This window comes from Manacus candei, unplaced genomic scaffold (assembly GCF_025592945.1).
Source record: "Manacus candei isolate 608988 ecotype Guabito, Panama unplaced genomic scaffold, ASM2559294v1 h1tg000014l, whole genome shotgun sequence".
Taxonomy (NCBI): domain Eukaryota; kingdom Metazoa; phylum Chordata; class Aves; order Passeriformes; family Pipridae; genus Manacus; species Manacus candei.
The window spans coordinates 15,573,091-15,645,179 of NW_026138062.1; positions in this window are offsets into that span (position 1 = coordinate 15,573,091).

The window sequence follows — 72,089 nt, forward strand, 5'->3', positions numbered from 1 at the left end:
GATGGTGTATAACCATATAATATACATATACAATGTATAAGCATTTTACAGCAGCAATCCATGTGATCTTGCTGCTCCATGTGAGCAGCAAGCATAAGCAAAAAACCTTAGACAAAGGGCAAGGCCAAAGGACTGAAAATAGGTAGAATACTCTGCCAAACAAGCCAAAATGAATATATGCAACAAGGGGAGCAAAGGAGACCCTCCTCTTTTGAAGGGGAGCAGGAGTAATTGAATAAAACATAGTACACTGGTGAACAAAACTGCAGAAGAATGTAAGGTAACTTCAGCTGCAACTTGCCTTAAAGAGCTTCAAGGTTGATCACCATCAGCTCAATGAAACACCAAGGATCACAGCCATCAGTGTTAAATAAATTTAAATAATATCACTGCTTTACAGGACTGTATACTGGGATCTAATTTAAGAAGTAAGACTAAAGGTTTTGGGTGACTAATGTTGATGATTAATAAGGTGCAAGAAGTTACCATTAACAAAGGTGCTATTGAAGAATTAATTTAATAAATTTCAAAGTTTCAAACTGTCCTGATTTATCAATCTTATGACATCACTATAAATTCCTAATCTCTGTATGCATATCTATAGATATACGTTTATTTAATGGCAATACTTTTCTCACAACTAACAAATTCAATGAAATTATAAAAGCTGAATATTTTTCTTTGAAAGATTGGGATTATTTACTTTGTATCCCTTTACTATTATATATACTATTTTATATATATATATATATAAAATATATATATATATACTTAAGAGAAGGTCACTCTAATTAAACCTACGTCCTGAGGACCTCGCTGCCAACGTCCAAGCTCGCTCGACCCTGGCAGATGAACTTTAGGATTAAATGGTGGGTGCTCTATGTTGATGACGCCGCCCTTGTTGCCCACACAGAAGCAGCTCTGCAGCGTTTAACATCCTGCTTTGCAGACGCTGCTGAGCTCTTTGGGCTGGAAGTCAGCTTAAAGAAGACAGAAGTTCTCTACCAACCTGTACCTCAGGAAGTCTTCCATCATCCCATATCACCATTGGTGAATCAGAGCTCAAATCAGTCCAGCAGTTTAATTACCTAGGCAACCTCAGCTCCTCGGATGGTAAGATTGACGGAGAGATAGACAACAGGTTAGCAAAGGCATATAGTACCTTCGGAAGGCTTCATAAAAGAGTTTGGCAAAATAAACACTTGAAGAAAAGTACCAAGATCAGTGTTTACAAAGCCATTGTGCTGTCTACGCTTTTATATGGGTCCGAATCATGGGTCATCTACCGCCACCACCTGCGACTCCTAGAACGCTTCCATCAATGCTGCCTTCGTACAATCCTAAACATCCACTGGTCAGATTATGTGACCAACACATCTGTTCTAGAACAAGCAGCAGTCACAAGTATTGAGGCCATGTTGCTGAGAACACAGTTGCGCTGGGCAGGGCACGTCTCCAGGATGAAGGACCACCACCTCCCTAAGATCTTGCTTTATGGTGAACTTGCCACTGGCTGCTGCATGAGAGGAGCCCCAAAGAGAAGACACAAGGACTCCCTGAAACAACATCTCAACCTTGGCCATATTGATCAACACAACTGGTCTACTCTGGCCTCCAATCGGGAGGTCTGGAGACAAACCATCTATAACGCTGCTGATGCCTTTGAGAACGCACGCAGGATCACCCTTGAGGAGAAAAGACGATGCAGAAAGAATCGTGCCTTGCAGAATTTACCACCTAAGGAGTCTTTCTGCTGTGCCTTTTGCAACTGGACATGCCTATCTCGTATTGGCCTTTTTAGCCACCAGCGCGCTTGTGTCAAACGTGGGTAGAGACCTTTCCCTAATCTTCATTCACAAAGCCCAGTCATGATGATGATGATATATATATTATAATATAGTGTTGTCTTCCCTTTACTCTCATCACATTTACCCCAAAATACATCTACCATTAAGCAATAAACTTTTGGTTAGGGTATTCTCAGTATCCCTGTGGTAAAATTTAGCCTTGGGCTTTCGATTGCCAAGCAGCATGTCCTTTCATTTTTGTGTGCATATGAAAGTTGGTTTTGAACAGAGATAAAGTCTAGAAAAAGAAAGCCAAGATAATGTTGCAGAGATATATGACTGAACTCAAATCTTTCTTTTCTAAATGATTATCGGGTTTAAAATAACTATGAGATAAGTGCTGAAAACCTAATCATTATCAGTAATTTATAATCACAATCATAGCTTCTCTATCAGTTCAGAGTGAGATGATTTAAAATTATTTTCTTTTGAGCTGTTAATGTCTCATGAGTTTTCCACAGTGTCTGATGGCAACAGTTAGCAAGAGAAATATTTTTTCTTGTAATAGACAAATAGACGATAGATTTTATCAGATGACAGCTTACACAGTGGTGAAAATAATAACAAAAAAAAGATTCTATAAATCAGATAGGTCTCAAACTTTTTTCAAGATTTTTTTTTCTTTCAGCATTATTGACTTTAGTGGAGTGATCTGTTTTTAAAGAGCTCTAAGCTTATGGATGACACAAAGTGTTCCTAACTTTTTCTTTTTTTTTTTTTTTTTGTTTTTTTTTGGTTTTTTTTGTTTTTTTTTTTTTGTTTTTTTGGTTTTTTTTTTCTGGTTTTTTTGGTTTTGGTAGGTTTTTTTCATTAGTTTGTTTTTGTTTGTTTGTTGTTTTGGTTTTTTTTGATTTTTTTTTTTTGTCTTTGGTTTCTGGTTTTGTTTTTGTTTTGGTTTTTTTTTCAATCTGTATACTTGGACCCTCTGCTGGTGACCTGAATGGAGTTATGCCCATTTACATTAACAGTGCTGACACATATTTGGCTATGAATTAAACTAATGCATTTTTCATCTCACACATCTGCCCCAGCCTGTTATCAGAGGCTGCTGTCCCTATGGCAAGGGCAGATGAACGAAAACCTAGATCTTAATCATGGCTAATGTGTTAAAGAAACTTGAATACAGCATTAGCTTACTTTAATGTGACAGGCTGTAAGTTCAAGAAAATACTGGGAAACAATTTTGCTCTTCCTGTTCCAGAGATGGCATTTTCCACAAGTAGGATAGGCAGTTAGTGGCTGGAGACAGATTCAAATGTCCAATCTCAACATGCTGTAATTTTTTCTATAGGACACGAGGTCTGATTTAGGAGAAAATCTGCTTGCAGTTGATAGGGATAGAAAGTTACTGTTCCTCACAGGTCTGCACTGTTTATACGTATAACCCTTCACTGGTTTAGAAAGCAAACTGAGAAATAAAAATAAAAAATTTTAAAAACCCCCCAAAAAATCAAAGGCCAAGTCAATAAAACGTTGAAATTAAGAAAGTATTAACATTGTTAATAGAGAAGTTGAAAACAGAAGGACGCATCCCACTACCATGACTTGAGCAATAAAAAGTTTTAGTAGTTGATGAGTGTTTAAAATGTGGTCCATTTTAAAATTGTCATCCCTATTTGATGCCAAATGTTAGATGTTCATTCTCCTATATAAACTGTACAGTGATATGCAAGCAGATAGGACATTCTTAATCACGTGAAATCATTTTTTTAATAAAAATGTGTATTTTCAAAAATAAAAGTCAGCAAATAAGTCATAGACATTTTTCTGAACCCTTGACAAACTCAATTTGAAATACTGTATGTACTTCTCTTAATATCAACTTAATTAAAAGTTGACTGGTTTAGGAGAAGTAGTCCTTACAGTATTCTGAATAAAACATATGGAACTATCTGAGAATGAGAGATGAGTCTGAATAATTCCCTAGCTATTGAAAATACATTTTCAATATTAAACTCTCAAATATAGCTCAATAGAACTTTACCACTCTTTCCAAAATACTGTGTTGAGGGGGAAGAACAAGCATGAGAAATATCCTCCTGACAGGTAGTGAAATGAAAAGCATTTGAAAAATGCTGCTTTGAATGAAAATACCATTCCAACCCTAACCATAACATCACATTACCAGCTCTATAGTCACTTGCTTCCTTGTGAATATCCCCCTGCCTTTGAACATAAGTCTTTTATTATTCATTCAGCAGCTTTCTTAGGATGTTTACTGAATAGGAGGCATAAGGATTTTAAACAATAAATAAGTCACCTCAATACCACTTGGTTGTAGATTAAGCACAGATGTCACTGAAAGTAAAAACAAGATTTGACCTTCACTATTTCAGTATACCTTGAGCAGGGCAGTGCAGAGCAATGCGAGCAGGCAGTCTGAGCAAGCATTAGGTCAACTCGCAAACAGCAGAAAAAGGTGCCTGTGCCATCCACAACTCTAGTGGAGGAGCATGTATATTTTCAAAATGAATTTTACTGTTATACTTTGTTCATTATATTGGTGTATGAGACTGTGAATTGGGATAGTTGAAGAGTGGAAGTAAAGCAGGGTTTCTTTTTTGTGGTATTTTTTGTTGTTCTTATTGTCTGGGGTAGCTGTTTAGTTGTTTGGGTTTTTTTTTTCTACCACTCTTGCTCAATACCTGCTCACAGAGAGTAAAGGACACAGATATTACAAGTAGTTTGGACAAGTTGGAAATGTTATTGTTATACCTATATAATATGAATTGTAACCACCCATATTATACTTTAAATAAATGTATACACAACATAATACTGTATCTATTGTAAGTATTTTTTTAGAATATATTCCTGGAATGCAATACAGTTTGTTGTGGGTTTTTTCCCTCTAATTTATCTTTCTGTGTTTCAGAACACACAGTAAATGCTGCTCTTGATAATTGTACCCACACCTGTAGAAAAACATTAACAACCTGTTTGGATGATTTTTCAAGACAGAGAATTTTCCTTTTGATTTGAAAGTCTGTGGTGGGTTAAATTGGCTGGCTGCCAGATTTCCCAGACTGCCAGAGTGCCCATCAAGCCACTCTATTATTCCCCCGGCTGCAGCTTCCTTCAGGGCATGTCCACCTGCTTCAGTGTAGGGTCCTCTACAGGCTGCAGTGGGGACACTTGCTTTGACATGGTCTTCCATAGGCTGCAGGGGAAACTCTGATCTAGTGCCTGGAGCACCTCCTCCCTTCCTTCTTCTCTCACCTTGGAGTCTGTAGGGCTGTTTCTCTCACATTTTCTCACTCTTCTCACTCACAGCTTCTGCATACTATTTTTTACCCTTTTATAAACGTGCTATCATAGAGGACCCAACAGCATTGCCGAGCAGGTAAGTTTTGTACAGTAGTGGGATCAATTCAGAATCAACTGAAACTGGCTCTGAGGTGGGGACAGCTTCTGATCTCACAGAAGACATCCCTGTAGTCCTCCTGCTACCAAAACTTGGTATGGTAAACAAAGTCCTTTGCTACTGTTAATTTCTATTATTTCTTCTACCTTTATTAATATCGAATCGTATTCCTCTCCTGTAATTTGAAGAGTCTTCTTTCTACATTTCTGTCATTGGTAAAAATATAATGATTCCCTGACTCACTAATTCTTTATTTCCTTTTTTTGTCCAATATATTATAAAACAAGTGTCATTGACTACCCTCACACACAGACACAGACACACACACACACACACAGAGACACAAAAAGAAAATGGACAATTTTTAATTATAGAATTGTACAAGAAATATTTCTTAAAATGTAGAATATTTAATGGCGTTGAACCTTTTTATTATTGAGTGTGCAGTTTTGGTTGCTTGGGGACACCAGATGTCATGAAACTTTAGAAATATTTTCCTGTTTCTATGGAACATGGCTTGCCAATGTATCTTATCTGTTCTGTAGCAGCTGTCATGATTGGGAGCAACTGAATACACTTGGTTTTTGATGTCAAACAATAAGTAAATAATTTGTAATTACAATGGGATAAGGCATTTATAATGTAACTGTATATCTTAAACCTGTGAGGTGCATCATGTCACTTCGTTAGTTTTTCACAATCATTCACAAATGGGAAAATAAACTGGTAGCAAAAACAAATCCCAGATGGATAATAACTACTGAATTTACATCTACCAGTGAACACAATTTCATGTGTGCTTTCCCTGTATAAGTTATTAATGAAGAATTTTTAAAAATATACCGTATGGGAGTTAGATCAACAGCAGAAAGTTTATAGAAAAAGAAACCAACCAAGTAAGTTTAACTTTTGAGGGTTAAATGTCAAAACAAAGGCCACATACAGTAGTTATGTTTTAGTGAATGAAGGGGCTATTCCTCAGAGGCATCTCATCTACTGTTTTATATTTTTGTATATACTTAATATTCATTATAATATAGTTGTGTATCATCTAAGATGAATAAAATAAAAAGAATAGAGAAATAGAAAACATCAAAATTATTTTCACACAAATAAAATGATAAAATTAGTGAGTTCCTCAGCTTCACCAGATTACACTCGAAGTTTTAATAAACTCTCCATTAACTATAATGAGAGCTTAAAATCTTGGCTCAGAGATGAACACCTCCACTGAAACTACTGAATTTTAGGATCAACAGTCTGAAGATGGATTTCATCCTTACAGCTTGATTTGGTTGCCTAAATACAGGCATGCCATTTGAAATGCCACAGGTTACTGAAGAAAACCATATGTAATGGCCTTTCCATTTGCAGGTTAGACAGGATCCCACAGGATGTCTCAAAAAACAAAAAATAGTCTCTGTTCCAGCAATTAAATTCAGATCCAAATGCTGAGTAATACAGGTCATTTGACTTCCTTGTGGTCAGGATTTTACATTAGCTTGTGAGAAGTTTTTGATATAGTATTAAACTATAGAACTGTTTTGAAAACATATATGTAATAAGACTCTCTGATTATATCCTTTAAAAATGTGTCTGAATAGACACCCAAATCTTTATTAACATTCTAGGCATTTCAACAGCTGAATTTGTTTTCAGTGTTGTATTTGTATAATTAATAATTTAGAAGATCATTATTTTGTTTACCTTTGTTGTTGTTGTCACTAGTCTTTGTTGTGTATAAATGTTTTGGGGTAGTTCTGTCTTTGAGCATCATAAACAGTAACAAATGCTTTTTGATTCACTTACAAATTATAAGAGGAGAGCCATGAAATTTTCCTAACCTTTTCTGCAGCTCAATAAATCACAAACAGACAAGAAAGTTAAGCACTGCTTCAGTGGAAAATCAGCAGACAGATGTAGCACACATTCCCCTCAAAATAATTCAGAACCTGTTCCAATTTATCAAATGCCTACTTTATCTGTCAAAACAATGTCCTTTCTCAAATAAAGGGCATTGTTTCTGCAGCAAGAAAAAGGTTCTGATGTATTGTTATCTGCAAATGGATGGTGGAATAATGGAACAACAGGCAGCGTTTCAAGCTAAGAGATCAAAGGGCAGAATACATTACAATTCTTGTTAAAATAAATTAGGCTGAAATCGTAATTTTAATAAAGACATTTATAACATTAAACAATTTTTTTGAGTTTACAGATCAGCAGAAGCAATGAGAAAATTACTATCAGTATGTAAGTTGATGCATTTCTTCCTATTGTGATAATTTCAAATTTCAAAGCTGTAATGTACATTAGCTGGTATCTTGTGCTGACATGACACTATCTTACATTTGCAGAGGAAATATTTTCAAGTGCTTTATTCATTTTTTACTGTATTTTGATAGTACCATCATACTACAAAAGCATTCATAGATTTCTAGATTAAGAATTTCTATGAGCAAAATTTAGTAACTTGAAATCTTCCAAGATAATTTTGATCGCTAAATGTTGGATGATGTATTATGATATTAATTCACAATATTGAATCAAAATCCTCCTTAGAATCAGCCACCCTTTCCAAATTCCACTAATAAAATTAAATTAAGAATTAAATCCTTTTAAAGCCTTATCTTCTCTAAGATAGATTATAAAACAAAAACAATAAAAAACCCCTGTTAATAACTGTCAATTAATTGAAAAAAAAAAACAGGAGTTTTAAGTGTTCAGCAAATCTGTACACTCAAACCTGGTTCTATTATTAAGCCATTGTAATGCTCAGATACTTTCTTTAACCTCAACCTGTCAGATATTTATGATGATTCCTGCAGCCAGCTTGATCCTGAGCTGAACTGTGACAACTTTGCACTGATGTATCTGTCTCCTCCATGATTGCAAGTGGTTCTTTCTTTCTTATATTCTTCCATTTTTCAATTCTTCTTTATGTAACTGTGACCTCTGTCAGTTATTAGTTTTTTCATATGATACATTTTTTAATATCACAGAGTCCTCTAAAAATACATGATCAAATCAACTCCTTTAGAAAAGTATTCATTTATAATCAGCTAATGACAGCTTCAAAAGTTAGCAATATTTCTTTTTTTTTAGGAAACATTTTACTTATACCTTGACATTAATAATCTGTAAAATACAATCTCAAACATTCTATGAAAAGAAACTCTATGATCAGAATCATAGTAAAAACTAAGCCCAGCATCTTGAAATTGGACATCTGTTAAAGCTCAGTTATGCCAGCTCTTGCTCAGCTGCATAAGTAGATGTCTGTGTTTATAAATAGTCCAGCTGAAATCAATTAGTCCTCATACAGTGCAATACAGCTGATGGGGAATTCTAGAATTGTCCTAATTAAGATTAGACTAACAGAGAAAATTTACTGATATCGAAACGAGCTTTGACCGGTGTGAGATTGAGTAGAATTGTGGGAAAGTCACTGCATCCCCAGTTGCACATTAGCAGTCCCTTGCTAGGGGTAGTTCCACACACGCTTTTGTTACCAGTGCTGTGTCTCAGCACTCCGTTGTGTCGCAGACTGGACTGAACATTTTAATTAAGAAATTTGCACCAGTACAACTGATTTTGCCCACACTATGCTAGGCAACACTCACATGAAAAAAGTTAGTGACTGAAAAGCTGCAGGTTGACTGCCAACTAGTGGGTAGTGAGAAGAAACTAAATGATAAAAATTTTCACTTCAGCACAGCCCGAATGAAAAGGGGTTGTGTAAGTCTCGAAGATATGTAGGATTGGGCTAGCACACGCCAACTAAAATTCATTGAGAAATGAGGAATTTGTTCACTGCTCTTTCCTGGTGGAACAGTTCAGAACAACACTAGTTTGTCTTAACCAAGCACTAGAGCAGTGTTCAGGATAGTTTTGTCATATTAATCAAAACAAATTGAGACCAACAGACAAAGAAAGAATTTTGCTAGAAGAGTAAATAGAGAGTACCAGTGTTCTGAGTACTAGACACACATATTCAAGTATCACTTCAAAATCTTCATCCTCCCTATTTTTTTGAGGAGTAGTTAACAATAGTTTTTATCATTTTATAAGCACAGAGCTGAAAACTGGGTTCTGAATGTGACTCTATTTAAGGAATTATGAATAAATTTTTATGACTGATATTTACACTCACAAGAGTGATCAAAAAGAAGTGAGAAACTACTACAAATGTCATTTTAATTTAATAAAGCTATTCTGTAGCTATTGACAAAAGAAAATGGTCGTTAAATAAAGATTAATGACAAAATGAATTAAATTCAGAGAATGTGAAGATAAAATGGAAATGTATCTGGAGAAAATAAACCTTTCTCTTCCAGATATTCTTAATCAAAATCAGACACAAAACCTAAATTGAAATAGTTAATTAGGACCCAGGCCTAAATCCCTAAGCTACAAAAATGCCAGCTGAAATTACTGAGGTTTTCAGATGCACAGACGATTAGGAATAGGATGATCCCAGATCAGTGCAGTTCATAGGGAGGACCACAGTGTCTGTTGAAATCTGACTTTAGGTTGCTCTGGAAGAAAGCTGGAAGTGTAGAAAAGATCCAGTTTGAATATCATCCATAAACTCCATCTGAAACCCAGATCAACAGAGATAACATCAGTGTGAATGGTTGGCAAAGAGTAAATAATTTACCATAATTCTCTGCAGAGCTGCAACAGAAACTTTTCCTTGGAGTAATTTCTGATGCTGAGAAAGCAAATTAGGACCTTGTTAACACCAGTCCCTGCTGCCTTGCCCATTACGTACTCACTTCCCTCCATGAAGCAAACATAAAGTGCGACTACAAATGAATAGATAATTCTGATGTGATAGCACATTTCCCAGGGGAAAATGATATGACAAAGCACAGGAGACAGGGAATCAGACCTACCATGTTTAGGACATGCAAAATATCCCATGTGAAGTGAAAAAATATTGACAATACCACTAATACCATCTGTGGAACACTTTCAAATTCATGTTTCTATATGAAATTTTACAAAAGTAAATCACACAGCATTTTTGGTTTAGCACAGTTTCCTTTCTTTTGACTTCATCTTCCTTTTGCTTAAGAGAGAATTTTCTCACCAATAGTTCAAAAATACAGTGTATAAGAAACGACGTGAAAAATTTGCATATTAAACTGATCAAGACTCTAAACAATATGTTCTGTGTGAGAAAGAATACTTACAATAAAAGAAGGGTAGGAAAAAGAATTTGTCTTCTTAAGGAAGTTAAAGTATTGAGGAAATGTTTTATTCACTGATAGTTGAAAAAACAGGATCTTGCCTCTTTAAAATGTGAAGTAATGGAAGAATAAAATAAATTATATACAACTGATTTGACAAAGCTCTTCCTAACTGTAATAAAATTTCACAAGGTGGTCAAAACCCACATTGTTATCTACATTTCCCACTAATACAACTCTGCTCAATTATTATTTTTGCTTTGAAAGCTAGATTCACTTTTTGTAGAGGTGAAAGAAAAATGAAGCCATGTGTGTCACTCTGCTTGAAACAAAAAGTGGTTTGTGGTTCGTATTTTCATCATCTTGTAACAGAAATTCATAGGAAATCAAGTATGAAACTGAACAGATACATAATATCCTTATTTTCCACTTGACAGTCACATGTTGATTACTTGAAAAATACAAAGACCTGTACACAGTTACTAATTTAGAAGTTAACTACAACTAATATTTAGATGAACACTCAGGCTTATGAAATCTTGATCTTGTCTGCTAAGTAACTTTGTAAAAGCTCCTTCTCCATATATCATTTAGTTGAAAAAGAAAAACCAACTCATTTAATTTACATTTCCACGAATTATGTTGACTTTGGTAGTGTATAGTATGAAATTAAATTGCTACACATCATATTTTTCTCCAAAGTTAAAATTAATTGTGACATTGAGTAGATACTTAAACATACAGTAAAAATGACAATTTAAAAAATAAATATTTCATGCTTAATTAGGAAAGGTTATGAATAGCTTCCAATTTAGAGTGTTTTACAGTTCTTTATCATTTGATATACACATCAAAACATGGAAATACAAACTATGGATCTTCCAGTCTAATACACAGCTTACAGTAAAGGGAACTTTGAATATCCCCTTAGAGATTTCGGCAATGATTTTCCACTCCATTACACCAATTTCATACTGGGGTAAGTCCATTGATGTCAATGGTGTTACATCAGCTTAAAAACAATATGACAGAATAGAAGATCAAGGTTATTCAAGCTCTTATTTATGGTTATGGAAAATTACACACGTCTGATGTACATAACAAGACTCTGTGTTGTTTTGTATTTCTTTGATAATGAAAATGTCCTTGTATACCAAAAAGCAGAAAACTGAAGTTGAAACATAACAGGTATTTACCAGCTAAACATACATAGGTGTAGACAGCAAATGCTGGTTGTAAAATAACCGTGCAAGATGACAGATGTTCAGCTATACTGAGATTAAATGTGAGAAAAGTTTCAATAGATTGAATTTTCAGAAATTATGAAGTCCCAGGAAGCTATAAATCAGGAAGCCAATAGGTTTAGAGTTATACCTAATTCTGCAGTGTTAGTATTTTATATGTATTTATTTACCTTAGTATTTTATTTTTATTTATTTTATGCTTCCAGAAATATAACCAGACTCATTATTGAGAATTTCTGAAATAAGTTACTCTTGAAACAATATTCACACAAGTAAAAACGCTCTCATAATCACAAAATTAACTGCAAAGACAATCTCCTGTCTGGAACATAAAATCGATCTGACTGGTTGTATCTTCATTACAGCTAAGAGACTGTACCTGAGAGCAGTCTGAATTTCTGGTTTCTATTAATACACAGTGTTGCCCAAATACACCAATAAGCTGTTTGCACATCTTGTCTGACTCGTGGCAGATCATATCTGAGCTTTCTGTGAAAAATTTTAGAGTGTCTGTGGAGAGGCATCGACTTTTCTTCCACATGCTATTGCCTTCCCCAAGAGCAGAGGAGATAGCCAGAAGCATAGGGTTCTCCCTCTCCCAGTTCATGCTGCAAGTACTGATGGAAAGACTGTAAACCCTTAGGGACCTGCAGATTTACCCACAAAACTTTGTGAGGAACATACACAGAAAGTTAATGTGGATGAGCAGCTTTTTTATTCTCCAGCAGACCTGGGTATCATCTGTTCATGGAATCTTGTGTTGCCTCATTTACCTTTTCATTCCTGGGACTTCCAGACTTTTTTTCTACTGAAGTAATACTTAGCAACAATTTCACTTATCTTGTATTTGTGCAGTAATTTTTTGTCTAAGAGCACCTTGCATTTGTACTTATTGAATTTCATGCTTTTTCCTTAAGACAGCTTATCTACTTTGCCTAAAATATTTTTGAATTCTGATGCCAAAAGCTCCTTACACTCCCTTCCTCTGCAACTGGGTGTCATTTATAGGGTAAGACTCATTAAGAATAAGGACTCTTAAATTGTCAAAATCAAAAATAGAAAAATGAGATAGATTTAAGTCACTCTCATTCTTCTCTTTCCTTCATTTTTCCAATATGACTGCAATTCTCAGATTAACACTTTGCCATTCGTTTTTCAACAAGGTAAGTACCCGGAACATTTTTACCATGAGAAAACACAACATGGGATTATGTCAACAACAGCTCAAAATTTTCAGCATTCTCTGCCTTTTAATTCTCACAAAGCCTACTGTCTTGGAGAAGGAGAAGTATGTTGTTTAAAGGTAAATATGTGGATTGTTTCTTCTCACCTTAATATTATGATTTTTTATGTGGCTGGATTTTAGCTGTGATATTTTATTTACTTTATGGTTGTAAACAAATACAAGCTTAGAATGCTATTATTCTAAGGAATTATGAGTAAGACTACTCTATATAAATGCAGCAGCATCCACTGTAGCATTATTAAACTTGTTAGCTGTTACACTTTCTTCTGAAATATTTTGGACAAGAATGGGCAGTGTGACATCTGGGAGTAAAATACTTTTACTTTTTAAGGCATCACATTTCAGCACCTAAATTTAGTGATTTACTAAGTAGGTATCTGCTTGGAAATCCAGGAAATCCAATCAGTTTGCCTAAACATACATATGGAATACCACCCAAAACAGAAGACCCAGGGTATCACACTGAAACTTTAGCTTCAGAAAAGTATTTTCTTCCAGTACGTCCTTTGTCATATCTGTCTGTCCCAGAAGTCTTGATATATTTGAACATAACAAATCATATCCAGTACTAAGTATCTTATGTCTCCTGGCTATAATGAAACTTGGACATGTAGATCACATGTAGACTGATACATTGTAAATACTAAATTCAGGGTTTTTTGAATCTACATTTGAACTCAAAATAAATATCAAATTATTTTAACTGACATATCAAAACAAACAAACAAACAAAACCCCAACCCCAAACCTTAAATATTGTTAAAGAAGCAAAAATCAAACAGCAATCCAAAACCTAATGACAGAATGTGTGAAAAAATATTGGTATAAACGAAAATGACACAAGTCTATAACAAAACATACCATAGAGAACATGGATATGAAAATACATATAGATTAAAAAATATTAATTTGAGCTAGTACAGAAGAATGGATGGCTTTCCATTTTTCCTGTATAAAAATGTAGAGTAAATTAGACAGGACCCTCTGTCAGGTCTTTCCTCCTATTACAGACTTATTTCAGGATGAACTGAGCCACCTTCTGGAAAAGTCTAACTTTCTTCTTTTGTTTAGAATTAAAGTAGTCTAGTCTCTTACACTAGCAGCAAACAGTCAGATGGCTACAGTTCAGTGGCATTAATCCCATCTAGTCTTTCTACTATGCCAACTGTTTCACAGAGTTTTAACCTTGTTGTGCTTTGAAAATTACATCAGTGGTATAAGAGTAGAATACTTTCATGACATCCTGGATTAGTTCATTGATCAGTGTTTTTATCAATGATATATTAACAGTTAACAACCCGTCTCCAAAAAATATTTTTTCTTACTTAAACCTTTGCAATCACAGGTTTGTGATTGCAAAACAGGTTTTTGCAATCACAGGCTGACAGAGTTGTGCCTGTTCAGCCTGCAGAAGAGAGTGCTCTAGGGATACCTTACAGCAGCCTCCTAATACCTAAATGGGGCCTTAAAAAAGGCTGGAGAGGGACTTTTTACAAGGGCCGATAGTGATAGGACAAGGGGAAATGGCTTCAAATAGAAAGAGAATAGGTTTAGATTAGTTATAAGGAAGAAATTCTTCACTGTGAGAGTGGTGAATCAGTGGAACAGGTTATCCAGACAAGTTGTGGATGCCTCATTCCTGGAAGTGTTCAAGTGGATGGGACTCTGAGCAGCTATGGTCTAGTGGAAGGTGTTCCTACCCATGGCAGGGTGGTTGGTGATCTTTATGGTCCCTTCAAACCCAAACCATTCTATGATTCTATGATAAATCTCCGGAAGTATGTGAGGGCTTGTTTTGGCTTGGTTTTTGTTGTTGGCTGGTTGATATGTGTTCTAAAAAATTATTTCTGTTGTTGGTCAGCTGCAGGTATTGGGAAAATAATGTTTCGAACATCGTTTTTGATGGAGACAAGTTTGTACACTGTAGTGGTTTGGTTTTGGCTGGCTGTCAAAAACCCACCCAGCTGTTCTCTTGCTCCCCATCCTGAACAGGACAGTGAGAAAATGAGGTGAAAGAGCTTATAGTTGGAGATAAAGAGAGGGAGAAATGAAATGAGTTTATCTAGGCTACTGGGAAGTTATATAGTTCTCATAAAGTGAGAAATAGCAGCTTCATTTGCTACTTGGTCTGTGGAATGTTAAGCAAATATTCCTAACAGCACAAGAGAGTGTCCTACCTAACACACAGTGCAGGAGCTATGGAGGAGGATATGTCAGGTGTGGTGACCACTTCACTTCTGTTGAAGCTGTATTGTTCTGTAGGGAAAAATGAGTGTGGTGGGGGAAAAAAACTGGAGTGCTGCAGCACCAGAGAGAGAGGAACTGAGAAGCTTAGGCTTCCTGAAGCTGGACTGGGACGACCAGACAGAATGCAGAGGGGGTGACCTTGGCCCCCCTCTCTGCTGCTGCCAAGCCTAGCAGCCTGAGACAGAGCACAGGAGCTCTGATAGAACTCTTGAGGCAAAGGCCTTCAACTGAAAGTTGCCCAAGACGTTCTGACTCAGGGGTGAATCCCCTGAGGAAAGGGATCATCATGAAGATGCCTCTGCACTTCATGATATGACATAGTGACGAGAGCTTGTACCTGATATCTCAGTCCACGGAAGAGAGGGGGGAGAGGAGACCCCCTTGTGTGTAATGGAAGGAGATCCAGCTACACAGTCCAGCTACAGCTGCTGCATGGAAGAAGATAGGCTGCTGCCCTGAGAGTGGAAAGGATCTTTCCTTTTCCCTTCTGGACTTTTATCGGAGGGAGAAGAGATTGATCCATTGTAAATACTGATTTATCATAGGAGAAATAGTTAAGATTATGTATATGATGTAGTGTACTCTTTATTTGTACAGTGCTTGTAATATAATTCCCTTTCCCCCATACTGAGTCTTGTGTAGTGTCTGGAAAACCCATCTCACAGTGGGTTGAGATGTGGAAGGGGGACTTGGACTTGGGAATTGGATTTTGGGGCTCTCAAACCACGACAATGAGTCTCGAAGAAGTTAGGGCATGATTCTTATTTTAGTATTTATGACACATCCCCCAGAGCTGTCCATAAGAATTTCATTATTTTCTTCTGAATTGTTTATACATTTTATAAACAAATAATTTTGGCTCCAAAACAGAAATACTCCTTCAAATTCAAAAGCATTCAAGGGAGACCACAATGTTTGGAAAAGTCCCTTTTACAAAGTATGTAAGAAATCCTTTGCCAGATTGGAAAGCAGACTCTGGATAAGTCATGTGCCTTGTGTGACACTTGGACTAATTTCTTTGAATTCATTTTTACCCATTTCATTCTTGAGTTTTTAACCATCTAAGGTTTATTGTATTTCTTCTTGAAGGGCATTTAAAATTTAAAATAAAATTTTGTGTTCCAAAAAAGAAGGTGAAAAATATACCTAAGCAATGCCATATTTCAGTCATCATAAAGTTGGTTTGCTTTTTTGCTCAATCTCCAGAAGATTAACTCTTTTTTACAGAATTTTATAAAATTCATGACTATAAGGAAATGGGTAACCAGTATATTTTTGAGAACATCACAGATACTGTATAAACATAGAAACTAATGAACTTCACCCAATATTTTCAGCATTGCTATCTGGCTTTCTAATGCTGCATCTAATGCCAGCTTCAAATTAATTTTAAACAGACTATCCAGGCATATTCGTTGGCAATCTTTAGGACTTAATCTGATCTACTGTTTTCATCTTTATCTCAGATTCCTATAATTTTTTCTCAATTAACCTCTCAAAATTTCAGCATCCTTTAGTCTTGCACATGCTATATTATTTCAAAGTTTCCATGTTCTCTTTATTCTCTTATTAAAACCATATCACTTTTTATATTTTAACTTCTAAAGCACTTCTCCCTTCTTTTACCTTAGGAATACAGTTTTCATTAGCTTCCTTTGTCTCGTTTAACAAAAAAAATATTAAAATGCTCAATAGTTTCAGAAAAAAAGATTTTTTTTAAACTAAAGTTCTTCCTTATCTTCTCTTCAACTGACACCCATTGTTTTTGTATAAAGAGTGAAGTGTTTTCTAAATGACTTCCAATTATTCTTTTTATGAAGTAACTGCACCACACATCTCAAGGTAATTTTCTTAGTTCACAGTACTCCAGTTACACTGCATTAACAATTACTTAAAACCAGGCACTCGTAGAAAGGTCTGGCTGTGGGTCCTCCTAAAAAGTTCATCTTCTCATAAAATATGTTTGAGGTAGATGAGATAAATATCCTCTTCAAGAGGCTTTTTTTTTCCCTGTACAAACAAGGCTTGATACAATTGCTCACACTTCAGCATGAATTGCCATTTGAAATCTTCAGAAAGGACCCTGTGTAGTCCCATGCTGTTTACACAGCTCTCGTGTCATATTCTAGTGGAAAAGTCTCAGACATTTTTTCAATGGCTTTAGACACATATCTTTTAGGCTGTTTTATGAAGATTGTAGGCCAATTACTCCAAATTGGCATCTACCTTTGATCAGGTTATTTGGCAATACTGACTGAAGTCTGCACTCAGTTTCTAGTATTGCTTCTTGATTTTTTATTTTACAGCTTATTCTTAGTTGCTGCCTAACTGTCAATATTTAGATTATATTCTACCAATGTAATTATAAACAATAAGAAACTCCCACAAACTGGGAATAATAGCCTGACCCCATAAAAGCAAACTGTGATGAGATTTATATTTCTTGAAGTTCAGCACTGCAATCAATTGCTTAAGCAGAGGTATCCAGTGGTGTGTGAGATAACTGAGCATATCCAACCTGACTTGCAGTTGCTCACCAGAAATACTAGTTTCTCACAGATCCTGTGTCATATATACCAGTTGCATGCAGAACACCTCAGATGTCCTGCGTCATTTCCGATAGTTCTCACTATGTATGCTTTGGAAATTTAATCACACTTCAGATATGTTGGTAAAATCCACCTCCTGTGTATTTAATCAAACTCAACCAAATCACAGAAAATAAACATTAGAAAAAATTATAGAAAAATTTGTGTAAGATCTTCCTTAAAAGCAGATACCTATAGTTCAATTATTTTTTATATACTGGTGGTACAAGGATTAACTTGGTATGTAACAGAAGAGATCATGCTCTCATACTCTTCTTCCAGAGTCATTTACTGACTAGATGTGAACATTTGGGTCTAAATTAATACTTTTCCTATGCACCTTATCAGAAAGTGACTTGAAATGAGGGAGAGAAATTATGATTACTTTTTTCCAGATTTAATGAGAAATCCCTTGGAGTCAGCATGTCCATACCTGGAGGGAGGGACCGACTCATACCAATTAGCAACAAAATATCTGGTTTCTATAGAAGAAACTTTTGATAGAGTTTCAAGTTTCCTTGGCCATAGGAAGGGACTGTGCTCTTATTTATTTATTGACAGAGATGCAAATATCACTTTATCACTAGAATCTCACTGTTTTTGCAGGGTTTGTTTCTTTTAAAACTCCACTTCTGAGAAAGAATTATTAGCATTCTGTATTTTAAGGTCATTCCAAGCCTGCATAAAAAGGGAAATCCATTAGAAGGCAGTCCACCTTCCGTACAAACACTGCCTCTATGGTTGTAACATCTGCAAAGTTTTCACTGCCCCTTCACCAATCTGTACAGGGTTGTGAGCTCTGGCAGCAGGGAGATCAGGAGCCTGACTGGCTTGTGTCAATGCAGAAGTGGTGATACAGAGAGATGCTGGCTCACTGATGCTAGTGGCCTTTAAGGCAAAGGGACAAAACAATTCCTTGAGATTTGAGTGCTTCTACTTTGCTCTCAAGTAAAGAGAAAATTTAAAAAATTCCCTCCTTTTATATATAATTTGTGTTTGTCAGGGTTTGATGTGTATTATAAAATCACTGCATTCATAGGTAAAAGCGGTATGAAAAATTTGTAAACCTTATCTTTTTCTTTTCTTTTTTTTAAAGTGAGCAACCAAATAAGCAAGAAAGATCTCTCCTGAATCTTCTTGTATTTTGTATAATCTAAGTCTGAGAAGATGGAAGGGCTTTTTTGTTGTTGATTAGATCTCTTACAGGAACTCTGGTGACTAATCTAAGTCAAAACATTTATTGACTTTACATCTGTTAAGATTTGAATTCTTAGTAAAGCCCAGTAAAGAATTTTTTTCTGTAAAACTAACTGCCAGATTCAAATTTCATCAAAGTTAGGTCCAGGTTCCATTTAATTTTATGGCATATCTATCTGTATTTTCATCAGTAAAAGCTTCTTTTGTGTGTTTAGATATACATTCTCATGTATCAGAGAATAAAATAACTATTCCACTTTGCTTTTCTAAGTATTGCAGACCTAATGCTAAATTTCTGCTACAAAACCTTTATTCCCTATAACAATGATTATACCGGAAACAATTAATCTTCTCCATTCTAAGAAACATACTTCTTTCCAAATAGAATATAGTATGGGAATCAGTAATAATAAATAAAAAAAATCCAATTACTACAAATGTATTGTTAAGAACAAAAGCACTTTTTAATATTTTCCTGCAACTTGCTACAAAGAAGTGATCCATTGTCATACAATGGATTTGTTTTCAAACTTGATAATTTTTTTATGAAAGTAGAGTTTTAGTTAATAAAGGTCACTCTTGCTTCAGTACATTAAGTCATATGACTTCCATTTGTCAAGCTGTTAAAGAATAAACATGATGCAAATTCATTTTCTCATTACATGCAATCACACAAAGAAAAAAAGTAAATGCCAAATCATTGTAGAATGATGTTCCCTCTGGAGTACCATAAAGATCTGTTCTTAGTGTAGTATATGTGAAACGTCTCTTCTTGATCCTTTAAGATCAAAAAATAAATGATTACTGGTAAAAATTTCCACATGGTTAAAGATTTATAAATACTAAACAATAAAAACAATGGGCCAACTGTGTAGAGAAGACATGGATTTTTTGACAAAGATGATCATATGAATCATACATATTTTAGTGGGGTTTAACAGATCATAAACACAGAAGTAGAGAATGCAGTCACATTCAACATTCAATTCTGAAATTTACTGAGACTGAGGAGGATTTCAAAAGCACAGCAGAGTGCCACATTAGCTAGCTACATGAGGTCCCCGTGCAAAGCTGTAGCCAAGGGAGCACATATAACCTATAAACAGAAATAGGATGCCAGAAGTTTTCACATCTGTACATGTTATTTGAGACAACACTAACACAAAACTCTAGAGATTTCTACTTTTAAAGTTTTTTGAAAGGATGCTTAGAGATTGTGATGTTTCAGAAATAAGTAAGCAACAGGAATGAGTGTGGCACACTGAGACAGTTTGGCCATACAGAATAGCATGCCAGAGATTGTGGCCAGCACAGAGAGGCACTGCAAAGCTCTGGGGATGTGCAGAAAGAATCACCCACACACAGCCCCGGTAAAACAAATAAAAACCACAAAACAAAACAAAACAAAATAACATCTGTATTTACCTGAGACCCCTCAAGCCAGAAGTTTGCAAGAAGGCACATAGCCTGCTGTGGGAACAAACTGAACACACACAGTGCCATGGGCCCTGATGGGTTGCACCCAAAGGAACAGACTACTGTCATTGAAAGACCCCTCTCAATTATCTTTCAATAGTCATGGCAAACAGGAGAGATTCCTGAAGACTGGAAGAGAGAAAACATTACTGCTGTCTTCAATGGAGAAAAGTAAGCTCAGGACCACAGGCCAATCAGTCTCACCACTGTCCCTGGGAAGGTGATTGGGAAAATCCTCCTGGAAAGCATCCAAATACATGAAGGAAAAGAGAGTAGTCAGAACGAATTTAGAAAAGAGTAATCATGTTCAATCAACCTGATAAGCTTCTACAATGAAGTGAATAGACTGGTGGGTTAATGGGTTATACTTTCACAGCAGATGTGATATTCTTCCATCTCTACATTGTGAGGGTACCATAAGGGTCACTATTTATCTAAAGTGCTGATCTTTAACATGTAAATCCAACCTATAATTAAAATTTTTGACTATAGATTTAGAGAGAAACATTCAGAACTAAGTAGTTTGTGCTTGTTGCTGAGATGAAGACAGTTTAATGTCTTTCACATGAATGTTGCCATCTATAACGGTACTCTGCTTTCAAATTTAAGTGCAGAATTGTCAATACAACCATCAAGTGAGTGACAGAAATGCTAGGGTCTTACAGCAGTCCAGGGAAAAGAAAAATTTCTCATACTCAAGGAAAATGAGACACCAAGACAAATACTGAATCTTCCCTTTGCTTTTGGAGCCTGGAAATCAGAACATCTCTCTCCAGAGCAGAGAAAAAAGTAGAAAAGATTGGAAGAAAGAGTAACTGCACTCTGTCAGAAAATGCAAGTGGTGCCTCTAAATCTTCTGTCCAAGTATCACTACCAGATATTGTGCTAGAAGAATGATCATAAAAATCTTAGAATGTTTTGGACTGAAGGGACCTTAAAGGTCACCTAGTTCCAACCACCCTGCCATGGGCAAGGGCACCTTCCACTAGGACATGTTGCCCATCCAATCTGGCCTTGAACACTTCCAGGAATGAGACATCCAAAACTTCTCTGATCAACCTGTTTCTGTGTCTCACTACTCTTACAGTAAAAAATTTCTTCCTAGTACCTAATCTAAATCTACTATCTTTCAATTTAAAGCCATTACCCTTTACCCTTTCACTACATGCCATTGTAAAAAATTCCTCTCTGACTTTCTTGTAGGCTCCCTTTAAGTACTGGAAGGTGCTCTAAGATATACACAGAGCCTTCTCTATACCAGGCTGAACACTATTTGAATATTTCTGCCTTGTTTGTGTGTTTTCACAGTTGAATATCATGTGTAACATTTGTAGTACTCTCTCACTGTATTTCACTACAGAAGAAGTAAAATACCATAAATTATCTACATTCTGTCTTTCTGCAGGAAGTCAGAAGAAACTGTGATTGAAGATCCCCTTTATTCTATGACAAACTTCTTCATTTGAGAAAGATGAGTCCTTGCACCTTGAATAGGTGGCTTCAGAACCTCACAAACACATTTGCTGTTGAATTAAGAAGCTTTGTATGCTGAATACCTCAGATTAGAATCCCTCCCACTGTTAGTGTATTCAGCTTGCCGAGAGGCTTCATCATTTCCACTAATGAAAAGCAGATTCTTTACACATTTGTTCTGTCATAATTTTTGTGGTCTGATCCACACACTAACTGGAGTGCAAGGACATTTGGTTGGATATACTACTAAAACATTCTTTGTAGTGCATGTTAGTTTTCATTAAGTAGGAGAGGATATTTTTATTTCCTCTAATAGAGTGATAAAATAAAATACATTTGGGGGTTGAATTACACAGTCACAGTCATCACAAAAGTAATTGTCATCAAGTAGCTGCACCACTGAGGGTCTACAGTGCCGAACAATGCACTTTAAGAGTACACTTTTGTCTTTTAAGTTGGGCTTCTTCCATAAGCCATCAGAAGAAGATCTTTAAACAAGTTTTAAGGTCAGGGTTGTTTTGAATAATGCTCCAATGTTTCCCTGATAATTGCTTGAATTCTACATACCTATTCTTTAACCTAGTGACATGGCTAATAGAAAGTTATTTATGTTTTGATGCAGAGTTGTTTCAATAAGAGCTCCACTCATGCTTTTCTAACTCTAGATTTATTCTAGGCATGAGGGAATTGTACTTAAGGCAAGCACCTATAAAATAAATAAAACTTTTCTCTCAGCCCAACAGACCTTTTCAATAAAGGCCTTTATGCTAGAGAATCCCTTGAATATAAAATGTTACTTAATCAGTAAGTCCCAGCATTTATTAAAGCTAGCAATTTTTGTATTATTATTTTTTTTGCTTGTGAATAGGTGTATTTTTTTATGATAGGCAATATTTCATCTTGAAACTTGTTAGTAAAACCATGTATCAAAATAATGTCCCTATTTCCCATTATGTTCAATATGAAGATGAAATATTTTACGAATTTTCTCTGCACCTGTCAAAATAAACAAAATATAATTTCCAGGATAATTTGTAATGAATTTTAAACTTCGAGTTATTCTTGGCAAGCTATATTTTCATCTTTACAGTGTGAAAATAAAGAAGATTCATGTGTATTTTTCTTTGGATATATAACATGCCACTTTGACTGGAATAAATGAGGGAGCTTACAGTAAAATCTGTAAGATCTACTAAGTAACGCAGAAATTACTATGTGTACATATTTTGAAAAGGAAATAACTTGCTTATTAATTATGTTTCCCCACTTATTTAAATGCTATTGACAATATATTTGGTTTTGTGAGAGAAACTCATGTAAAACCTATATATTGATTTATAATGAAAAAAGCAGAAAAAGAATGATAAGTTTATCTTCGCCTCCAACAGAAACAGCATCTTATTCTTTATTTCAGTGTTAGAATTCTAATTCCTTGTTTGTGAGAGACCCCAGAGGTCTCAATGTGGAATGAAGAATGTACTTCATTCTCTTGACATCAACACTGGACTAGATGAGCTTGAAGGTCTCTTCTAACCTTGATGATTCTATGATTGAAAGAAAACCGCAAAAGTACAGAAAAAGAATGCTTATAATTGAAGTGAGTATCAGTTCTGACTAAAATCCTTGTGGAAAATACATAAAAGGGCATTAAAAGTGCTCATAAAGGATCTGAAAAAGTAAAATTTTGAAATAATCACATTAAAGAAAAAAATACATTTATTTCCTGATTTCTACACCCCTTATTATGACTGAGACTGTCCGAGATTTTTGGCTGTGTGATGTAAGCCAAAGACATAAATGGTGAAATAAAATGATTGTTCAAACCATAGTGATCCCAACCAGAAACTGATGACAAATAAAATGAACCCCCTAAATATGAAACTGGGAGAGGGTTTACCATCTGAAATCCAGAGCACAAATTAATCATTTGCGTAATTTGAATGAAGTCAGTTGGAATTATAGCAGGAATGAACATAGCCCAATTTGTTAAAGATATGGTACTGTAAATACTGCACGGTGTCAGATGTACATCTGTTCAACAACTGCCTCAGCTAAATAGATAAGAGACTCTTTCGCATTAACTAAAAGCAACCTAAACACTTAACTCAGACCGTCCCATTCTGTCAGGTTGCAGAAGCGGCCTTCAGACAAAGCATCTCTGTATTTTTCACTTGGAATCAAGTAAGGCATCTAAAATTGGTTTAAAGAAAGGAAAAAAAGAAGAAGAAAAAAAAAAAAAGAGGAGAAATTACCACAGCTCAGAAAGGAATAAAGGAAGGAGGGCATCATTCAGAATACAGCATTCAGACACTAACAGTCTGATCTTCAAAGGATTTCAACTAAGTCATTAAAATAGGAGGTTAGTTTTTAATGAGAAGGTATACAAAATGCCCAGTATAATTAGACAGTGGACTCTGAGGATTTACAGGACTTATGAATTTTTGAAAGAGAAGAAATAGCTGAGCAAACCGAGTTTAGCAAGTGCTATTCCTATATTTTGCACAATCTATAGTTGCAAGTTGTTTTGATATTATTGTGGTTTAACCCTAGCTGGCAACTCAGTCCCACAGAGCCTCTTGCTCACTCTCCCACCACTGGGATGGGGGAGAGAATCGGAACAATAAAAAAGTGAGAAAACCCATGAGCTGAGATAAAGACAGTTTAATTGGTAAAGCAAAAGCTGTGCACAAAAGCAACACGAGACCAGAATTCATTCACCACTTCCCATGGGCAGGCAGGTGTTCAACCATCTCCAGGAAATCTGGGCTCCATCACACATAGCAGTGACTTGGTAAGACAGGCATCATCACTCCAAACATCCATTCCCCTCCTTTCTACTTCTTTCCCCAGGTTTATATGCTGAACATGATGCCATATGGTATGGAATGTCCCTTTGGTCAGTTAGGGTCATCTGTCCCGGCTGTTATCACTCCCAGCTTCTTGTGTACCTCTATCCTCCTTGCTGGTGGGGTGGGATGAGGATCAGAAAAGGCCCCGACCTTGTGTCGACTATAAATAGCTAAAATATCCCTGAATTATCAACAGTTTTCAGTACAAATTCAAAAGATAGTCTCATACTAGCTACTGAAAAATAACTGTACTCCAAACAAGACCAGCACAAATATGTATACTTTGAACCTTGCAAAGCATTGTAAAATACCAGTTCCTTCCTCACTAGCAGTTTCATTGGAAAATCTTGTCATGGATTGTACTAGAGCATTTCATCTTCTCTCCCTGCCATTCTCCAAACAGTGAACATTACCCATTTTTGTTTCCTAGACAATCCACCATGTATACTCTACTTAGGTATGAAAGAGCTTACTAGGGTCAGTAAGTGGAAGGAAGGCAATGTTTTCATGAAGGATTTTTTTTTCTTGTTTACTGCTATGCAATTCAAAGGCTCACACTTCTGCACAAATGTATAATTTACTTGAAATACTGATAAGTCCTAGTGATTGATCAACAAATCTTAATTCTAGAAAGTAATAAACATTTAAGGTAGAGTAAAAAAATACGAATTATAGACAGAGAGGAAGTTTAAATGACATTTTGCTCACACATATATGAAGCCTATGGTAGCGTTGTTTAGAGTTATTATGTTTCTCTATGACTTAATCTAGTCACTTAGTCATTGAGATGCTTGCTTTTTTTTTTTTCTTTGTCTCGTGGACCCTTTTCCTTTACTTCGCTTGTGTTTTCCATGCCTAGATCTGGTGGCCTCCTTTTTGAGCTCCCTCTCTTTCTTTCTTTCTTTCCATGTGAGAAGGTTTTTTGCATGTAAGCACTTACCAATCTTTTTTATTTTTAGGAAATAAAAGAGCTGAATGCACATTTTAATACATTGCTGATAGACATTTTGTTGGTATTGTCTTGCATTGCTATTATGTTGAAAGACTTTTATTTTTATCAATATCTATTGTGCCGTCCTGTAAAAATGACGAAGACTCCCACACTGAGCAAACTGAACGAGCTTTTCTCTTCATTGAAGAAAAGGACCAGTTCTGGCTGCAGTGGCCTTTTTTTTGGAGAGGGGGAGTCATTGTTCACATTATATTGACTCTATAGTTCCTGTTAAATAATGTTCATGTATTATTAAAAGAATATTCATCTTTAGTGTACAAATAAGTTTCTTTAAACACACTGTTCCAGAGTACTCGCTCATGAGACTTGGTCTTCTGCTGCCACCTATAGACAAGATAAGGTATTGCTGCATAGTGTGTTTTTTACATAATGCAAACGACAGTGATATGCCTTCGTTACAGAGTTTCAGAGACATTTCTCCATCTTTATGTATCAGCATAATTTAGTTTATACCTCAGAGAAAGCCACGTAGAGATTCTGTAAGGGAAAATGAAGAATTGGGCAAAACCATTGTCATTTTTGACATACTCAAAAACTTTTCAGTGTAGGATGAACATATTCTAGTCCATTTTTTCTCTCTCCCAAACTGAAAAGAGTTTCTTCTTTTTACTGCATATGTCAGTTCTGGTCTGTGTTCTATCTATTGTTTGTAGTGCCTCTTGTCTTCAATGCAGTTCTCAGTGACAGGGTTTTCTTGCATCTCACTCTAAGCTGGTGAAATACCCTTTTATACTTCCTTCATACTAGTTGTTCTTTTGCTGTATAAGATTGGAAGGAAAATTCATAGTCGAGGTTTTCTTCTTTCATTTGTAACACACAGTACAGATGAAATTCTGCCAGGTTCCAGGCCTCCTGGAGCTGTAAATCTCAAAACAGGCACTGCACAGATGTGTATCAGAGGGAATATCAACATTTGCCTCACTCTGCTGAGCCTCTATGGGCACTGTGAAAGAAACCTCTGCTAAGAAATTGTACAGTGCGATGAAGTGTTAAAAAAGGTGTAAAAATGAGAAAACTTCAGTATATTGCCATTTACTCAAAGATGGTGATCCACCATCTACAGAGACTTGAGATCAAAATGACTCTTCTTCAGCAGTTCCATCTCTAGGGTCTTGTCCCAGCCACAGAAACAAGCTCCCGATACCGACCATAGTATATTGTTGCAACATAATAACAACACAACCTGGGGTCAACTCTTTCCTACCCAGGAAAAGACCATAATAGACTGTAAATACTGAAAGGCAACAGGTAATTTTGTGTGTATGTGTTGTGAGGAAAGGGGAGGATGAGTGTCAAAATCTGAACTTTTAGATTTCCAAGAGAAAGTCTTCTACATGCTAGTTAAAACTGGTAAAAGCTAGTTGTAATTTTCTTTAATATGAATTGGACAAAGCAAAAGTGACACTTCCTGAATCTTCCATTTAATAAAGAGGAATGAGACAACCACCAGTTGGGACAGTAAGCAGACATTATGTTTCTGTATATCAACTACTTAGATTGAGAAAACTGGAGATTGAAGTTCCTGACGAGCAAAGGAGGAAAAAAATATTAGCAAAAGTAAGAAGTGTGTGACTTCAGGGAACAGAAGGCAGCCTGGAAAGGATAAGGTGAAAATCCCTTCTGCAGGAAAGGTCAGAGATCCCAGATATCAGACAGATACATGGAGAAGGTGACATAGGGACTTTGGTTGATGGTCCCCAAGATGTCTAACTGCCAGCAGCAGCACAGTGTGAAGAGGCACAACCTTATGCTTGATTTTCCCAGACCTGCAGGAACCCCCCTGTGGTAAGGGGAAGATGAAACCTACATAGTGTAACACTGGGGAAACTGAGCAAGAGTGTACCATAAATGAATGGAGAGGAAGCTCTAATTTTGATGGTTCTTAAATAATCCCCAATATAGCTATCTGCTGTGGTTGTAATTTAATCTCTCTAGTCCCCATCAGCATGTCAGACCATTTCCTGCCCAGGAGCAAAATAGCTACAAATACACAAAATCCCTAGTAAGGTCCCTACAAAGTCAGTAGATCCCAGCTGTGGCTTATTCTTGTCTCTGTTTTCTTTGAAAGAAAATTTATTCACAAACTAAAGAATAAATCCCTTAAGTATAAGCATGATGCTTAAATTGTCACTGTGATGTTGGATAAGGGAGCTTCTCAGGAATCTAGAGCTGAAGAATCTCAGAGAGGCTATTAAATGTCTGTGCTTGATGGATACAGAGAAACTCAAACCTGTTGTGAATTTACAAATATTTTAATAAAACAAATGGGCTTTTTTTTCTGATAAAAATAAAATCATTAGTGACATCTTTACCTATTAAACCAACATTTTTTTTATTCATCAAGTAGACAAATAAAACTACTATCATTTTCGTTTTCTTCCTTGCTTGCCTCCTCACTTTTATAGATTTCAAGGCCAGAAAGACCCATGAAATTTCTGATTGACCTTCTGCTTAGCACAATTTTTAACCCTCTTCAGTGCCTTCTCACAATAACACATTTGCATAACTACGTTTATCAGCTACAGTGACCTTCCTCTTGCCTTCTACCAGTCATTGTAATTTAACACTAGGTATTTCCTGTCCTGTAGATTTTAATATGCATTTTACTGAAGACAGGCTCATTTGTAAACACAGCCAGAACACAACTTATTGGTTAAATTTACTCATATATGTGCATCTTGTCTATCACTACTTCAATATTTTCTTTTGGTGAGTTTTGTTTCAAATAATATTTTTTTCCTACATAGAAATAAGTTTAATTTATCTTTTTTAATTTTTAGTAGTAAAATATAAGAAAAAATGGTTCAAAACCAGCAGTAATAGATTTTACATAGCAGACTCTTATAAGCATAGGTCTTGTACTCTTGTTTTGTGCTTTATCTTATATACAAAAACATGGCATAGTGTGCTGACTCAAAGTAGAAACAAGCTACTTTAGAGTTAATAGAGCAAGACAGTATTTTCAGGTTATTTCTAGATATTTAAATGTAAACTGTAAAATAAAATATTGTTACATTTCATAAATTTATCCTTCAGTGTTCTTTTTTTCCCCTCAAAATGATACCAGTTGCTATTTATTCTCTCCAATATTTATTAAATGCTAATAGAAATTACAAGGGCTAATTGCTGTATACTTTCAGAAACATATATACTACATATTTTGATGTTGTCATTTTGAAGTCAAATGAACTGCTAAATAAGAATAAATAATGTGTACGAGAAGGGTCTGAACTTTTCATTTTGATGGAAACAGCAAAACCAATATTATTTTCACAGACAATAATTATTTTGCAAATATGAAGGAATTAACGTCCAGACTCTCATTTTCTTTTCAGCTTGTTAATATAAATTCTTGCAGACTCCTCAAGTTCAGATCCAATGTAATACACTTAAATTTTATTTTTTCCAGTATGAAGTGAATAGTTTAAATATATATTAAAGGGTTTTGTCCTTATCAGCCACAATGCTCATTCATTACTACTCCCTTAAATGTCTCCTTTGCTTTAGAACTGGTATTTTTATTCATCTTAATGAAGGAGCTAACAGTATTTAATTGGCATGGATTGCTACCATGAATAAGATCTGAGAAATCAATCTTGGAGTAAGGACTGAAGGATTTGGCCCAATACCTATAAAATATGAGAAGATAATTCTTTCACAAGGAAGAAGAATTATCATCATCTCTTGTCTGTTGATGAACTCTGTGATGACTGCATTGCACAGCACTCTGGATAGTAGTAAATGACTATTGTACTTGAGAAGTCAGATTTATTTTGCACATGTAAGACATTATTTTCATTCCTGGTCTTCAAGGACTCCTCATTCAGAATCTAAAATGTTTCATCAAACAATGTAGCATCTGTTAAAATTATAATCACTTGCACCGAAATTCATATCAAATGATATACTGTACTTTATTTCCTTCCTATTTATTGTCCCCCAAAATAGGTGTCTCAACAATTTGGGAGATATATGGTAGGTTTATACACTGGAAAAAAAGCATTCCAGTGTATATTAGTTTTCAGTTACATCAGAAGTGAAGCAATGTTAATTTAAAAAAAGAAGTAGGTTTTAACTGTTTATATGGGCAATGCAAAGACAAAGTAATAAAGCAAGCATGAGGGTTTTATTAATCTATTATGAATAGTGTTATTACCATGAAATATATTATGCAGATTTTAGTCAACTTTTGGTGTGATTTGTAAGAAATTAAACCACTGCTTGTTAGTGTGAAGAGAAATCATACTCTACTAGACCTTGCTGTTGGGTCTTAACTGTAGGTAAAAGACTCAGGAAGACAAGAAGAGATGAAGAAAGGATCAAAGACTATGGCAATTGTCATTTTGGAATCCAGTTACAATTGTTTTTTAAAACCACACTGAAGGCGTGAAAATACAAACATTAGCCTTATATTAACAGACTAATTTCTTTTGAATCTCTGAGTCTCCTTTTCATTGTCTTTTATGTCTTTGTTCACTGGATCATTCTGTGTATATTTATTTTTAACCTTGGAACATGCTAATAAATGACAAAGTAGGACAACAAAATCTGCTCTTTTTTTTTTACGCTACTCATATATTTGTTTCTCATATATTTGTTCTTCTCATTTTCTCTAAGGGTCATGAAAGTGTTTCAAGTTTCTGTTCCTTTGTGGAGAAGCTGTATAATCTGGAAACATGCTAACTTTCGAACTATATTCTCTCTGCACTCCAGGAAATCCTCTGTCTCAAATGGAGGGAGACAGGTGAAGGGAAATTTACTTTTACAGAAAATCTTCAGGATTTGCACAGTCCCTTGACTAACACAGCAATTCGACTTAATGCATGTCTGTGTGAGAAACAGGCAGTGATATTTGAGGTCTAAAACTTTTGTTGTATTTACATTAGGGAAGACTTTTATATACTTCAAAATTAGTTCAAAGTAAAGCAAAATGTTTAAAAGCATTTGCTAGCTCAGTAAATAAGTACAGAAGCCATATCTCGTCTTTGAGATGCAGAAGGAAGAAGAGACAGAAAGAGCCTAGGAAGCAAGAAATAATTATTTCAATTTTTTTCCTTAGCGGAACAAATAAATTATTTATTGAAAGGATCTGTGAAAGAATGTTGTCGTTTTACCTGTAAGTTATGTAGCTGATAAGTTTTTAACACTTCCCAAAGAAGAATCAAAAGCCTTGCCTGAAAAAGATCATGAAGTTCACTGAAATATTAGCAGCTAGTGAGGGAAAAACAAGAAGAAAGTGTGGGGTTGTGGCTTGAACCTCAGTGTTTTATCATGGACAATCATGGACATGACACATAAAACACTGTTAAGGGCCTTTTGTTCTACTCAAGTATTACACAAACTAAATTAGGTCACTCAGTTTAGAACAGGCAAAAGCATGGTACAGTGAGCTTTTACACAATCCTATAAAGTGATGAGCTTATTTTCTACTTATTTTATATTCTAATTTTTATTTTGAAAACTGATGTAAATAATTTTAAAAACACTTAGGAAAAGCTTGGATACATAAAAATCTCAAAACTAAAACATGATACAATTAAATGGTACATATGTCATGTTAAAACAATTGGAAATGCATCCCAAGAGGACAAAAAATCACAAAAGATTAGAGACATATTTCAAAATACATCACTGAAGCAATCAACAATCATTAAAATGAACAACATATCACCGTAGGGAGTCCTAAATTAAAAATCCTTCATACTTCAGAAGTCAGTATAGTTAGTGTTGCCAATAGTACACTTGGGATTATTTTAATATACTATAGGATCTAGCTGTTTGGTTGACAAGCATAGTTACCCCTTTGATCAGTTATCATTTGTAATTTCCCTTTTTTTAAAATTTATTTTGCAGATAATATTTCCTGAGATTTATCATCAGTCCTCTGTTTTAATGGAGGAATTATTATTTATTACAAAAAATAGTATTACCTCTTAGAAAGAGGGAGTATTACTTTTTAATTATTAAATTTTTTTTTAAGGAAGAAGAAGACAGAGTTTGTCATATTTCATATTGTCCAATTGCTATGTAATGGTGAAGATATTTACCTGAAGATGCTTGCTTGCTGATGGCTACACTTGAACTAACCATAGTACAGAAGAAAACAAGTTTGATCCAGCATCGCACTCCAGGATCTTTGAGTACCAATATATAGAAATATCAATGTCATTCAGTCCTGGCTTTACCTGTCACAAAAACAATACTGATTTGTGCATTGAGGATTTAATTTCAGTGCCTCCTTTGCAGACACTGTTTCTATGACTTTTTTTTTCTGCTTGAACAGAATTTGAGGAAAAAAGAGGTAATTTCCCATTTTATTCCCACCTGATCTATTTTTTACTATGCTCTTGATGTTACTGCAATGTAGAGCACTGTATTCAAAATACTTTGAGACTAATTAAATTTCCTTGTGAAGTTTTGCATTAGCTTCACCGTTTGTATGAAGATTCAAGACTGAAATTCCATAGATATTCAGAACAAAAATCTACCACAACTCATACTTCATTAAAGCAAAAACATATTGGTGCAGGTACGGACTTTATTATAAAGAAGCTGTAACAACAAAAAGATACTTTCGTAAAACTATTTTATACAAAACTTGAGAAATGCTCTCAAATTTTGTTTCATTACAGTTATAAGCAGCGATGAAGGAGATTTGTGAAAGGACTAAATTACTTTAAAAATTGCATGACTGAAGGGAAATAGTTAATATTTAGCAAGAGCTAAGTCTGATATTTACTCAGTCCAGCCTATAGTTATTTCAAGTCATCAGCGATATGTTGGTGTTGGGACAGAAGCATCTAGGACTCCATTTGCTGTTATTGTGCCATTAAATTTCTGGAGCTGGAAGTAATTTCTGCTTGTGTTTCTGTTTTGATATGACATGCTCTCTGTGAAGAACGGGATTGCACCTATGATATGTACTAAAATAAACACTTAATGCTAGCTACTTCTGCAAAGAGCAATGATGATCTCTAGTGGCAACAAGTTTTATTTCAAGCTTAGTGATAATAAAAAGAACATTGTAAAGATGTTTAGTTTAGGTTGTGTGTGCTTATTTTGCAAAAGTTGTTTTTTTTTAAAAAAAAACAACAAACAAAAACATTCAAATAGCAAAAGTTAATGAAACTAAATTCCACTTATTCAATATTTCTCTCCTCTCTATATGTATTCAAGATTGCAAATTTAGCAGTCCTTTTGGTAATAATCCAATTTTACACATACAACTGTCTGCTACATTTTTTCCCCAAACTCTTTCAGATGTATTACTTTCATAAGTACTTTAATCTGAGGCCTTAAAATCTCTAAGTTACTGTTGATATAACAACAGAAAACAACAAAATGCTAAATTATCTCTTTCGTGTACACAGAGTAGCTGTGTACTTTATACTGCCTTTATAAATTTGTTATTTATTTTCCAACAAATACATAAGAGTTTTGCCCCCCCTAAACAGCAGAATTGTATTGTCTAGGAAGACATAATTAATAGTATGACTAGGAATTCTTGTAAAATTTTTTGTAATTAAAGAAGACTCAGGATTATAATATATTAGGTTTTCCATAAATTTGAAAGAAGGACGGAAGGAAAAAATTCCACTAAAAATCAAAACTGTATTATTTCCATATGTTATTCTCATTCCCTGATAACTATTTTATACTGAAAATATTAGGCCAATGGTGTTTCCTGATCGTCATAGTTACTTACATACTAAAAATGTTATTCATCTCTCATCCTTTGTATAACTTCAAAGCAAGGGTACATTCATACATAGGTATAAGAAAGAATCTCAATTATTAATGGTAATGAAAATTATTTACATTGAATTTGTGGCCATTAGATTTCTGGTCAAAAATTCTGTGACGACACTTTAATCTGTGGCCCTTTGGTATGCCAAAGTACTACCTCTATCATTTTCCTAGGGTCACCTTAATTATTTTGGAGGACTGTATATGTTAGATGTATAATGTCAGAGCACAGCCTAACCAACAATGTACTGACAACCTTTCAAATTGACATAGAATCATAGATGGTTTAGACTGGAAGAGACCTTTAAAGTGGAGTGGAGGGACGGAATCACCTCCCTCGCCCTACTGGACACACTTCTTTTGGTGGAGCTCAGAATACAGTTGGCTTTCTGGGCTGCAAATGCACATTACCAGTTCATGTCCAGCCTCTCACCCATCAGCACCCCGAAGTCCTTCCTGGCAGGGCTGCTCTCAATCTGTTAATCCCTCAGACTGTGTTGATACCAGGGGTTGCCTCAACCCAGGTGCAGCACCTTGCACTTGTTCTTGTTAAACCCCATGAGATTCTCAGAGGTTCACTTCTTGAGCTTGTCTAGGTCCCTCTGGATGGCATCCTGTCCTTCAGATGCATCAACCCCACTACTTAGCTTCATGTCATCTGCAAATTTACTGAGGATACATTCAGTCCTTCTGTCTATGTCATTAATGAAGATATTAAATAACACTGGTCCCACTACAGACTTCCTGAGGGACACCACCCATCTCTGAGCTCCGTGAGGATCCTGAGCCATTGATCACTGCCTTCTGGATGCAACTGTCCAACCAATTCTTCATCCATCTAACAGTCCTTCTATCTAATCCATCTCTCTCCAATTTAGAGAGAAGGATTGGGGGGGGACTGTATCAAAGATTTTACAGAAGTAGATACACTTTACAGCCACATAAATGACATCTGTAGCCCTTCACACTGATGAAGTCATTCCATCACAGAAGGCCAATAGGTAGGTCAGGCAGGACTTGCCCTTGGCCAAGACGTGCCAGGTGCTCCAAATCACCTCCCTGTCCTCCATGTGCCTTAGTAGAGCTTCTAGGAGGATCTGTTCCATGGTCTTCCCACAGAGGTGAATCTGACAGGTTGATAGTTCCCAGGGTTCTCCTTTCCCTTTTTAAAGATGGGTAAAGAAGAGTAAGACATTCTCTTTTATACTGGGACACTAATGTAGTACAGTTAGTTTTGCTAGCTATATCATAGTAACCTTAATTTCTGCAGTGGTACATGCCAGAAGCAGAACATCCAGCTTTCTTTTTCTACCTTAGCTTTTGTCTTCCCACATGCTTTTTTGATTGGCTTCACCTTTTCACTTGCTTTTTAGGTAGTTTTTTTTTTTTTTTCATGATACATAAATTATTACTATGTTTCAAGGAACTTATAGTATCAAGAAGATTTTGTTGCTTAATTGTTTTTCTGTCTTTAAGGGCAAAGAACTCAGGGAACTAAAGGACATGGGCTGTGAAACATATTCTTTAAGCACATCAAATGAAATCTCAAACCCTAAATTAGGTGTTAGGAATATCTACAGTGACAGAACACCAAGTTTCAAAATGGATCCTAAAGCAGCTAGTAATCTGAACACTGCTTCCTGATAACACAGTCCTTCTTGGAGTTAGTCAGTGGACAAATGCTGAGAGTCAGAGAAAATCTTCACTTGCATTTTCAAACCCAGAGGTTTTTCCTGTTCTGGAGTATGATGCTGTACTGTAAAAACCTAGAACCTTTTCCCAAAAGCATGAAACTCTGCTTTAGTTCATGCCCCCTTGTTATATAATAAATACCCTTCTTGCCTAGACAATGAAAGAAAGACTGTTTTCAAACCACAGTTCTGTAACCTACCTGAGCAGTATTAATACCGTATTTCCTTTTTCCTTGTAAGATTTCCAAAGTATAAGGTATTCTAGAGTTTTACCTTTTACCTTTTGAAAGTTCTAGTACTTTGTCATCTTCTGAGTCAGAAAGAAAGAACATAATACAGAATGCTTTGCTATTTTAACCTCAACAGCTTGTGACACACAGTAACGATGGTATTGTTTTGCTACAAAAGGAAAAAAAAAAGTTTATGTCTTAGTCATATTTTCCCTCACTGACACTATTGGTAAGAGAAATTCGTCTTTTATAAGAGAAATTTGCAACATGAAAGTTCTCCGGACTGTCTGATGATTTTATTTGGATTTTTATTTATGTGAATTTGACACAATTATAGTAATTACTCACTATATAAAGATGTACACAGCCTTTGATATTTTCCTGGCTTTCGCACTGCATGACTACACAGCCTTTGCTATTTAGGAAAAGATAGGGAAGCTACAGCTGGTGAAGCAGCTGTTGTCTTGCTTAGAAGTTGTAGTCAAAACTAGCACATTACTGCAGGGCTTCCAAAATTGCACTACTTCATACATTCTTGTGGGTACAATTCAAGGTGTTAATATCCAACTGGTCCTTAATAAACTGCATACTTGAGGGCTTAGATGCTTGGAACCCTCTTTCTTTCCTTTTCTATTAATACTGCAATACAGATCACTTGGTGAAATGTGTTTCCAGGTTCCTGCATAGGCACGTTTTGGATTTAAAGTAGACTATTCCCAATAAAAGTTGTTCGGCCACATTTATATTTTCCCGATTAATCTTCCAATCACCCATTTTCATTCAGCATTTAGCCTGAAGCAGACTGTGACCTTTATCTATACAATATTTTATACTATGAGAGTAATTTGTAATACTTTTGTCAGTATGTTTGCATTTTTTTTAAATGGTCTATGCACACACAAGTTACACAAAAGGACTGGCAACCAGAGTTGGGCAAAAGAACAGAAAAGGTGCAAAATACTTCTCTTCACTCAAATTGCCCTGAAGCTTCTCTTTTTTCTTGCTGTAATCCTTCCCTCCCACCCTAATCACCTCCTCTCATTGTAGTGGAAAGTGAATTCTTCTCTCATAGTAAAGACCTTCTCCTTTAGCATCTTAGTTTTTCTCTCCATACCACCATCATCATTTCAGACCCAGTAAATTCCTTCCAGCCTTCTTCATCCACCACCTCTTCTGTCACCACTGCCTAAATCACTGGAAAGATTGGAGCTGGCTCTGTCAACAGCCTTTTGCCTATAACAATTTTACATAAACTTTGTCATTCTTTCCAGTATAATTGTTGATAACAGCTGGTTGTGCAGGCACTGTGCACATGTGTTCATGTATTTAATTATACATATTAGTCTAGTATTTCTCGGATCCCAAAAGAAAAATATTTGAACATGGACAGCATACTACCATCTGGGATAACAATGTGGAAACCATTTCCCACTGGAAGATAGTCTAAAGGCCTGAAGATTATTAATACTTCAATTAAAATTTTCTCCTAAATATAAATAAAAAAAACCCAACTACCCAAAGTCAAAATTTAACAGATGGTAAATCCCTTTACCCTGAAGAATTCTAGAGCTACCAATCTCAGTTTACTACATCCAAGAACAGGTCTGCAGGTGTTGAAGACCAGGCTCAGAGGAAGAAAACTTTCTAAGCTTCTCATTTGCATGGACTGTAAGGCTGGGAATTTGATGTGTCTGATCTCATATACACTGATAAAAATTACTTGTAATAATCCAGGTAGAGCTCAAATCTGGGACTATACCAGGGCATCAGTCACCCTTAAGAAATTTCTTGATTCATTTGGTAGCTGTACATGGTCAATTGACTTAGCTTAGTTAGTTTGTACATGTTAAACCCCCTTAATTAAATAAATATTAATCAATTCCCTATTTGTACAGACATTAATTCACTCTTCATTTTCAGGTCAAGTCACTAGTTGTTTTTGGAAGAAAAATTGGGTGGATATTTAGTAATAGTTCACTGCAAAGGTTGCTCTATAAGGACAGTATGAAAAGTATTGCGTCCTATTTGGTTATCTTCACTATAAGATTTTCAACGCTGCCTAAAAGCAGTTGGGTGTTCTGATCCTCTCTCTGTCATCATAAATTATGCAACATACACACTCTGGGTAGTAGGATATGATGTCAGCTTCACTGCTTCTTCAGATACTTCAGTTAATTCTTCAGAGCTTCACAGATACTGAGGGAGAGGTATGAAAATGAATCAAACTGAAAAAAATCAATATACAGTGAAAATAATAATTATATATTAGATCTACAAGTATACCACAAGATACCTTCCAGGTCAGGAGATCTGAAACTCCAGAGCCTCATGCAATCACTCTGCATCGTGTTCATATTTTAAGAGGTGGACGTGTGGCTACCAAAAGTATTTGCAAATACAATCCTGAGAAGTGCTTGGTCTCTGGTACTTAGATGAGAACCACAAAATCTTAGGTTCTTCCTATGCATTTTAAAGGTACAACCAAGACAGGGAAGCATTTCCGTAATTTTGTCTACTTAAGGATTAGCATTGCCCTCTGGAAGTTCCCATTTCTTCCTGTTGAGTGCGTAAGGACACAACTGGAATATGAAGACTCAGTTCAGGTTTCCATCTTAGTTCACAATGCATGATGAGAGTTAACCATTAGGAATAGGATTCACATATATCAGCAGGCTGAGCCGGGTATTGCGTAAGGGTCGGGTAAGAGGAATTTCTTACTGTCAGCCATGAACTCCCTCTGGAAAAGGTACTTGACTGTGTCAGTCATTTTTCACAAAATGCACCTGCAAGATCCAAATTAAAATCTTCTTACTTTTGGGAAAAGGATTTAAAGACTTATGTCCTAAGCTGCTCCATTATTGCACTCTATTTTAAGGTGCTGTTCTCATAATCTTACTCAAAGTCGTTCCCCTCTGTAAATCATAGAAATTGGATCAGAGAGAGAGGAGAATGGTTCAGAATGGGTTTGTACTCTGATATGTACTTGATTGTTTTATAAAATAACAGACACCTGAATAGAAAAGAGTGTACAGAACACTGGATGTCTTCTTTGCATCGTGGGCATGTTCTGAGAACTGGCAGTCCCTGTAGATAAACACGTGGAGACAAATACAAAAGATATTTTAAAAGTACAGATATAAAAATCAAGCAGTAAATATAAATTTGATCATGTACATGTAGTCAGCAGAAATATAGATAACTAGGGATTTAGGCATACATGGAATTAAACAGGACTGATAGAAGAGGTTGTGAGCTCTTTCTGGTGCCTTATATTAAGCTCTTGAGGAATTTAACACCTAGGTAGGTACAAATCCTAAAATTACTCAGGACTTAGAGTGTTTGCAATGAGAGCAACTAATTTCCCCTCCCTTAGCAGAACACAGGATGTTATTTAAAGCACCTTAATCTTAAAAATGGTGGTGAGTGTTCATGTTGGAAGGTAAAGGATAAAAATCTGTGATCACTCTCAAAAATCAAAATAAAAATGAAGACAGAGGGAAGTCTTGAAGACTACTCTTCTTTGTAACTTAGGTATTTTTCTGAATGTTGTTATATGCATCTCATCCTCTTTGGATTCTCAAAGTACCCCTTCAAGTACACCTGTAATTCCTTGCTGAAAGCCAGAGGTTGCTATATGAGAACCAGCTCCTAAAATATTTGATCTTGAAATCCAGTAACATGCTAGCAACACTAGATTTAAAACTCCTCCTGCCACAATGAATAACTAATGGTGCACTGAATAATTTTAGGCTTTTGATGAAGATATTATATTTAGATATGATAAACATGAAATTAAAACATTGAGCTAGGAATTGGTTTTGCCATAGACTGTATACAAGGGAAAAATGTGCAAACTATGAATCAAAAACCATGTCTACCTTGTAGTCCTCTTCAAAGAGTATAGATAAACTGCCTGATACACAGCATAGATGAGATCCCTCTACTGCTGAGGTAGGCAAGACTAGTTTATCTGAAAAGATGGGAAGTAACAGATCCATATAGACTGGTTTGTCTTCACTCTTATATCATTTATAAAAAGCAGTAAAGAGGTCACCTTCTTTTAGTAGAGATGATTAAAACAAATTCCTGTGGAGTCTGTTGTTCTTGATCTGCTGTAATGTTGTTTTTCCAGGTCTGTAGTTATAGATTATAGACATCTTCAAAATAATTGGAAGTTTATAATTTTCAAAGCCAAGCTCCAGTTATGGAGAAAAGATAATTAATATTTTCCTGTTCAAATATTTTTTAATGACAACTATAAAAATAACATGACCATAGACCTAAAACATACATGAATCATTTCCTCCAAAAAATTTTAAATGTATTTTTTCTTTATTCTGAAAATGATGCAAATATGATTCCAGCTTTAATTTTACATTATTTTCAAATAATATTATAGCATGCTCTTTTTCTATACTCGTTGCAATGATTTAAAATAATGCTTAACTAATTGTTTTGATTAAATTAAGTCTTGGCTTACTGCTGCAGTTTCATATCAAAAGCTCATATTTTTTCCATTAAAAAAGCTCTATTAAAAGCTTCTAGGATCAATGGTAAATGGAAAGATCAAAAATGAATTTGTTCTCAAGATCTAGACCATATGCTGAACTTAATGACGAAATGAAAGTAAGGATGATGCATTTCCTCTGACCTTCATTAGATAAGGACAGTTAACTGTCTTCATAAGTGAAAATTGTGTCAATCAATCCACCCATTGAGACCCAGATGCCCAGGAAAAGATAGCTTATAACTTCATAATATGGAATTGATATGATGGGAAAGTCCATATGGATTGTCCAGTCGTTCCAGTGCTAGTTGTGAAAACTACCTTGTTCTAAGAAAAGTTTTAAACAAAAAGAAAACAAAAAACTAACTGAGGACACTTAATAAGTTAAACAGAAGGTTTTATTCTGGTGTCACAAATACATTTTTTTCATATTCTGAAATTAAAGGAAAATCCTAATCTTATGAACCTCTGGAGAAGGTCAAGATTTCACTTTACATATATATGCATTGAATTTATAGCTATGTAGTTCAATATTGCACAAAATTAATGTAAGAAGACACAGACCAGTCACGACTCACCAGCAGAAAGATATCCAAGAATGGTAATGCAGTACATATTCATTTACCTCTAACCCTTAATTTTTGGTCATTGGCTTGATCCTGAATGGTCCTAAAAGTACACAACTAGGGAAAAAAACCCAAAGAAAACTAATAAGGAAAAAGAAGGAAATTTAAGTCCAGTTTCTAAGTAAGGCTTTGTGTTTATGCTACTAGGAATTCCACTTGTCAAGATCATATTCCAAATCAGTCTGATAAAGATGAACTGTAAGCTTCTTCACATAATATTTGAGACAGCAGGATTAGTGGTTTATTACACAAAGTTATAGGAGATTTAGCTTGGTGAAGAAGCTAAGAATAGGACGTCAGGATTCACTGTGGTAGCATATGCAGGTACCAGGTACACTTATACTGAACTGCTATTCAAAATAAAAACCAACAAAAAACCCCAACGAGTGATAACAAATGTAACCAAAAGACTCCATCTTGTACAAATTTACCTGAGATGAAGTATTGCATTTATAAGTTCTGTAGTTCTGTAGTGGAAGAAAGGCCTTTGTTAAATATATAAAATTTTCTTGTGAGAATCATGAGTTTTTGTAGAAAGTGCATTTTTCTTGTTAACTATATAGTTTTCCAAAATATGATTGTGTATGTTTTATTTGAAGATGATTTTGTGATAATCTGTGCAAGTACTGTATCTTCCCATGGTTCTATGAAATGCAATAGAGTTTGCAATATCAAAACAATATTAGAAGGAAATTTTTGTATTAGGTGTAATACAATCTGTTCACTGCACACTAACAACTATCTTACAGTTATGATAAGCTTTAACAAGTATCAGATGAAACAGTAGAACAAATATGCACATTCATTCCCAGATTATTGCTGTTTATTTGCCACATTGCTACTCCTCTCTATTTTTTACTTTCTCTTGTTATTTTAGTTTTACTCTAATTATTAATTTTTATGTGATGAGACAACCACTCTTCGTGTTATGAAATATACTGAGAAACAGAAGTGTTATGGGAATATGATATTGTGGAAATGGTTTTCAACCATTTAAAAGACAAATAGTCTTCCAAAAAAAATGTTGCAGAACACTACTATTTAGAATAACAGTTATTTCATATACCTAGTTCAACTAGGAAATAAAGAATTGTCTTGTTAATTTTGGCATTTTACTAAAATGAGTAACCAGTACATCCTAACTTAAGGAGTTTTGTATTAAGATTTTTTCCTCTCAATCTCAAAAATACACAATCATATATGAGAACAAAAATTAAAATTATAATCCTCTATTACCTTCTCTGACTTTGTGTAATTTTAGGAATTGCTACTCTCAAAAGCCATTGGACGCATAGGTGCTTATGTGGTACATAAGGCAGCAGGTGACAAGTAGAGGAAAAAGATTCAGCAACAAATGCTATATCTAGGTAGGAAAGAAATACAACAGAAAGCATTAATGAAAGAGAAACATGGCCTAGTTGAATTTCTATTCTATGGATACTGCTTAAAGTTGGGCATATGGATTGAACATGTAGATTGGCTCTGCTACCAAATGGAATTTCTTAGGCTGCAATAGAAGTGATGTACTTTAAATGATAAAATCATCTCTCATCTGCTTATAGGTATTCCATTTTTTCATGCTTCATGAATGTAATTCTAATATGGTATTTATAAATAGTATATATATATACACGATCTTCTAAAATATATACCATCTTAAATTATCCAAGTTTCAAAAGTGCTGAGTATACAAACTTTTCCTGAAGGACTTGGTTGTATTATCTGTCTTTTGAAAGAGAATATCTGAAAGATGAAATTAGGTTTATTGTTCATGTAAAGTTGATATCTATATAGCATAAAATAATTCAACATTTACAGAATAGAGAGTGGAAGGTCTCCCATACAATAATAATGTATAAATATAATAATGAGTGAGTTAATGTTTTTATCTATTGTTGAAATTGGGTTCTGGATTTATCTACTGAAAAGGCATACAATATTGAAAATTAGAAGCAATTACTTCAGTTGAAATTCAGTCTGGGCTTATGTCTACTCAAAATTGCACAGAGGTGCCTGTACCTGAAGCAACCATCAGGAGAGAAAGGCAAAAACTAATTGCTAGATACTCAAAAGGGCTACAAAGACAAGAATTAGTGCAGACAAAAGAAGACAGATTCCTATTAGTATCTGTGATCTATTTCATGATAAATTTTTATCCTGACACTTGCTAATGATATTTTTGGTGGGAAACTACTTTAATTCCTTTAAACTTTCCAGTTCCAGTGTGGTGTAAATCACTGCCCATGTGAGAAGGAAGTTCGCTGAAAATCAGAGAAATCTCTTGTGGCATAGGAAAGCAAATCACACTCTCTAGGGAAGCAGGAACAGAAAGTTATGAGTGGGTTTTGACTATGCAGGAACTCCTGTCTTATACTGGCTCAGAAAGCATAAACTTTCTGTTTAGAGGGTAACTAGATTTTTCAGGAAGTCTATAGAAAGTTACAAGCAGTAAGAGCTATAAAGACACAGAAACCAGTATGCTGGCAGGTCAGACTACAGTTGGGATGACGTCATAAGAAAATATGGAAGAGTATTATTGTGGAACTTCAACTATTTGGATTGTGTATTCTACCATAACACATGAAACCTAATGCAGACAGGTCAAAGAGAAGAGTAACTCCTGTAATTAAGCTAATGGATAATATCTCAGTCATCTTCAGCATTGAATTGTAGAATGGTTTGGGTTGGAAGGGACCTTAAAGATCACCTAGTTCCAACTCCCCTGCCACAAGCAGGGACACCTTCCACTACACTAGGTTGCTCAAACCCCCACCCAGGTGTGAACAAAATAAGTAAAATACAGTCTCCTAAATTCTTTTGTCATGGTGGGCTGCACAGGAATATTGATATGAAATTAAAAAAATTATTGTGAAACTGGACATTAACTTAAACACAAGTAATACTGTAGTGAAAGTGAAATCTTTTTAATATTAGTGTTATTTTGTCACAGTTTAATTATTAAGACTGAAATGCATATATAAATAGAAGTAATTCACATTGTTCAAAAGAAAGCTGGAGCATAAATGTTCTGTTACAACAACCAATAACATGAAATGAATAAACAGATTAAAAAGCACAAAGCCAACCCACCATCAAAAACAGAAAAGCACAAGAAATCAAATGAAATCAATCACCTCATAGCCTTGATTTATGCATTCTCATTGACTCTTTGTGACTGTATTTTTCCTGAATATGCATGAATACAAGCAACTAACTGCCAGTAAACCCAGTAGTACTCAGCAATGCAAAAAAGATTGGTTTAGTCAACATGATTTGCCTGTTATATATTTAGGTGCCAGAAAAACCAAACTGTAGTGGGTTGACCCTGGCTGGATGCCAGACCCCAATGAACCACTCTATTCCTCTCCTCCTCAACTGGACAGGAAAAATATGCTGAAAGGCTCATGAGTTATGGACAGGGAGTGATCACTCATCAATTACTATCATGAGCAAAACAGTCTCAGCCTGGGGAAATTCATTTAAGTTATTACCAATCTGATCAGAATAGGTTAATGAGAAATAAAACCAAGCATTGATCCACCTCCCCACCACCCACACTCTTCCCTTCTTCCCAGGCTTAATTTCACTCACTATTTTCACTACCTCCTTCTTCTCCCAAATAGCATGGGGGGATGGGGAATGGGGATTGTGTTTGGTTCATCACGTTTTTTCTCTGCCGCTCCTTTGTCCTTGCTCTCTTCCCCTGCACCAGAGTGGGGGTGTCCCACAGGAGGCAGTCCTTCATAAACTTCTTCAATGTGGGTCCTTCACACAGGTTGCAGTTCTTCATGAACTGCTCCAGCATGAGTCCGTTCCACACACTGCAGTCCTTCAGGAACAGACTGCTCCAATGTGGGTCTCCCACAGGATCACAAATCCTGCCAACAAACCTGTTCCAGCATAGGGTCCCCTCTCCGTGGTGCCACAGGTCCTGCCAAGAGCTTTCTCCAGTGTGGGCTTCCCACAGGGTCATAGCCTTTTTTTCAGGCATTCACCTGCTCCAGCATGGAGTCCTCCATGGGCTGCAGGTGGATCTCTACTCCTCCATGGACCTTCAAGGGCTGCAGAGGGACAGCTTGCCTCACTATGGTCTTCACCACAGCCTGCAGGGGAATCTCTGCTTCAGTTCCTGGATCATTTCCCCCCCCTTCTCCTTAACTGACCTTGGTGTCTGCAGTCATTTCTCTCACATATTTTGACTCCTCTCTTTGGCTGAAGCTGTGCAGCATCCCCCCCCACCCCCCCTTCTCAAATTGATTATCCCAGAGGTGCTACCACCATAACTGATTGGCTCAGCTTTGACTAGAGGCAGGTCCATCCTGGAGCTGGCTGATATTGGTTCTGTTGGATATGGGGCATCTTCTGGCATCCTCTCACAGAATTCACTCCTGTAGCTCCCCCGCTACCAAAACCTTGCCAGACAAACCAAATACATCAGAATATTCTACTATTACTCATAACTGAGTAAAGTAATATTAAGGATGACTTTACCCCAAATAATACCTATTTTAGAACTGCTCATGTTTAAATTATGATCTGATTTGCAGCTCATCAGCCACTGCCTGTTATGATGCAAGATGATCACTTTAACAATTAAGATTTTACCATTTTATTGGCTTGGTTATACTCAGTAACACTGGTGCCTTCCTTCTCATGATCCCACCATTAGGCACGTAATACAGTACCCAAAGTTTTGTAGTTGTAGCCCAGGCAAAGTGGAGGCAGCTAATCAGGAGAATTAGCCAAAAAAAAGTCACCTCATTTACAAGGGACAAGTAAATTATTAGTAGCATACAAATTCTGTGCTATTTGCAGAGACAAACTATATTGGAAAAAAGTACTTGTACTAATTGTCAACATGCCAAACACCATTTCAACAATTCAGCAATCTAAACGACTGAGTCCTAGATCCTGAGAACATTCCCAAGTATTGTTTAATTTACCCATGTGTGCTAAAATGAAATCTAATGAATTTTAATATCTCTGTGAATGCTACATTGAACTGAATTAGATAATTGATCTTCACAGATGGTAAGCTCATGGTACAAAAATGTCAAACCAAGTACCAGTTAGATTCTGACCTTCTGCATCTAAAGGCTCTAGAAATACTACTGATCATCAGAGATAAATAGTACAACATGACCAACCTCTGAGCAGAAGTAAACAGATTGCTAGATGACTACTGGGGACATGGCCACAAACATCCCCTAGTACAATATCATAGATATGTTTTTTACTGGAAAAAAAGGATTACAGTTTGTGTCACTGGTCAACATCTTCCATAGCAGTGCAACAGGCAGAGCATGTCACCTTTCAGGATGTTTTTGCAACTTTGGATGTTTAAATTTAAATATTTGACGTAAATTAACAGAGATTAAGTCCACCTCAAAACAGGTATGCAATCAGAGGAATGTATCACTACATTATTTATTTTCTAAACAAAGGATTTTGTGAAACCAAGATTCACAGCCTAAAATAATCTCATTCCTGTCTTAGTACCAAAGTTGCTTTGCTCAAGGCAGTGACTCTGCAGTTCACACTGTGAATATTTGTTATTTACTCTGAAAAACATATAAATCTACTGAATAAATCCTACTCATAGATCAGTAGTGTCTGAACACAAAGCTACTGTTTCTGAGCCTGGGCAACTCATAAAACACAGTGTAGATACATGTGTTTGAGTCTAAATAAATGAAGGCAAGGAATGACGTGGAGAACTGGGCCTTAGATTATCCACATTGCTTGGCTGTCTTACTCACTGACTGTATGAAACCACTTACTACAGCTCCTTCCAATGTAATGTCACATGAAATTCCAAGGCAATACTCCCACAAGATAATACAGTCTATGAAAGGTCACTAGATTATTATTTTTTTTTGTATCACTAAGAAATGCAAAAGTACAGTTTTATCACAATTTTCCATTACAACACAGTCGTGCAGCAAGGCAAATGCCTATTTGAGTGGAATAAGCATTGATCTGAGACGAAGAATGATGTATTCCCACATATAAAATATTTAAACTCTGAAATTCACTCCCACTGATAGTCTTCTACTGTCCACATTGCTTCAGTAGTAGTTTTACTCTAGATTCTCTTTTGGAGTGAGAAATTTCTGCTCAACACAGCTCTAGAAACTGAGCTATGGCATGCTGTGACTATTTGCTGGGTTTCCTTTGTGTTACAGTCTTCTGATATTCTTGCAGCAGCTTCGTACCCTCAAATGAATCCATTTGACTTCATGCATGGGGCATGCAACATACATCTTCAGAGTCTTACCATAAAATGGCATTTTATAGCTTCAGCACAGTCCACATATTATTTCAGAAAAACACTTGGAACACAAAAAAACCCCCCAAACCAATTAAAGAAAAAAAAAAACAAACACAAAAAGTCCCAAACAAAACCAAACACCCCGCCCCCCAAAAAAAACCCAAACCAACCAAACTACAAAACTTAAACCAAAAGCATCTAGAAGAATGGTTCTGTAAAAGTAAGATCTGTGAAGTGCAAAGACTAAAATGCTGGGTAGATGGACAGTCCTAGGGATTGTTGTGTGGTGAGTGTGATCCACTCTATACAACTGATCTCAGAGTCTGATCTCAGTTATTTACTTGTTTTCCTTAACTACAATTATTAGGTAATCAAGCTAAAGTTAGTCTGTGCTTCTGTAGATTGCAGTTAAAAGTGTGGAAGGTTTGCCTAAGTAAAATGATGCCTTTTATTATAATCTAAGCCTCTCTGGAGCCCATAAATTAACCAATTCCCTATATATAAATGCACTGGCTGCTGATCCTGGAGCTGACAGTCTGATTGGGACTGACACATGCACAGACAGCAGTATTGGGTGCACAGGTCAGCAGGCACAGATATTTTTATTAAAAGTCACAACCAAGAATGTTAGTCATTTTTCATGAGATGTCAAAGAGTTGACAAATGTTTCTGGAACACTTCTCCAGAAAGTGAAAAATCTGGATTTAACCCATTGCTCTTCATAAGGCTTTCCAAAGCAATAACTTTCATCTCCCATTTACTGAAGTTGTGTTATTAGTGCAGTGTGGCAAAAATACAGGATTCATCAAGTCAGTGAGAGTGCAAGAAAACTGGAATATGATTCGATAATGTGGCGATCAGGAAAATTCCCAATGAAAGGTATTACTCAGACTTCTGAACAACTTCCATAGCTCTACAAACACACTACAAAATATGTATGTAACATGAAGTGAATGAATGCATGCAAAAATGTACAAACACGGATCAAAACATAAGACCCTTCAGTTACATAAGTCTATTGTCAGCAAGGCTACAGAAGTAGGGACCTTTTTTTTCCTTTTCTTATACTTAAAGTTCTTGTTACAGCTGGCCACAGAGTGGCACAACTTCAAAAAGAAAGATGAAAGCAAAAATTCCAGGCAAATTCTTTTAATTTCATCAATTAGTTGAATGAGGAATACTGTTTCTGTAAAGCATACTGGTTTAAATTTTTTGTTTAATTGGATTTTGTTGTTGTTGGTTTAATTTGGTTTTCTGTTGGTCTTTTTTTGTTTGGTTGGGGTGTTTTGGGGGTTTTTTTGGTTGATTGGGTGGTTAGTGGTGTGTGGGGGGGGTATGTGTGTGTGTGTATTTTTGTGGGGTTTTTTTGGTGGGTTTTGGGGTTTTTTTAGGTTTTTTTTGGTGTGGGGTTTTTGGTTTTTTTGGTGAAGCTAGTCCTATAATGCCCAATTTTGTTCATATTATCCAGCAAATCTTAGAATCTTATCGATGTCTACACTTTTCATTCCTTCCACCACGTCTTGGCCTTTAGCTGTGAATTTGGTCACAGATAAATAATGTGGAAGAGAAGTGAATTGGAAATGAACAAAGACAAGACATTCCTGACAAGGAGAGTCTGATAATCAAGGTATAAAATAATGAACAGCATAGACAGCACAGATACACTTAGTTTGGCAGTGACTTACTCTTAGATTTTTCCTGTTGGTAAATAAGGAAAAAATTAGGGAATAGTTGATTATGGAAATTTACTGAATCTCTGAAATTGAAGGTCTTGTAAAAGAGCTGCTTAAAACATAGAAATTGCTGTAGTGGATATAATTTGAAGTCCACTTTTCCCAGAATATTGCTATGTACTGTGACTGGGAGACCTACATTTGCTTCAGAGGACAGAAACAAATACTGATTAAGCTAGTTCTCAGGAAAAGTGTATCTTCAAAGTAATTTTTACTCCCCAGCTGAGATCACTGTAAATTCTGAAGATATAGTTTAGAAAACTGAGTTAAATAAAAAAAAAATCAAAATATTATGGAAGCTCTTCTTTTCTGTTGGAATTCAACTATACAAAGCACGTGATTTTCATGCAAAATTGTTTTATTTCTTCATGCAAAAACAATTCTTTATCTACCCACAAGATGGCACTAGAAGATTGAATAAAGTTTAGTTCAGTGCCTGGCCTCACGGTTCTTGACATTTCTATTTTTTTTCCATCTCTGCCTCCAAAATGGCAGAAATACAATATGTATGGCACAGACCCAAAAATCTGCACCTGACGGCACTTTTAAATGCATATCATTTTAATAAAGAGTAAATGCAGTACTCATCTCAGATTGATTCAAATAGGCATTTTATCACATATTAGGCTAATACTTCAAAAATAGGTATTTTCCAAAAATACCCCAGTCACAGTTTAAAAGATGAAGGTTAATTCCTAGGGAAGACTATTTCTTCCTTGACTTGATTTGTGTTTAATGCTTTTAAAGGTAGGGTAACTTATATTTTATTAAACAGCCTGAAGTATCATAATATGCAAAGATTTTTCAAAGTTAATAGAAGTTAACATAATTTTAAATGACCTTTTGTCTAAAGGGGGAAATTTTATAGTGAGGGTACCACTGGTGAACTTCAGGCTGGTGAGAATTTGTTGATTTTCTTTTTTTTTAATTTATTAAATCTTGAGGAAAATTTTAGTTTCTGTAGTAATGCGAAGTGTATAATGCCTGTTCATATTACTCTACTTTAGGAATAATCCACATAAAAATATTGAAATAAAGCCCTTAGGACTTATTTATTTATTAGTTCATGTAATAAAGAAAGGATTCTTCTAAATTTTTCAAGACAATTAAACTGTAAAATTTGTACAAAAATTGAACTTTTACAAAAGAATAATTCTGTATCTTTGTAAAAACAAGACAATTAACTATAATTCAGTTGCAAAAATAGTCTAATTTACTTCAGAACTCAGGTACATGTCCAGTCTTCTTATAAAAGAATATTTTACATACATAATAAAAATATGCATGAAAAGTATGCAACTAAGTAAGAAGAAAAATGAAGTCGAGGTAATTTTAAAACTTCTAGTACAGCACATTACAAATGCCACAGATGGCAAAGTAAAGAGAAACATTCAGTAAATCAGAAATATATTCTAGTAAGGTCTGTATACTGAACAAGATAACTTGTTTTCCCTTCCTAAAAATCACGGGGAAACATAAAAAGCAAATCTTGAATGCTAATGGGCTCATGCTCATGGCAAGTGACAAGTGATGCCCTCAGTGGTCTGTATCAGAACCAGTACTACTTAATGTCTTCATTGGTGATATAGACGGAGAGATCAAGGGCACCCTCAGCAAATTTGCAGATGACACCAAGCTGAGTGTTGTGGCTGGCACACCTGAAGGATGGGATGCCATCCAGAGGGACCTGAACAAGCTTGACAAGTGGGTGCTTAAGAATCTCATGCAATTTAACAACACTGAGGGTGGGGTGTTGCACTTAAGACAACCCTCGGTATCAATACAGACTGGGGAATGTGACTGGGAGCAACTCTGCTGAGAAGAACTTGTGGATACCAGTGAATGAGAGGCTGGACATGACCTGGCAATGCATGCTTGCAGCCCAGAAAGGCAACTGTGTCCTGGGCTGCATCAAAACGAGTGTGGCCAGCAGGCTGAAGGAAGTGATTCTGATGGTCTACTGCTGAGACCTCACCTTGAGTACATCTAGCTGAGAGTATCCAGTTCTGGGGTCCTCAGCACAGCAAAGACATGGATCTGTTGGAGCGGGTCCAGAGAAGGGCCACAAAAAGGATCAAAGGGGTGGAACATCTCTCATATGAGGATAGGCTGAAAAAACTGGGGTTGTTCAGCCTGGAGAAGAAAAGGCTCTATGGAGATTTATTGAGGCCTTTCAAAATTCAAAGGGTAGAAACACTGGGACAGACTTTTTACAAGGGACTGTTCCAATAGGATAAAGAGTAATGGTTTTAAACTACAAGACTGAACTAGTTAAACTGAACATAAGGAAGAAACTTTTTACAATGAGGGCAGTGAACACTGAAACAGATCTCCCAGAGAGGTGGCAAATGTCCTATCCTTGGAAACATTCAGGATCAGATTGGACTGGGCTCTGAGCAACGTGATCTAGTTCAAGATGTCTCTGCTCATTGCAAGAGGGGTTGGACTAGATTACATTTAAAGGTCACTTCCAACTCAACCCATTCTATGATTCTACTCTAATCAATTATTAAACTGTTTTTATCTCAATATATAAGTTTTACTTTGATTCTCCTCCCTATTCCATGGTGGTGGGGAGGGAAGAGAGGGGAGGTCGAGTTAGGGGCTATGTGGTGCTTCGTCTCCAGTTGGACTTAAAACCATGACAAGACCTTAGTGCCAAAGTTCTATTTTCAATATAAGAGACTTTAAAATTAGAACTATTTAAATTCCTTCTTGAAGTCATAGAAATAATCTCACCAAGTGTCCAGTTGATGTTTTTAACACTTGTGCTGTGGTAGGGAAGTCTGATCTGAATACATCTCTTTTATTAGATGGTATCATCACTGTAGTCAGTGACAAAGAGAACTCGTACATTTCAGATATGATCACCATGTAGTTTACTAATGTATCATTTGCATGAATACATGGTGTTTAGTTTTTTTTTACTTACCACAAGATCTGTGGATTCCCCACATGGATGGACAGTCAGTGTCACACTGTATGTAAATAACTCCTCACTGGTGTGGTTTAAAGGTTAATTTCTGGTTCTGGCAAAGAACCACTGATTTTTACAGTGCTAGCTAGTTGTAGGGAATCTCAATGTTTTCCAAGTTTCAACTGGGATTTTCGTGATATGTCGCACTGAAAATGACAAGTTTTAGAAAATGTTGTCTGATTTGCAGCCCATTTTTAAACAATGGCAACTAAGGTCTGCAGACAGATATAAGGGGTGTGTTTCTTAAAAGAATGTATGCTTTTTTACTTAATCAGTCTCTAGTGTCCATATAGGGTATGTACCACTCCAGTTATTGTCTGTTAATATTTTTAAATAGATGGAAATAATAATGATACTAAACCTAATAGTGCGTTATCTTTCATAAACATTATATGTATCTTCAAATCCATAACATGTGTATAAAAACTAATACTAAACAATGAGAATGCAAATTCAGGCATGCAAAAGCTAGGAAACAACATAATTAAGGTTTCCCTTCGCCTTGAGTTCAATAAGTGTATTAGGTGTATATCTTTAACTGCATTCCATTTTCTTCCTCTAGACTCCCTTCCTATTTGACACACGAGGATGGTTGGCAATGACAGATTGTTCCCAGTTCCTCCCTTTTGATATATACCACCAATACATAATTTCTAGATTTTGTCCAAGATACAAAATGAAAACAAAACGGCTTATATTCTGATATTCCCATTCACCCTTACTGTTCTCATCGTGAGAGAATTTAAATGCTTCATATCTACCAAGAGGCAAAGTTATCCAATATCTCTTTGGTACTTGAAGAAGAGATCATCAGCCTTCTTCAATGTTACCCAAAGTGTATTCTAACTTCTATTTAGAAATTTTATTTGAATGGAAAGTGCTGTAGGATGTGACAGTATGCTGTTGTTATGACAGAAAATCTCCATTTATTGCCTCTTTAAAACCAGAAATAAAACCACATTCAGGATATTTTGTATTTAAAAAAACCCTGTGTAATGGTTTGGTCTAGGCCTCTTTCTGGCAACCAGGTTGAAACTAAGGAAGTACCATATCCCAGTATTCCATTCTATTTTTTTGTATAAGCAGACATACAAATAGGAGGGAAGAGAAGGTCAGGCCCTTCTTCTCTTCTGGTGTACTTGGAGAGAGCAGCCCTCCCTGCGGCTCCTCAAGCCATGGGGGTGTGGGCCCGTGGTTTGTTGAGAGGCCGTGGCCTTCTTCCCGAGTTCGAGAGGGAGATGTGGTGATTGTGGATTGAGATGTTCCTGCTTTTCTCAAGGAAAGTATTGAGATTTTGTTTGTTAGTTCTTTATTGACTGTTCTTTATATCTGTTTTTTTTTTTCTTTTTCCCTTTTTTTTCTTTTTGGGGGGTGTTTGGGGTTCTGTTTTTATATTTATATAGTATTGTAACTGTATATAAATGTAATATATGTAAAAATATATATATATAGTATTAGTTCTGTTATTTTGGTTCTCTAGGTTTTTGGTTTTTTACCTTTTCCCTTGGTTTGGGGGGGGAAGCTTTTGCTGTGGTACTGGGGACTTGGCAGGGAGCCAGCTCCAAAACACCACACTATGACATTCCAGTATTGTTTATACATTTTTCAGTTTTCAAACCTGAAATGGTTACACCATCAGACCTCTCTGAACACATGAGAAATTCACAAAATGTCCTTTTGTTTAAATAAGAGGTACCAGATGTCACAGCAAGTAAACTATACCTCAGCTGCCTGTGAGTTAGCAAATTCCCTGTGTTCAACATTGCTTAGATTAATTGGCAGGCCATTTGCTTTTGACGTGCTGCTATTTGCACTGTAGGACAGGGCACAGCCTCAGTTTTGTGATTACATCAACAACTACTAAAAAAAAATCTTCAGCTTTAACAGTTGAATTATAAAAAGCAACAGACAAAGCCCCCAAAAACCAGCATGCATATTTATGGTTTATTCTTCAAACATGTTTCTTCTACATACATATGACACACAAGTAAAAGTGTCTTCAACAATGCTGTCTGAAGATATTTTAACAGCTAAAAACAATTTCAAAACCTCTGACTATTCATTTATCGATCAGAACTGGTATTATGTAGTTTTGTAGAACTTCTCACTGTCATACAAGAGGACAAACTTCACAATAAAAATGTGAACTGGGAATACCCATGGTAATCTGAAGCAACTAATAAGGTTTGATACCCATCTATTTATTTTGAGTCAGGTTGTTCAAGGTCTATAGGACTCAAATAACCCTTTTGCTCTTACATCAATTGGAAAATGATCAAGTAAAACTGTAGTTCCTACAAAGCATTAAATTGCTCATGTTTCTAGTGCATTGTCCTGTTTGTTAGGCAGTATCACAGGGTAGAATGGTAGTATTACTTTATTATTCTACAGAAATATAGGAAAATAAAATTATATTTATTTTCAGACTCTGGATTGTATAATTTGAAATGCAAATAACTTTAAACTTCAAGCATTTTATAACTTGAGATGCTGTGCTAGTTCCATCACTTAGAATCAGGATGAAAAGCAGCCTGGAACTGGAAAATTTCTGTGGAAAGAAAGAAAAAGAAAAAGCTAGTAAGCAAAGATCAAATTTATTCAGTAAGAGGGATTCTGTTTTTTGGGGGTTTTTTTAATAATTAAATGACATTTAACTCTACAATTGTATATTTAAAAGGAATGTGAGGCTAATAGTTCAGACTTCATCTCTTGCAGTTTTGCTGCGAAGGTGGATCTAAATGCTGTGTCCATAATGCTTCTTCCTGATAAGGATGAGAAAAGACTCAGAAAAGGGCATCTGAAAGGTTTTGTAACAGCCATCTCCAGACCGTACGCTGTTGCAGACTGAGTGTTCAAATCGACTTGGGACCTGATTAATGCAGACAGTTTTGGTCCAGGAGCAGCCTAATGTAAGGACAGTTCTACTCCGCTGTCATAAAGCCTTCCCTCTGACTCCTCTGATAGGATGTGCTGGGTTTGGTACACAGAAAGCCAAAGGTAGGCTTTTTGGTTCTGGTGGCAATTTTCATCTTGTGAGTCACAGAGGCCTGTTAGGTTGCCGATGCTATAGCCTCATTGGCTCTACTCAGCTGGACTCTGGAGCTCCTATCTGTCTGCTGAAGCAACTACATCTGCCCAGCCACTGATCATTCTCAAGCAACTGCTTAGGACATACTGACTGTGGAGAGTAGGCAGAACTGATGTGGTACCTTCCTTCTGCAGAGTGCTGCTCATTAGCCATGTGTGCAGATGTTCATCCCCTGTGAATCAGATTCATTTCCAGCAGAAAATGCTGAACTTTTGCTAGTAACAGTTGTTCTATGTCTCCTCTTGGAAGAACAGGAACAAAGCTGACACATATAACCTGATAAAAGTCTTCCACTTCAATGCCTTTCAGAGATTCCTATGGTATAGGTACTATGTTGGTGAAAAGAATGCTGCTATGTGTCTTCTTCTGTCACCTTGAACATCAGTAACCTTTTCGTACAAGAGGTGACTCTGGCCAATGTTGTCAGGGCATGTAAAGTCTCCTGTATTGTCAGATCCCCATAGACACAAATGTGCAAACACAGCTAATTGAGCTGTTTTTCACAACACTCAGGTGTTAGATGGCAGAAACTGTCCCCCACAGCAAGGCAGGTTAGATAATACTCCAGGTCTGTATCATTAAAACAGAAGAGCTTCCACTTAGCTGGACTGGATGGATTATGTGCTACTTGCACAGTTCATTGGGCATCCCACTCGCAGCATTCAGGACCTTTTCTTTCAAGGTTTTGAAGGCCACATTCAGTCCTGTGTGTATATTATGAACATAAACTGGAAAATCTCTCATGAGCAAAAAAATGGAAGATTAAACTACATAGTTTAGTATATTTTTCCTGCTACACTGAGAATGTTCCTTATCTGAGTCCTCTAGACACAGTAAAATTCGTGTTCCACTTCCACCCTGGACACAGTATTTCCCACAACTGCTCATTGCATCCCTACCTAGGAAAGTTAACTTGTAACCTTGACATGGCTGTCTCAAGCCCAAGGTCTTGCTAATGTGGAGAGAATAGAATGTTGTTACCCCTTGCTAATCCTGATTTTATGGACCTCTATTTTATTTCCTCTAAGTAACATTTTTTCAGATTAAATGTTCTTAGCCTATTGTCATTTCTTGTACAGAAATTATTCTGTATTTTGCTACCTTTCTCTTCACTTTTTCCTATTGCATCATCTTTTTACAATCAGAGTTGCTTGCATTATTAAACTGTGGTAAAGTCAGCTACCAGAATTATGGTAGCTTGTGTCTTGTCCTGTCTTTTTTTCCTAATAGTCCCCCTTATTTGTCTTTCTGAACACTGATATTATCAAACTGGTATTTCAGGAAATGTTTTTTTACACCCCAAGATATCACTCTGGGGAGGTAATGGTTAGTTCAAAGCCTATAATTTTATATGTGAAATTAGGATTGTTTTTCTCCCATGTACATCATGTTATATTATTTACACTGAATTTCATTTGTCACTTTGCTGCCCTTCAGTCTTCTAGCCTTTTTTTAATTTCTCACAGTCAGCTTTCAAAGTTACTATCCTGAATAATACAGTATTGTCAGTAGCCTTTTTCTTTCCAGTAATCTGCTTTCCAGGTCAATGATGAATATGTTTTATGGTACAGACTCCTGCTTACCAGCATTGATGACCTGTCTCCACTTCAAGAACTGACAACTTACTCCTACTTGTATTTTCTTTCTCCTAACCAGCCATTTATCGGTGCAACAAATGGCTTTGCTCATGCCACCTAATTTACTTAAAAGCTTTGTGTGAGATATTTTGTCCAAAGGTCTTTTGAAATCTATGTAAACTAAATAATTTCCCTCTCTTCTCCTACAATCACCCAGTTTCAGATAGATCCTTGATAAGTCTCCCACTGAGAGCAGCTCCCTAATGAGACTCTCATCTCCCCTTTTTCACCTGCAAGGATCACCTCTGAAGCCTCTCAAGAATGATCTTTTTCTGCTTGTCTTTTTTTTAGTACACCTATTGTATTCTGATTATTAAATGACCATATAGACTTCTATATCCTGACATGTGTAAAAAAAGAATATATTTTGTTTCCCTTTGCCACTTGTTTGTTCTTTTTAATTACTCTTTATGCTTTCACAGTTTATAATCCCTTCTAGTTTCCTTTGAATATAAGGGTATGATGTCAGGGGCTTTTCTATTGTTTCTAGAAACCTCCCTTAAATTATTATTCAATTTTGCTTAATGTCTTGAGGCCTAACTACCTCTACAGAGGTATTAAAAATATTGATTCTTTTTTATGAAACAAGATCATGCATGTTCCCTTTTTTTTCTTACTGTTAAAAACTGATTTTCTGAATTGCTACTATGTCTAAAGTGGGAAAATAAGAGAAACAAAAATGACGTTTACTCACTCAAGTGATCCAGAGAGCACTTTTTTAGGCACAAAACTGGAAATGATCTTCTTAGAAGGTTTATTCCTGTTGTCCTTTTTTTGGAGGTGCAAGGGGGCAATTGGCCTAGCTCGGCTTAAATGCAAAGGTCAAATTTTTCTTGCAAAATTCGAAACAGACAACGGAAATTTGAAGCTGATAAGAGAATGAAAGGCTACACAATAGAATGACTCATGGCATTTCTGGGCAAGCAGTTGGGGAAAAACATTATCCCTTGGTTTGTGTGTCTGGAAATTTGTATTAATTTTCTGCCTTGCTATAGATGTCACGAGTGAAAAGCATAGAGAAAAGGATGTGTTCTGAACATTTCAGTATTAGGTCTATATGTTTAATATTCTTTCATAGAATCATTTTAACTACCCCCTGCTTTGAACCACTGTAATTTCCCTAGGCTTAAATTGGAGGAATTTACAAAAGATTCTGACATCTTCATTAAAGGTTACAGAGTAAAGAGAAAAAGATCAAAAGATCAAATTTCACCAAGAACAATTAAGTAGAAGACCATTTATGATGAAAGTAATAAAAAATTAAAGTTTTTTCTTGTAAAAGACTACAGTTACAGCTTTTCATATAACTAAACCACTAGCATTCTAGATCACAATTATTTATCTGGAATCACATTCTATTCACTTAAATATATACCAGTGTAATTTTTGTCTTTTTTCCTTTATCACATCATTATTCCATTTTTTGCAGGTAAGAGCCATTTACATTGTCTTGGAGTATGACTATTATGACAGATAGGAAGCCACTTATTATTTCTTTAGAAGTTATGCATATCTATTGCCATGCATGTCAACTGCTGGTGAAATGAGGTCCTTCTGCTTGGGACCCTCTTATAGCACCACAACAAATAAAAAAAGAAGGAAGACTGAGAAAAAAATCAACTACATAATACAAGAATTACTATTATATTGTGTAGTTTATGTGATACACTTCCTATCTTCACAGTTTTTATATTGGCTTATGAAATATTTTACTTTATAATGCATATATAATAGAGCAACCTGATAAGCAATTAAAACTGTCAACACTTCCTCCACTTTAAAGGCTTTGACCTCAGTAGGGTTGAGGCTTAAGCTTAACAGGCAGGCTAGGTTCTCTGTAAACAACTCATATAGTGGTAGAAAATTAAACAAGAAAATGCAATTTTTTGTAGGCAGACAGAAGGGAATGAGTTCGGTTTTCTTTTCTTGTACTCAGAGGGGCATATGAATCACATTCATTGAATGCAGTTTGTTGGTACTTTCTGGCACCTCTGTTCCAGTTGAATCAAATTCAATTAAATAGAAATTCAGCCTGAAGACCTTTCCTCACAGGTAAAAAGTGTTTGTATTTTGCCTCTGGCAATATACTGTGTTAGGGCCTCGGTAAACATTAAAAGTGAGAAAATTCTTGTTTCTTAGTATCCAAACCCCCAAATTAACTGTGAAGAGTTACCAGAGAACCCTATCTGTACTCAGCTATGCTTCAGGGCTCAAAATTTGCTCTGAAATCAAAGGAATATGTTGGAGTACTCCAACCTCTCAAAGCTCTCTAATTAAAAAAGTGTGCTTCCTAAAAACAGGATTTTAAAATATACTGAAGTTTTCTCTTGTTAACATAAATATCAGTAACAATTATAATATGAACTGTAATGGGTAAAATACAACAGAGCTTGAATCTGACAGAAAATAATGGTTAGCTTTTGTACCAGATTAGCTTTGACTAACACCCAGACACCCACATGGACAGTCTCTCACTTCTCAAGAAGATGGGGAAGAAAATAGGCTGAGAAATCTCATAGATCAAGATAAAGACAGAGATTTTGTTTACTAGTTACTGTAAAACAGTACTGCTAAAACAGACTTGAACAGGAATTAAAAACATGTAAAGCACCACCCTTTCCGAAATTTGAAGGGCCGTTTAGAAATAGATATATGGAACAACCTCCTTTTACATTGTATTTCCCTGTGTGTGTGTGCATTTGATATTTACAGATTGGTGCTCAAATGAAAGTTTACTTCTTACATAATCAGTTGAATCTCAACATATGTACCCTGTAACCAACTTTCAAAATCTTTTAGATTTTATTTTTTATTATGAATTTTTTTTCAAAGGAATAAGAAATGTTTGGAAAATTTTGTGTAGATCATCCTTTAAAAATGGTATTTTCTCAGTCACTTAAGAGAACTCAAAATTAGCAGATGCATTGCACATCTCAGACAATAAATAAGCTTTTTTTTCCCTCAAAAATAACAACGGACAGTAATGCAATAAATACATAGGCAAACAGAGTCTAACAAAAAGATAGTCTTGGTAGGTGTAATGGGAAGAATTCTAACACAAATTTATATGCAATTCAGCAGTTGTATATGCTGAATTCACCATATGGTGCCCACAGATATTGAATGAGAACATATTTAAATAAGGTGAATTGTAGACTGACAGCAGGCAAAAGGAGAAGCTAAAGACAAGAGACAAATCTTTAGTAACATTTCATTATTAGCTAGTTAATCTATCTTACTTATATAGTTAACAATGTCTGACAGGAAAGTAATACCAAATTTATATTTTCTAGAACATACTAGATATAAAATATACTTCCATGAGTTTGATTTAAAACAAGTAACAGGTTAATTGAAGGGAAAAACTTTTAGATTGACTAATTTGATATTTAATTTTCATTGACACATACAGTGCAGTTAATTGCTTTCACATACCCTCAGGAATGCAACAATATAATATTTTAAATTTTCTTACAATTTTATTATAATACAGAAAATATAATATGAAAATTATTTAATGTATCTACTTATCCTAAAACTCCTTAACGATAAATTAAATAGGTTAGTATTTATGCAAAATTAAGCATTTTAATTTGGCCCATTTCAGACATGTAGAAGAAAACAAAAGCATTTGAGAATCTGATTTAGGTTTTAGATTCACATATTAACTTATGTTACAAGGTTGATTTGAATTTTGAATATTAATTTTTTTACACACTACTTTTAAATTTTTACAAAAATAATCCACAAGCAATATTTTATGGACACTATGAAATGATTAATACCTTTGAGAGTGTTTGAATTTGCCTTCAGAGAATTGAAGAACACAGAGAGGTGAAATTCAATGAATAAATTAGAAAAAAACTTTCTCAGCTTAAGTTAGAATGCACAGATCAGCAAATTTAGTCACCTCTTTCAGTGCTTGTGCTGATGAATACATCATCCCAGCATTTTCTTTAATTGTATAATCTTACAGATGCTGTTTGTAGTTGATAATGTGTGTTAGTCATTTCTATTGTATATTAGTGAATGTCATACAGTTTATTCATTGAAATAGGACATAATTTAATTTTAAGTTTGTCTATTCTTTATATTATCCCACTTTTTAGATATGGTAGATACAAATAATTGAAAAGAATATCAATAAAAAGAATGTTCTTCTAATTAAGCAATCTTAAGACTAAAGTAAAAAGATTTGTTAAAAAAGAACCAATTTCTACACAAAAGAATTCAAGGGAAAAAAAGCAATTTTCGTACCCAGATAATACTTGAAGTGTTCCATATCAGGGAGAAATCTCCTTTATGCTGAGTGTCTAGCTAAGTGCCAGTTGAGGCCCATTTTTAGGTGATAACTGAATCTTATGAAAACCTCATGCTGAACTACTGATCAGGTAATTACAATTTCTAAAAGGACAATCTATTTCCACTGAAACAATTTTCAAATCCAACTAGTTCATTGGCTTTAAATTGTTAAGCAAATGCGAACACAGCCACACATTCGGAAGAAAGAAAATGCCTGTTCTGTAAAAATGCAAATTTTAAGAGAATCTACTACAGTTTGTAAGAATACAAGCAATTTGGGTCAACTAGCAAGCACAGACAAATAAGTTAAGATGCTAAAATTGAACCTTCCTTTCATTGTACCGAGACCTCCTTGAAACTATTCAAAGAGTACTGGTGAGAATCATGTTGCTTTAGTGGTTTCTTTACATCTCATCATTTCATGAGTACACACCTAGATGATGGTTAAGAGACCTTGAGATGAAAAAACAGTTTTGACAATCTTAGAAGAATTTTCCCGTAAGTGCTAAGCATTGCAGCCACTTCTTCATGATATATGTTTAAATAGTAGAAGCTACATTTCTTTTGGGATTGGTGAGAGTGTCGATGTCCAAATCTAATGTGGGAAATAGTTAAAATATTTGTATTAGTTTATATATATATAAAGAATAACAAAACTCTTTGGTTGACTTAGCAAGATGATTCCCTTGTCAGATATGAAATATGATTATAGGAGAAACTTCATGATGGATGGAAAAACCCATTACTTGAAGAATACATGTTATTAGAGTGAAAAATATTGTAAATTCATGGACACAGATGGATATCATTTTGCATGAAATATTTATGGGAATTCTGCGTTGTCTATATTTGATGATAAGTGGTTGTTTAAAAACTGACATGTCATTCTATCCAGTTTTTGGTGCAAGACTATATTAACTTTGAGTTCAAGATGATATTAATCCTTTTTGTGCTCTCCTCACACATTACATAAGTGTGTCCTCTGCAGTATGGATACATTAAAAAATCAGCAGGACTTTTCAAGGATTTTTACATAAAAGAGAAAGTGAAAAAAATCATCTGTTCTCAAGCATTAAGGTAATAATGGCCTGATTAGAAAATAAGCTAAAGAGATTAGATTCATTTAGTCAATTAAATAGAAATGGACTGGTTTTTGTTTGGTAACATTTTTGTTTTTAAGAAAAGTAGAAATAAAGAAGGTTTGGGAATAATAATTATTATATTTTTAGGTTTTGCTTTATTCACTTGAAAGCTGAATAGGTCTTAATAATCAGGTCAGTCCTTGTGAGCACCCAGCAATAAGAAAACTAAAAAAGCCAGTACTCAAAACCAAGCAAGCTGTATACTAGCTTATACAAACAGATATTTGTTTCATTGGATCAAAAAAAGACAAGTCATGAAAAAACTATCTTAAATCATAAAGTCTATTATAACTGATCCACAGAAATTAATGAAAAAACATGCAATTCCACTGCTGAAGTAAAAATTACAGCATAAACAACAGATGGACAGAAGAGGAAAGAGAGAAAGAAGGCAATATAGAGTTATATTTTAAGTATTTCTAGGATGTATGTAATATATTCTCTTTTATTTTTATGGATATTCTTGAAAATACTTTATTTGAACTTCAACTGATTGTTCTGTGCTCCTTCAGAGATGTGTCAGAAGAGAGAAATGGAATTATTTAATATGAAAATGAGAGAATATTTTTATATATGTTACTGTTTTCTGCAATAAACATATACAGCCTCCAACATGGACCAGAGACTGATAATTCCTTGCTAGTTTTGATCATTTCATTTTCTATGTGGGAAGATCATCTTCAGAACAGGAGCACTTATTAGAGTCAGCACATTAAATGTTAGAAGAATATTACTCTTAATAACAGTAGTAGTGTGAAGATTCGGGTTTCTTCCAAATGTCTTCCCATGGTGGACTTGTGTCGTGATTGAGGATAAAGAAAGCTACAAGAAATGGAAAAGAGAACAGGAGATTTGTCAAGAGATCTGTGGTACCTCAGAGAATGAAACCCCCATATGAAGCAACTGAGAAATTTGACCCCAATGTGCCTTGGGTTTTTACTATTATGTTCAAGAGTTTATTGTATGTTACCCTCAGTTGTATTTTAAAAACAGTTTTTATGAAGTTTCCCCTGGTTCTATATACCCTTTCATCCCTTTCTCTGATTGGCTCCTTCTTGCTGCATCACAGAAATTCCTTTTATGGTTAAGATTCCCTATATGGGCAGTGCCAACCCCTAGTTTCCCTTTTATGGTTGTTATTTGCATGCTCCTCCCTGGTTCCTCCTCTCCTTCTGGTGATTTCTGCCCCAACCTTATATAAAGCCGGAGCTCCCTTAATAAAGTGCCATTTTTTGCAACCATCCCGAGAGTGAAGAACCCCTTTTTCCCTTTGGGATTGCATCAGACTTGAGTTTTTTACCTGATATTTAAATATTTTCTTCTCTAAGTTATGTATTTTATACCTTAATATTGCATAGTGTGACACATACATTTCCACAAATTTAGCTTGCATACCTTTTCCTAATTTGTGCAGTTACATTTCTCCAGTAATCTCAACAGATATTTTAATTTCAAATGGAAAAAAGAAATGTCATGACTGAATATGAACCCCCCACACTGTCATATCTTTACCATCATCATATTTGAAAAGTTATGGCAGTCAGACTGCATGAGTGACTGAGTGACTGCATTTTTTTAAAAGGGTAAACAGGAGAACCCTGGGAACTGCCAACTAGTCAACCTTACCTCTGTGCCCAGAACAATCATGGAACAGACCTTCCTGAAAGATATGTCAAAAGATATGGAAGACAGGGAGGTGATCAGTGACAGCCAACATGGCTTCATCAAGATCAAATCATGCCTCACTAATCTCACGTCCTTGTACAATGGAGTGACTGTGACAGTGAATAAGGGAAGAACTACAAGTGTCATCAACTGTGACTTCTGTAAAACCTCTGATACAGTGCCCAAGAACACCCTTGCCATTAAATTGATGAGCTATGGATTTGATGAATGGATATTAAAATAATAAGGATTGGATAGATGACTACATTCAAGGAGTTGAAGTCAATGGCTTTATGTCCAAAGGGAGATCAGCAACAAGTGGTGTCCCTAGGACCAGTACTGTTCAATGTCCTTAATAACTACATAAACAGTGAGATTGAGTATCCTCACAGTAAATTTGCAGATAACACCAAGCTGTGTAATATGGTTGACATGAGTGAAGGATGGGATGCCATCCAGAAGTGTCATGGCTTAAGCGCAGCAGGCAATTCAGCCCCATGCAGTTCCTTGCACAGTGGAGGAGACAATCAGAAGAGGAGGAATGAGAAAACTCGTAGATTGAGATAAAGGCAGCTTAACAGGCAAAGCAAAAGCAGAGCAACCAAGAAAAGCAAAACAAGAAATTCTTTCACTACTTCCCATGGGCAGGCAAGTGTTCAACTATTTCCAGGTAAGGCTTCATCATGCATAATGATGACGTAGGAAGACCAAACTTCATTAATCCCTTTTTTCTTCTTCCCCCAGCTTTATATGTTGAGCATAATGTCATATTGTATCCCTGAGGTTATTTGGGGTCAGCTGTCCCAGCTGTGTCCCCTCCCATCTTCTTGTGCACTCCCAGGCTCCTCGCTGGTCTGGAGGGGTGAGAGGTAAAAAGGCCTTAGCTCCATGTAAGCGCTGCTCAGCAATGACAAAAACTTCTCTATAATATCAAGACTGTTTCCATAATAAATCCAAAACACAGACAGTGTGAAGAAAATTACCTCAGTCAAAACCAGCACAAGAAGGACCTTAACAGGCTTCAAGAGTGGGCATATGTGAACCTCATGAAGTTCAGCAAGGCCAAGTGCAAGGTCCTGTGCCTGGGCTGAGGCAATCTCCAACATCAATACAGCCTGGAGGATAAATGGATTCAGAGCAGCCCTGCTGAGGAGCATTTGGAGAAACTGATGGATGAAAAATTAGACAGGAGCCAGCAATATATGTTTTCAGCCCAGGAGACCAACTGTGTCCTGGTCTGCATAAAAAGAGGTGAATCTGACCCTGTACTCTACTCTAGTGAGAGACAAACTGGAGTACTATATGCAGTTCAAATAGATTGGATGGGATTGAAGACCACTCCTGTGAATACAGGCTAAGAGAATTGGGGTCATTCAATCTGGAGAAGAGAAGGTTTTAGGGAGACCTTATTGCAGCCTTTCAGTATATGTAAAGGGTCAGTATAAGAAAGATGGAGAGATACTTTTTACCAGGGTCTGTAGTGACAGTACAGGGGGCAATGATTTTGAACTGAAAGAAGATAGGTTTAGATTAGACATAGTGGAGGTCTAAAAACCAAAGCTAACACGATTCCAGTATGGGGTATAACTGAAATCCTTTATTGAATGCAAGAACACATTTTAAGGGCCTCTGGGGCTGGACATGTTAATGAAGGGGACAAGCTATGTTAATTAGGGAGTTACACAAGTTTTTATTGCAGTTTCCAGATAGTTAATTTTTCTTCAAGCAGGATTACATGGGTTTTGTTCGATAACAAAATTTCAAAAAGTCCTTTCTTAATTCTGCTGGTGCCAGTGTAATCCATAAGGTTGTTCTTTAATAGGTCTTGTGACAAGGGTCCAGCTTCTTCAAATCACGGGAATCTTGTTAGCTCTTGTTGCTCAAGGTTTATGGCTCAAATTGACCAAGCCTCTTTTTGCTGAGAGCTGGGTTTGAGCTGCTACAAGATGTAAGGATGAAATTCTTTACTATGAGAGTGATGAGACACAGGAACTGGTTGCCCATAAAAGTGGTGGATGCCCATCCCTGGAAGTGTTCAAGGCCAGGTTGGATGCAGCTTTGAGTGACCTAATTGAGTGGAAGGTGTCCCATGGAACTGAGGTTGGATAAGATGATCTTTTAAGGTCCCTTCCAACCCAAACAATTCTATGATTACAGATCATCATACAGAAAAGCACTATGATATCAGCAAAAAGCAAAAATATTCCAGGGAGAAATGAACAATGGAAGGGGAAGACTACTGTTGCCTTCAGGCCCAATTTGTTGGCATTTCTTGTAGAGTGTGTGTCCTAGAATCATAGAATTATGTGGATTGGAAAAGATCCTTGATATTATCAAGTCCAACCCCTAACCTGACACTGTCAAACCCACCACTAAACCATATCCCTAAGCACCACATCTACACATATTCTAAATACCTCCAGGAATGGAGACACAACCATTTGCCTGGGTAGCCTGTTTCCATACCTCCGTTCTGGCAGTATAACATAATGACCTTGCTGACTCTGGTTTTGCTGATATGCTGAGTTCTTAGTAGTTGATCTTCATTAGCAAAAATTATTATTACAAATAACCATAAGCTATTTACTACTTTATGAATCAAATTATCTCCAAAAACAATGAAATTAAAAGAGAACTCTATGCTTTGTTAATAAGAATTACAAAGTCACTATAAGTTACATTTTACAGCTGTTTATTAAGCATTCTAAGTACATTTGTATTTGAAGACATAAAGCGCATGGATTCATTATATACTAGATGTTACTTTCTAATTTTATTTCATTTAAGAACAGTTAATTTAATCTTCTGGTTTAATGAATCCATTCACCAACATATTAAATTCTTCTATGAAATTTTCAGAAGCAGTGTTGTTAGACACTAGATCAATAATTGTTGTGTCAGAACCACCTTTTGGAGGGGTGGGTAGGTGCGTGCGTGGAGGGAGAAGGGATGGGTTGAACCTCACAGAGGTGGGGTGACGTTGTATCCCTCATGACAGGCCCCTGGAGCCCACATGGGGAAGCTCAGGAGTAGCTGTCAGTCACAAACAGCAAGGGAAAACTATAACACAGCACATCTCCTGCAACCCCTAAGCCAGGTTCAGCTTGGCAGGGACAGTAAGGACATTGCCCCTCACCCTGGCCTGGAACCCCCAGAGTGGCTGGTGGGTCAGAGACCCCGCCTGGAGGGCTGGCCATAGGGACCAGAGCAGATAAAACCACGGGCATACGTTTGCTTCGTGTCGCGGCCCTGCAATTTGGATGTGTGAGAGCTGGTCTTCCACAGGGTTCCAATGGTAGCTACATGGTGAAGTGTCCCCATTTATTCAATATGAAGCATAAGACTTTTTACTGAAATATTTGCTCTACAGCTGTAGTAATGTAAAGAAGTTAAAAATAACAAATGTATTTTCTTCTAATGTAAAAAGATAGGTCAAAGTACAAAAAATATGCTGCTTGCAGTTTAGAATTAAAATTAAATATTTGGATTTAATGAAAAAAGAATATTTAAGTTCAGAGAGAACTTGATTTCTAAGCCACAATTTGGATAAAACAAACAGGACCTAGAGAAAAATGTGAAAATGCTAAGCACTGACAAATGATGGTCTTACCAGTGTGAAAGAATATTTATGCAACTTTTATCTATGAAATACAAAATAACTTTTTGTTAAAGTGAAACCCTAGTCACTGTAGTTACAGTAATATTTATTTAGCTCTAACAATTGGAATATAGCTTTCCCATATAATCTTGTCATTATAACAGGAAATCCATACCAAAATAAATTGCACATTACAGCACTCTGTTACCATCTAATAAACTCCATTGCTCTTTCTCTAACAAAAATATTAGGAGTGTGGTCGGGTGATCTGAGTAGTGGGCTGTGAAATTGGCACCTGTATTCTCCACAACAGGATGTGACCTTGAGCATTCCACTAAAACATAAATCTCATTGTATTTCAAAGGCATATTTAACAGAAAAACAGGTTATAAATATATCAAAAACTGAATGCCTTCAAAAGTTATTAGATGAAATTAAACATATTTGAAAATGTATGATGTGTGTTTAAATATCAAATTATTATGAGTCTAATCTATAAATAGTATGTCAGCACAGACTTGTATGATGCAGAGATCTAAAATGTGTTGGCCGTTGTGTAGAATATCTGGAAAAAATTTCCCCACTTGAAGAACAATCAGTAACCTTGATCTATTAGCATTAATTGAAAATTTATTTTTTGAGATTATGAGTTGTATATCATATATCCATGTAAAATCTGTTACTGTGAAAAGTTGTAATGTCTTATTTTCATTTTCTTTAACAAAATAAATAGACAAAATCTTTCTTCTCATTGGTTATATTTCTCATGTCACAGGTTAGACTTCTATCCATAGTGTTAATCTGTTTGTTCTTTGAACTTCCTCCCAATTTTAAGTGCTACCAGTATTCAAGCACATTCATTATTTACAACATTTTTATATTACCTCAGGTCAGTAATATTAGGACCACAAAGTCCAAGTAATCGTAATTGAACTCAATTTGCATTACTATATAAATCCTATTTTGTATTACCACTCAAGTAGCACCTTAGCCTTCCAGCTTCCCACAGAAATTTCGCAGAAAACAGCAAAGGGGCATTGTGGCTTACAAAAAGTTTTATAGGGGTAACTTTAATTTGAAGGACAACTAAATTCTTCCAAATCTTCCTGCAGTCTGGTGTCTTTCTACTCATAACAGATCAACAAAGAAATAGTAAAATGGTCAAAAAGTAGACATGATATTGTAAAGGAATACAGTTTTAAGAGAGTATTTACTGTTCTAGTTATATATGTGTGAACATACCATGGCAAAATAATAAGAGAGTAAACTTCCTTCTTACCATCAGACTGACAATGAAGAAGGCTTTAAAATCTGTGTTGGCCAAAATAGAATAGTTGATAGATGTAAATTTTACCTGGATGAGTAAATTAAATGCATCCGGGAATGTTCCCCATTGCTGAGTTCAACCAATACAGAACTGCAGTATCTGTGATGATAATTTATTTTAGTCTGCAAAAGTGGGTGACAATGTGCAAACCTATAATAAGAAAGAAATCTGGAATATTCTAGTTTCATATATATATATATGAATTATTTAAAACAGGATAGGTTTGCCTGGGTCAGATGTATTTTACCTATCACTCTTTGATTTAATTTTAGGTGTAGCTCTACTTGCATTTACATGGCAGAATTTGTGAAGACCTTCCATTTATACCAATAGCATTTTAGAAACATTTAAACATATAGACTTACAAAACTGTAAGAAAGAAATATACTCTATTCCTAGAGTGATCTATGTCACAGAATAGGAAACAAAGCATAAATGCATAAACAGGTAGCTTTAAGCCATCAAAAATTTCCCCAACATGGGAGTTAGATATTATTACTGTTCTCAAATTTGAAATAATGACTCAGTCAGCCTGTTCACAAGTTCAGGCTAACCTCAATGGACTTTTAAATTGACTGGTAGCACCTTTTTGAACAGCACATATCTCAAGATACCTGAACTTAGGTATTGCTGTTAGCGCTCCAAACTGAATAGGTAGAAACTCAGCTATTGCTTAAATATCAGATCCATACAGAAACAACACAAGGTATTGCCTAGGACCACAGGGAAACCTATCACTCCTGTGTTCAGAGCATTCCTAATGTACAGTGACAGCCCTGAGTTCAGCAAGACACACAGCAGTCACAATCACTTTACAAAGTACATATATTGGCACTGTCGCCACCAGCTAATTTTTATACAGTGGTCTATCCTTGACATTAGTTACCCAGCAAGGTAGGGAACGAAGACTTGTAATCCTCCACAGAATTGCAATATGTAGCCAAACACTAAGATCTCATTCTCTAGATGGTCTAGATACTCTCAGTTGAAGCTGCCCCATTTAGAGATTCAAATTTCAAGTCAATGTCCTAGCAGGATGCATTGTAGATATGTGCTCCCTTTTCACAAAAAGAACTGAATAACAGAAGACTTGGACCGAGAATATAATGAAGGAATTTTGTCCCCAGATATATACCACTTACTCAACTGAATGATCTAAATATTTCCCTAAAACTATTGCAGTATGATTCAATGAAGTGGCACTCTCAGAAGGATACCATCTAGCCTAAAAATACCTAGAGATCTCTAGTATTCAACATACAAGCATACATTTAAGGAAATTTAAGGGTAGAAGAACAAAACCATAGTTGTGTTTAACCTACAAACACATGAATGCATGCTCAGAGAGTGAAATCACTAGCTAGAACATTGCATGGAAATACCTCTGCTGCTTGGTATAATCTAGCAATGACTTTTCAAGCTAACCTCTTGGGGAATGCTCATGTAGGATTTACAACATGGTTCAGCTGAAAAGACTGGAAGCTGCATGGATTTGTGAAGTTGCACGATGATGTTAATATTGTAAAACTTCATCAGTGAGAGACGTTGAACCCTTGTCTACAGAGCTCCAAACTCACTTCCCAAATATTGAAGGATATCAAAGATAAATATATGATTAATTTTTAAGTTTTAATATGTTTTCCCCTACATTTTCATCCCTTAAAATATCTAGAAATAATGTTGAAAGGCATATTCTATTTTTCAGTGTAGGTAAAAATGTCATTTTTGCATGTTATGTTTGAAAATTCAGACTATTCCATAAGAGAGGTGATGTCTTTAGAGATTCTCTTTTCCATTCAGAGTTCTCTTAAAAATGTGAAGCCAAGCTGCAATATTTTTGTAGTAGATTTGTTTCACAATCTAGGAATTCTTTCTGCAAGTTTCAATCTATTAAATATCTCCAACAGCTGTAAAAATATTTCCTTCCCTTTGAGTAGCTTGTTTTAAAGTTTTATTAAAGAATTAGCAGGAGAGTGGGAATAAAAAAATACATTTGACCAGAACGGCTAGAAATCTCCTCAGTTTTCAATTTTTCATTGTGCAATTTTTGCATAATAATATAATTTTTGCATAATAATAATATTAATTAGAGACTACAAATTCTTTTTTACTGCACGTTCTTCATATAAGATGTGGCTATAATAACAGGATATCCTGATTTTTATGGCCTGAAGACATCTATGGAGTTTGAATTATTAGCACTTCTCCAGTTCATGGGGAAAGTGTTTACCTTTTCCATAATGCTTTTAATTCTGAGTTAGAAACAGTATGGACTCCTGCATAGATTACTTATATATACCAAAAAAACCCTTAACTTTTTGCCTCCCTGGACTTTAAAAACCTTTTTCATGAGATTACTTTGAAATAGTTTTGGGTCCCTTGAGTTTTGACTTAATAAACCTAGTTCCTTGAAAACTGTTAGGAAAAAGGTGAAACCCAAAATGAAACTCAATTAATAAGTTTTATAGATTGCTTATGAGGTCACCAGTGCTTGCTTTTCCAACAAATCAGCACCTGTTACCTGTTTTGTTTCCAAGCCAAAAATAGTCCTAAAGTACAAAGTCAGTCCTGGAAAGCCTCTGAGTACTTAAGAGCAGGAAGAGACTTGAAGTTGCAATAAAAGCTTTGCATAATCAAAAAAAAAAATCTGTAAAACATTCCTTGATTCACCCCCCTCCCCCCCTCCCCAGTTTTCACAATAAACTAGGAGAGTTTCGTAACTTTTTAGCTTTTTTTCCAGAAACTTCACAAAATCACGGAATTTTTAAGGTCAGAAGCGACCTCTGGAGATCACCTAGTCCAAACCACTTACTAAGGCAGGGTCACCTAGAGTAAGTTACACAGGAACACACACAGGTGGAACACATCTCATACTTATGGACGTACTCCATGTGTATATTATTTTTATGCAATTTAACAATATTTTCTTTTAATTTATTATAAATGGGACTTTAAATTTTATTGCTAAATGAATCAGCAATGAGTAAAAAGTTCTCATCACTGAATTCTGAAATATTTTGCATTCAGTTTGTCTTAGAACAAAGACTGTTGAAAGTACAGTCACAGAACTTAGGATGATAGAGACATGTGCAAGATTTATTTAATATGAAACTGATCTGGAAAATACAATCCAGGAGTTCACAGAATGTGCTCCAACTGTATAAGGATGTAGAATCATAAAATAAAATGATAGAATCATAAAGATTGGAAAAGACCTCCAAGATCATCTGATTTAAGATTTAAAACATACAGTCTCTGAGTGACTATACCAAATTAGGCTGATATTAAACCAAAAATGATTTACAGTGTGACTGTCAGGTTCTCAGTATCAACAGATTTACTCCTCTGATTTGTTCCTGTCTACTCCAATGTGATGTGATGTAGACTTAAATTATCATTAAGGCTAATCAAAAATAACTAAAAATTTAAAAAAAAAAATTTAAAATGGTGGTAATAACCATAATAGTACCAATAAAAATGTTACATATACATCACTATTTAAAAAGAAGAAAACAATAATCATAAAACAATAATAGAAATATATCAGTTACTTTAGTCTTTCTAAAGCCTTCTAAAACACCGACACTGTGTAAGCCATTAACACCAGATTTCCCTTAGCTCTGTACCCATTTACAATCACTCCGTGCTGCCCTTCGTATAATATGTGAGGATTTGATTTGCCTTTCTGCTGGGTGTAGATAGAAATTTTTTAGCAGAAAAGCAGGAGGAAAAGGCCATAAGATTGCACATTGATGTACAGTCAGACTTGAAGTTCCCCACCAAAAAAAAAAAAAAAAAAGAAAACAAAGGGTGG